The following is a 72089-nucleotide window of genomic DNA, read 5'->3' on the forward strand; positions in this document are numbered from 1 at the left end:
CAAACCTCCCGGGAATTCTCCGTTCGAGCCGGCACTTAGCCGCTGAAACAGAGAATCGAGCCCAATGTCTTTACCCAATCAGAGTCAACTTGCCAATCAATCAAAACCCTTTTCTCCTGTATAAAATGTTGTGACCATTTGAAATTTGGTATTCTTGCTTTTTTCCCGGTGAGCACAAGTTGGAAAGCTTTGGCAACATTTCTTTCTTTTCAACAATAAACAGCAATGTGATAATGAACAGATAATTCGTTTTTATGATTTTGACGGAGGATAAATATTGGGCAAGACACCATGATAACCTCTACTTTTTTCAAAATAGTGCCGAAGGCTTTTTTACATCCAATTGGGAAGGTAGACAGAGTCTCAGTTTAATGTCTCATCTAAAGTAAAGGTGTAGCATCCTATTATAGTACTGCATGGGAGTGTCAGCAATGATCCTGAAGTGGCACTTCAATCTAGAATCTTGTGATTCAGAAGTGACAGTGCAATCAACAGAGCCACAGCTGTCAATATTGCACAAATCATTGCATCCGTGCTCTATTAGACTATGACAGCACTCAGGAAATGTATACAGAATTTATTTTTGGTCAGAAACTGAATGTGGAGACCTATACATATAATCTGGCAAAGTTAAGGTGCAAAAAGTAAGAATCAGTTGCAGTCTCCAAAATTAAGGTAATTGATTTAATTGCTGCTTCATATTCATTTTTTTTAAATGACATCAAGAGTATGTAGAACCTTGGTCACGACATACTTAAGAAAACAGGGAACAGTTCATGGCCGGGATTCTCCGAGCCTGCGCCGGGTCGGAGAATCGCTGGGGGGGGGGGGGGGGGGGGGGGGGGCAGTTTTCGGCACACAGCACTCCGGTGCCGTTCTAGCCCCCCGAGGATGGGGAGAATAACTGGGCCTGGAGGCCCGTGATGCTGGCGTCGCTCGCGCAGTTTTGATGCCGGCGTCAACACTTGGCTGGGATTTTGTAGAATCCCGGCCTTAGTCTCCAGATTTCCAAAAAGACATAGAAGCATTAGAAAAGGTACAAAATACAATTTCAATGTTGTTAAGAGAGTTAAGAGGTTGTCAGATGGAAGTCTTTAAAATTAAGAATCAATTGGATCAGTTAAATGTGGAGTGAATGTTTCCACATGTGAAACTACAGATATGAGATAGTTACTAATAAGTTGTTTTGGGGGTTGGCTGAGTCCAGTCTGTACTCAGCCTATAACAAACCGAAGGAACTTGCTGTTTGATTTGATTAACTAGTCACTGGGACATAAAGCCTGCATAACATCTACTCTTAGGTGTGACTCAGTGATGTAATAAGCAGGGGCACATTCTCCGCAAACAAAAGGAATATGTTCAAGCTTTGCATTGTTTCTGAGTAACTCAGCAGCTTGGCTCCCTTGTGCTTTCTTCATGGCAATGCCTCAGCCAATCAGAGACAACTTGGCAAACAATGAGAACTCTTCTGTCGGGTGGAATTTTGAGCCTGAGGTAGCCATCAGCGTAAACAGCGATGTGGTCCCAAATCCCCTCAGAGGTTAGGAAATGAGATTATCGTTGGCCTGATCGCTTCTGATTTTCCTCGACCCCAAAACAGCAACAACCTCATTTCAATACGTTTTAATAAATTTAAATAGCATTAAATTGCTTTCCAGCCTTATGATCCGTCCTCACTGAGTATCCATACCTCGCCGATGTGATGTGGCAAGGATAAGATGCAATTTTGGTCTTCATATTTAAAGAAGGATGTCCTAACGTTGAAGGCAGTGCAATGAAGGTTCATTACGTTGGTGCCTAGGATGAGAGTATTGTCTTATGGTGAGAGGTTGAGTAAATTGGCGGTGGAATTTTACTAATAAGTGACAATGGGCTGGATTCTCCGATGTCCAGACCATGTGTCTAGTCTTACGATGGAAAAGTCGGTGGCAGCTCCGCACCAATGTCCTAGATGGGGGCTAGCAGTCGCGCCACCCCCACGACATAATGGGAAATCCTCCAAATTAGATTCTGTGGGCCCACCCCGGTTACCACCCCCTGACAGTTTCAATTTGGCTGTGCCGACCAGGAAGTGCCAACGTGGCAGTGCCAGGGCATTGCCCTTCCTTGTCCCTCACCACCTGGGGGCTAAACTAACCTCCAAGCCCCCGGCATGGCCATCATGACTGGTCTCCCATTTTGATAATGAGTTAATGTTCCTGCTAGAGTAACATCATATCAGCGCGGGGATCATCTAACAACCCTGGAATCAATAAACATTGAACAATATTTACATTTAGTATATTTTATGGTAGTCAGGTAATGCCCTCACTGGGTGATATTGCCGATAGGTGTGGGGAAGATCTCAAACTGAGATCTCATCCCACAAATCCCGTTATGGCCCTCTCGCGAGAGTTAGCCGTCAGAATAGGATTTGCGCCCGCGACAAACGGGCCCAAATAATCGTGGCCTGGGTCTATATTCTCTGAAGATTAAAGAATGATGGCTGATTTCATTGAAATATTACGGACTATGAAAGGACTTGCCAGAGTAGACACTGCGAGGTTGTTTTCCCCGCCTGGGGAATCTAGAACAAGGGGCATAGATTTAGATTAAGAGGCCATTCATTTAGAGCTGTGATGAGAAGAAATTTCTCCACTCAAAGGATTGTAAATCTTTGGAATTCTCTACTAAGAGAATTGCAGATATGCCATCAATAAATATATTTAAGGCTGAGATAGACAGATTTTTAATTTCTCGGGGGATCAAGGGAAATTGAGAGTGCGTGGAAGAGTGAAGTTGAAGCTTAAGATCACCCATGATCATATTGAATTATAGACTAGGCTCAGTGGGCCATATGGTCCTCTCCTGCTCCTATTCACAATATTTTATGTCAGAAAATAAGTTTTCTAATGTCACTATATCGGCACGATTCACTGGACACGAGTTCAAGACCTGTGAACAGGACGTTTAGCCTGCAGTTCTGAGAAAGACCCCGCTAGTCAATGGCACTTTGCCATACCTTTGGCCTCAGCAAGGAACTCCTGTCAAGGCCACCTTTAAAATCATTTCCTGCATTGGCCAGGCCAGTTCATCAATGCAGGAAGACTGCTGGCGGATCAGGGTGCCATTTTTAAAGGCAGCCCGGATCATTCAATCCCCTCAGCGCCCCATCGCAGCCTCAGGATCCTTCCCACTTCACCTAACATACCTCTTCCGAGGTCCTGGAGACCCCCTCACTCTACCTCTTTTGGGCAAGGCCCTCACTCCACCTCATATGGGCAAGGCACCCCCCCCCCCTCCCATTCCCCCCGGGGCCCGACCCCTGACACAGGAAACCTGGATACCCTGGCAGTGCTCCAGCAGCCTGGCTGTGGCATCATGGCAGTGCCAGGCTGGTAGTGCCATGGTACCCAGGTGCCAGGGGAGTACCAGGGTACCTTGTCCCCGACCAACCGAGGGCCTCAACTCCCCAACGAAACTCCCCGAGGTGCCATCATGACTGTTTCCAGACTTTGTGAACAATACCACATGCCACCCGGTGGAGGCCTCGCTGGGGAAGCCGGTGAATCCCTGGCTGAATTGGCCGAGGGCATATTTAAATGAGTCTAATGAATCATTACAATATACGCCCCTGGATCTCGCCCAGCGAAAGTGGAATCTGTATCGTGACACCTTGCAAAATTCAATGGAATATTGTGAGACGTTTTGAGCATCGTGATTCCCGATGGAAGCCTATCACAAGATTCAACGGCCTTGTCTCAACAACAAGGCGGGTGCGATGAGGCCGCTGATTTAGGATGGGTAGAGATAAAAACCTGCAGATAACTACAGGCTTTTCACCATAATCAGGCCTATGAAAGCTGCTCCAATTTAACATTAGTGTTAGTACCACTGAGCATTTCAGCAAATATTAATTGTTCAGAAACAGCATAACTTTGTGAAAGATGACTCACGTCTGCCTAATCAAGTTGAATTTTTCGTAGAGGTCACTAATTAGGTCGATAAAAGAGTGTCAATGGATTTTATTTATATATTGACTTCCAAAGGCATTTGAGAAGGTTCTACACAAAAGATGATCGGCAAATAGAGAGTGCTTGAAATTCGAGACTGCCTTTTGAGTTGGGTTGAAAATTGCTTGGGCGATTAAAGAGAGAGAGAGTGCTAGGATGTAACAATCCCACATACACATATCCTGTTGCAACTGAGCAGGAAATTTCAGTACCTCCAACTCTAGTGACAAACTTTCAGTGCGATTCACCCCAAAAATTTCAAAGTGTCATTTTGGGCAAGTTTGGTAGGGTGTTTCACATCAGCATTGGGAAGATCATGGCTTGTGTTCACCCCCACGTGAATCTCGACATACCTGACTCCTTCGCTGGCTGATTCACCCCAATCATGCCTCAGCTTCTCAATGCTAACAAGGGGGAGCTGCTTTTAAACAGTCCCTAAACACTCACTCCCAGTCAAGACACGAGGATGGCAGCACAGAGACCTGGGGCGGGATTCTCCACGAACCGGCGGGGCGATCAACTCTGGCGCGAAGGAGTGGCGTGAACCACTCCGACGTCGGGCCGCCCCGAAGGTGCGGAATCCAACCGGCGCAGAAGGGGCTTGGCGCCACGGCAATCGGCAGCAAAGGGGCACATGCATGGGAGTGCCAGCGTGTGCTGACGTCATCTCAGCGCATGTGCAGGGGGAGGTTCATCTCCGCGTCGGCCATCGCGAACTGTTACAGCGGCCGTCGTGGAGGAATAGAGTGCCCCAATGGCACTGGCCCGCCCACGGATTGGTGGATTCCGATCGCGGGCCAGGCCACTGTGGGGGCACCTCCCACGGCCAGATCCCCGCTTGCCCCCCCCCCCCCCCCCCCCCCCCGAGGACCCCGGAGGCCGCCCGCGGAGCCAGGTCCTGCCATTAAGTACCTTTTGCAATTTACGCCGGCGGGACCGGCCGTAAACAGGTGACCACTTGGCCCATCGCGGGCCGGAGAATTGCCGGGGGGGGGGGGGGCGCTGCCAGCGGCCGCCGACTGGCGCGGCGCGATTCCCACCCCTGCCAAATCTCCGGCGCCGGAGAATTTGGCAGCCGGCGGGGGCGGGATTCACACCCACCACGGCGATTCTCCGACCCGGCGGTGGGGGGGTTCGGAGACTCCCGCCCCTGCTCCATGCTTTGGGGGTGCCGACCTGGCCAGACTTCTAAATTCCGTGGATGAGAGGCGGGGTACCCTGTTCCCCCATGGAGGTGGGAGAACCAGCAGCAGGATCAGCAATGTCATCTGGGAGGCAGTGCCAACTACTGTTAGTGTGGGCGGCATGAACAGGAGGACTGCTGTCTAATGTTGGAAGAAGTCGAACAACCTGCAATGAGAAGCAAGGGTAAGTTACCACCGCTCTCATGGCATCAGTCTAGCCTGCCACCCCTCAATTTTCCAAACCCCCTCCCACCACCAATCCACTGGCTGACACCTCAGTGATGAAGCCCTGATCTTTACTGTTTGATTGTTGGCAGCTGTTTCTACAGTGCTCATGCTCCTAGAGAACAGGCACACTGTTCAGCATCAAAGGTTGCAGGACATCCAATCCACTAATAATCCTCTCAGGCATGGCACCTTTTTACTCGAGGAGGCACATGAGAGTTGAGGAGTGGGAAGTGCTCTCACAACTACCAAAGCTAACCCTTCATTTGAAATAGCCTTCCCTATGAAGCTAGAGGCTGCTGACAGTCAAAGGGGGTGAAATTGATTTTCATGAGAGAACCTGGAAGAGTTTGGTGGGACAGACAGGCTGCAGCTGTGGCTGCTCCTGTTATGGGTCTCCACAATATTTAAAGATGGCTTGAACGCCTCACAGACGCAAAGCCCCCACCCCATCTCCAGCTCAGGGGCAACGCGGACTTGGACCCCACCCCTACCCCCAGAACATACCCAACCCCTCTCAACAGCATCTGGGAGGAGGTGGCAGAGGTGGTCAGTGCTGCCAGCCTCACAAGAATGACCAGAGCGCACTGCAATAAAATGATAAATGACCTTCTTAGGGTAGCTTGGGTGAGTAACCATCTTTGTGCCCTGGCATCACTCCTGTCCCACACTTCTCATATCACCTCAATCCCCGAGAGACCAACGACACCCGACCTCCCTGCATCTCCCTTGCAACCTACCTTCCACAAAACCCCAACACATGTATTTTTCTCTTTGGCCAGGAGCCATGCACACATTCCACCATCTACAACCGGGGACCACGCTATCCACATCTTTAACTCCCTCACCTTTGCTGAAGGCGAGGACAAGACAAAGTTCAAAACACTCCTGATGAAGTTCGACAGCCACTGTGACATCAAAGTCAACGAGAGCTTTGAACGCTATGTGTTCCAGCAGAGGCTTCAGGGTAAGGATGAACCTTTTCAGTCCTTTTCAACCCATCTCCGCATCGTCGCGCAGTCCTGCAACAATGGCTCCACTTCCAATTCCATGATCCGGGATCAGATCGTTTTTGGGGTCCACTCCGATCCCCTTCGCCAGCAGCTCCTAAAAGTTAAGCAGCTCACCCTTACCATCGCCATCGAGACCTGCGTCCTCCACGAGCACGCTAACAACCGGTTCTCCCATATCAAGGCGGCAGAAACCGCACGGCAAAACCCCCATGATGCAGAACGGGTGCAGGCCATCAAACAAATGCAGGACCTGAGTCTGGATGAGGGCGGCCATTTTGCGCGCTTTTCCCGGGTTCCTGCACATGCGGCCGTGACCAAGGGGACGGCGAGGCCGATGACCGAACCGTGCAAGTGGGCACGTCGTTCAACCGCACTGCGCATGCGTGGTGGCGCACGGAACGTCCTGACGGCGGCGCCATGCGTGCTCCAACTGTGGCTCCGCCCATTTAAAGCGCCAATGTCCCGCGAAATCTCGACGCTGTCTCCAGTGTGGCAAGCTTGGCCACTACGCAGCCCTTTGCAGATCTGCTCAACTGCCCAACACACAGAGATCCCAGCCACAAGCCAGGAGTGTCCGGTCAGTAGAGCAACCCGTCGCAGACTCCAACCCCGACATTCTTCCAGATTCCGACACCGAGGGCCTCACATCTCCATTCCGGGTGGGCATCATCACCAAGCATACGCTGCCTTTATCAACGATGGTGAAACAACTCCCAATAATGAGCATTGATCCGGACGACGAGTGGTGTACCACCCTTACGGTCAACCAGAATTCGTCACCCGCCACAGAGACTGAATTTATAGACTGAATGTTGCATCACCTTGTTATCTCATCGTTTACACATCTGTACATATTGTTTTTTTTCTAATATGTTATCTGCCCTCTATCTGTACGAGACACCTTCCCATGTAAATAAGTTCGCATATTTTGTATATAGTCAGGCTCCTGTACACACACACTCACTATTTATTGACCTGAACACATTTTTTAAAAAGGGGTGAGATGTCATAATATACATCCAGGTACATGATGGTGTGCAGACAGGCAGTGATTGACACACAGGATGACCAGTGAACACACAGAACACAGCAGCCAATCACCAGACAGGACACTACCACTATAAAGCCAGAGGGCACTAGTTTTCCCGCTCTCTTGGGATCCAGCCTCTGAGACAGTCAGAGCCCGTGAGCAGCAACTAGAACACACACCATGTGGTAGTAAGATAGTCTGGTCAGGTTAGCCTCAGGTCTCCAGTCAAGTCAGCATAGTGTCAACCCACAGTTAAAGCATGTATTATAGTTAAGAGTTCAATAAAATTGAGTTGCATTTCTTCAAGTGTTGGAAGCCTGTATCACTCACTGCTGCAGTACACGCAGTCCTCGCAGACCCAGCTTACCCAACACATCAGGAGGTTGGCATGCAGAAAACATGTGAGAGTCCAATACAACACAGATAACTCTATAGCAAGTGATTCAACCCTCTCCCACAGACCAGTCCTTCCCAAGGTCTCACCATGTCTTTTGTCTTTCAGGACCATCATCAGACGAGACCGGGCCATCTGGGGTCAGTGCGCCCCATCCACATCTGCAGCACACCCTAGAGCACCGCTCCGGGAAGACACTGACGTTTCCTCACTGCTGTCACCTGTATCATCCACCATTTCAGAGACTATCACCTCCAGATGGATATTTTAGTGGAGAGGCTCCTTGGCCACCTTCTGGTGCACACTACACAGATGTTGCAGCACATCAGGTGGAGGCAGCGACGCATGAGGGAGAGGATGGTCGGAGGGCTGCCCGATTCTAGAAAACAGCTTTCACTCAGACAGGTGTCCTGCTTCTAGAAAGTACGATCCCATTACTGGTAAAGATGAAGACACAGAGCCAGGATTTACAGGAGGGGGTGTCAGCAATTTTCCAGCACCTGCAGGTATAGCTGGAAGAGCCCAGCCACCATCAGAGGCAGGAAATGTTGCCGCCAATGCGTGGGCCACAGGCCAACATTGAATGGGTCGTGTCCGCAGTAGAAGGCCTGTGGCTAAAAGTCAGAGCCATGGGTCAGGCCATCCAAGGCTTGGGGCACATTGTGTGGTTGGTGGCTGAGGCGCAGGACAGGAGAGACCTGTTGTAGGCAGACATGTTTCAGGGCCATATGGACATTGCTTGGTCAATTCATGGCTGAGAGCATCGGGAGCATTGGCTGGGTGCTGAAAGACCTTAGCCAGTCACAGAAGGACATGCCACAGGCACAGAGGCACATGTGATAGGCACAGAGGGACATGACCGAGACAGTGAGGGACATGTCTCACTCACCCAGTCTCAGTGCTCCATGGTTGAGGGCATCATGACCATGGCTCAGATGAAGGCAGGCCTCTAGGACTGGCAGCGCCCAGTGGCAGTGGAGCCTCCTGATCTCACTCTGACTTCACCTCTGTCCCATGGAGTAGCCCAGGGACAATCGAGCACCCCAAGGGAGGAAGAAGAGATTGGGCCCATGGTGGTGCCTCCCACAGGAGAGGTGCTGGAACACCACAGCCCTTCTGAATCCTCCCACCTGACACTGGCGCATCTGATGGGAAGTGGGCAGAACAGGGTGACACATCATCACCTGCGGAACCTGAAAGATAGCCAGACAATTCCAGGCCCATATCCTCCAGGAGACGGCTGCCAAAGGCATCACAGATCAGAGGGTGAGACACGGTGCAGGCCACCTCCATTTCTGATGAGCTTTTCTTTCGTTCTATCACAGGAAGTGGTTGGGCTAGTATTTATTGCCCATCCCTAATTGCCCCTGAACTCAGTGGCTTGCTAGGCCATTTCAGTGGTCATTTAAGACTCAACCAGATTGCTGTGGGCCTGGAGTCACATGTAGGTCACAGTGGGTAAGGATGGCAGATTTCCTTCTCTAAAGAACATCAGCAAACTGGTGGGTGGGTTTTTATGACAATCGACAATGGTTTCAAGGTCATCAGACGTTTAAAAAACTTTCCCTTGTCCATAAGCCACAGTGTAGTTTGCGTAAGAAGATTAAACCCCTTATCAACAGAAATCCGTGCCCGTGTTTCGCTGTATGCAACATCTGGGATGAGCATTACATTTTCTCAGTATTTTAAAAGGTGAAAAAATACTATATTGCTGGACCAGGGTATACAGATTAAAAGCATTTGTGCAGACGTATTTATAGCTAAAATAATGCAAAACAGAAAGATGGATGGGATATAATTAATATAAAACGTAATGAGTGAATTGGAGCTTGTCCACAAGGTATTAGTATATCTTTTTCTGAAAGCTGAAGATTATTTATTGAGATTAATATTTTTGAAGGTAGTGTTGTGAACCAAACATAAAGCATGAAAAATGAAATGGAAAAATAATGAGCAAAGCAATAGCTGCAGAAAATTTGGCTTCATAGTCTGAAAGCAATCCGAGGCATTGGGCAAGGTCGTCCATGCAGCAGGATGTTTGGTCCTGCCGATGGCACACCCGGGTTTCCTAGCAACCTGCGGTGGATTCAATGGGAAATGCCATGGACCGTGGTGGAACCAGAAGATCCCGCCACCGAGAAACACGTCACGGGGAGGCTAAAGAACCTCGCCCATTATCTTTTTAAGATGTATACGATAGCAAGTAATGGAGAAAAGGTTCATTTGGAATACCAGGCTGAACACTACATACAGAAGCTGTGAACAGATGCAGAAAAAGATGACAGACTTTAAGGAATCTGAGATGGCTAGTGTACCCAAATATATCATTTGTCAAGTGGGCATCTCAAGGTAGCATCCCACAAAGTGTTATCTATCAATCTTTTCCACATTTATGACTCAGCCAGGCCAAACGTTCAAATAAATGTATTTTTCATATGAAACACTGGGTGGAATTTTGCTATGTTTTTTCAGCATGCCGGACTCTGACTGAAACCCGCGTGTAGCTCTCCAGCGGTACAGCCGTGTTTTTAGTCCAGATCTTGAGCCCGTGGGAAAAAAGAGTTCATGGGTGTGGTTTACACTGTCGCTGTGGCCTAATAGAACCAGCAAGGCCAGCTCCATGGAGATCGGGGCGCCATCTGAAAACGAAGCCCCGATCATCACAGGAAGAAAACACCCCCAGCACACGCTACAGTTAGAGGGGATACGTCTCATAAGAATCGGGGGCTCCCCCAACGTTGGGTCGTTCATCATCTCCACCATCATCAGCATCGGGGTTCTCACCCGCCACAACCAGAAGCAGTATTGGGGTTCTCACACCCCCCCCTCCGCACCCCACTTCCCCAATACAAGCATCAGGGTTCTCATCTACTCGCCCCACCATCAACATCGGGGCTCTAACCACCCCTCTTCCCATCGCCCCGCCATCAGTATCGGGCATGCCCCTACCCCACCACAAGCACCGGCATCGGATACCACCCCCCACCCCCCAACAAACATAACTCAAAACCCACCCCCAATGGGGCTCCCCAGAGTGTCCACTCCGACACAGGTTGGTATTGCCAGGTTGGCACTGCCCGGGCATGTCCCTCTCCCCCCACGGAGGGCTTACACTTTGCAACCCCAAGGGGATCCCCAAGACTGGTTCACATTTTGCAGAACCTGTTGTAAACCTGGCCAACATGGCGCTACGTCCTGAGGTTTGAATATTCAGTGAGGGGCGATCATGTAGTAGGTGGGTGGGGGCGGGGTGGGGTTGCTCAGTAAGTACATTAAATTGTATTTAAATGAGGTTCCTGCCCTTTCTGAACATGAACCGACGAGGGGCGTGAAAAATCTCACCAGCAAGAATCAGATTTTCCGATTCCAGTGGGATTTCCTGCCTTTGCTGCCATTCCACTCCAAAAAGATCCTGCACTTTGTTTCCTGTCTGCGAACCAATTCTCAATCTATCCCATGTGCTTTAATTTTGCACACTAACCTTTATGTGGGAATTCATCAAATGCTTTCTGAAAATCCAAATACACTGCATCCACTAGTTCCCCCATAACTATTCAACTAGCTACGCCCTCAAAGTACTCCAGTAGTTTAGTTAGACATGATTTCCCTTGCATTAATCTATGTTGACTTTGTCTAACCCTGTTGATTTTTTTTTGCTCAGTTGACTGGGCGACTAGTTAGCGATGCGGAGCGACGCCATAGCACAGATTAAATTCCTGTACCGGCTGACGATATTCATGAAGGTTCCACCTTCTCAACCTTGTCCACATCTGAGGTATGGTGACCCCCAAGTTCAATCACCACCAGTCAGCTCTCAAGGGGAGAGAGCAGTCTATTTCCTAAATGTCCTTTTATCACCTCCTTTATAATAGATTCTAGCATTTTCCCTACTACTGATGTTAGGCTAACTGTCTGTAATTCCCTGTTTTCTCCATCCCTCATAACTTTTAAATAGTGGGGTTACATTTACCACTCTACAACCTGCGGGCTGATTCCAGAATTTACAAAATTTTGAAAGATGAGAACAAATGCATCTGCGATTTCCTTGGCCACCTTTAATACCCTGGGATGTAGATTATCAGTCCGTGGGGATTTGTCAGTTTGCAGTCTCATTAATTTCTCCAGTATTTTTTTTAATTAATATTAATTTCCTTCAGTTCATTCTTCTCAATAGATTCTTACTTTGCTAACATTTTTGGGAAGTTATTTGTGTCTTTCTCTGTGAAGATGTAATTAAATAGTTGTTTAATTGCTTCACCATTTCCTTGTCCTTATCAATTCTCCTATTTCAGACTGGAGGGTACCTACATTTATCTTCACTAATCTTTTTCTTTCTCAATGCTTCTCGAAGCTTTTATCTTGTGCTTTTAGATTTAGATTTATTGTCATGTGTATTGTCATGTTCATTGTCATGTGTACCGCAGTACAGTGAAAAGTATTGTTCTGCATATAGTCTAGGCCAATCATTCCATACATGAAAAACATGGGACATACATAAATACACGATGTAAATATGCAGGCATAGACATCAGCACGGTAGCATTGTGGATAGCAGAATTGCTTCACAGCTCCAGGGTCCCAGGTTCGATTCCGGCTTGGGTCACTGTCTGTGCGGAGTCTGCACATCCTCCCCGTGTGTGCGTGGGTTTCCTCCAGGTGCTCCGGTTTCCTCCCACAGTCCAAAAATGTGCAGGTTAGGTGGATTGGCCATGATAAATTGCCCTTAGTGTCCAAAATTGCCCTTAGTGTTGGGTGGGGTTACTGGGTTATGGGGATAGAGTGGATGTGTTGACCTTGGGTAGGGTGCTCTTTCCAAGAGCCGGTGCAGACTCGATGGGCCGAATGGCCTCCTTCTGCACTGTAAATTCTATGATAATCAGGTGAAGTATACGGAGTGTAGCACTACTCAGTAGAGAAGATGCGTGGAGAGATCAGTTCAGTCTATAAGTGGGTCAATCAGGAGTATGGTAACAGCAGGGAAGAAGCTGATTTTGAATCTGTTAGTACGTGTCCTCAGACTGTTGTATCTCCTCTCTGATAGAAGAGGTTAGAAGAGAGAATAATCTGGGTGTGAGGTGTCTTTGATTATGCTGTCTACTTTCCCAAGGCAGCGGGAGGTGTAGACAGAGTCAATGGATGTAAGTTTGGTTTGCGTTATGGACTGGGTTGTGTTCACGACTCTCTGTACTTTCTTACGGCCTTGGATCGAGCAGTTATCATATCAAGCTGTGATGCAGCCAGGAAGGATGCTTTCTATGGGGCATCTGTAAAAATTGATAAGAGTCAATGTTGACATGCTAAATAACCTCAGTTTCCTGAGGAACTATAGTCACTGTTGTGCTTTTGTGGTCATAGCGACAACATGGGTGGACCAGGACAGATTGTTGGTGATGTACACACCTAGGAATTTGAAGCTGTCAACCATCTCCACCTCGGCACCATAGGCAGACAGGGTCATGTATGATATTTCATTTCCTGAAGTCACTGACCAGCTCCTTAGTTTTGCTGACATTGAGAGAGAGATTTTTGATGTTACACTACAACACTAGGTTCTCTATCTCACTCCTGTACTCTGGCTCATTGTTATTTGCGATCCAACCCACTGTGGTCGTGTCATCAGCAAACTTGTAGATGGAATTAGAGTCACATTTTGCCACACTGTCGTGTGTGCATAGGGTGTGGTTTTATGTTACTTGCATGTTTACGGTCCTACTCTATTTTCCCCCTCTTAATCAATCCGTCCAAATTCTAAGATTTGTTACTTTTCCAGCAACTCTTGGATCTAATACTATCCTTAATTTATTTTGTCTGCCAGGATTGGGCTTCTTTGCCTGTTGTGCTTTTGAGCAAGAAAGGAATGTGTATAGCTGTTGTAATACATGCATTCTTTCCTTAAATATTTGCTATTTCACATCCATCATGCTTTCCAGTTACGTTTTCCCAATCTATCACAGACAACACACCCCTAATATCTTTGTACTTTCCTATACTTAGATTGAGGACGCAAATTTCAGATTTGACTATTTCAATTTCTATCACAACGAAGAATTCTATCATATTATGATCACTCTTCCCTGAAGGACCCCCAAAAAGATGATTCATCAACCCCTATATAAAAGAAAATTACTGCGGATGCTGGAATCTTTGAGCTTTGACAAAGGGTCATCTAGACTCGAAACGTTAGCTCGTTTCTCCCCCTACAGATGCTGTCAGACCTGCTGAGATTTTCCAGCATTTTCTCTTTGATTAATGAATTCCTTCTCATTGTGCAATTAGGATAGCCTGTTGGACTCCAGCACTACCTTGTCTGTGCTTTTACTGTTTAAAGACTATACAGTAGAAATACTTACCCACTCCTACTTACGTTGGCCACGCTTCTCACTCGCTGGCTCCTAGTCCCACTTGAATAACTTATATTTCCACTGTGGAGTCATTCTTGGATGTTTTCAAAAATCAGCCAGCCCATGTAGCTTTTATTCTTTTTTATCTGTCCACTTTGCCAGGTTCTTCTGACTGCCTCGCACAGTTTCCTCCTTTTGCACTCATTTCTAGATGCTGATGACTGCCTTCCCAGGGTCTTCCTGCCGCACTCTCCTCTAGGTTCTTGTGACCGTCTGTCCCAGAGTCCTCCTCTTGCAATTACCTCTAGGTGCTGCTGACTGCCTGGCTCAGTGTCCTCCTCACTCTCTCCTATATATGTAAATATATGTAAATAGAGGGCTAATGCCTGCATAAGTCGTCCTTTGCAAAATGTGTTCCTGCACAGCCTGTGCTGGACTAGTATTCAGGAAAACATGATGTGCATGGGGTCCAATCAGCAGTCTTTTTAGGTCCCAAAGGGAAGACTTGAGGCCATCACTGAAAATGAACTTTTTAAAAATGGATCTGATTGCAGAGTAGGGAAAGAGCAGGTGTGCTGGCAGATAAAGATTGGCTGCAGGTCTTCTCACAGTGGATGGCACAGTTCTGTAAGTGTCTCCTTGCTGAGACTGAGCTTTATCAGTCTGCTGGATATGAACCGTTAGACATGGCTGGCGAAGAATGGCTAATGGTGATATTCCTATCTCTGCAAATAAATCTCAAGTAATCCTCACAGTTTAGAATTGAATGGCAGCAAACAGAAATGTACTGTACAGCTTTAAGGAATCCCTTCTAACAAATAAGAAGGTGACTAGTATTTAATTACCATTCCCAATGGGGTGAAATCTGCACATTCCACATGCAGTGTAAGAATTCAGTAAAAGTACAGCCCCCTTCCATTAATACCAACCTCAAATGCAATGTAATATAATGTATAATGAAGCTCCAGCACATTCTATACTTGAATCACTGGAAGGCAATCGGATTAGGAAAATAGTGCACATAAAGCTGGCAGAAAGCAATTTTCCAGCTTCCACTTGCCCAATTGTATGGGCTTATTGTAAAAGGATTGTAGATCAATTTCAATACCATTGGGTTACAATTTTGCTATACATGGTGCATAGAGAAATGTTTCTCCTCTTATTACTAAACATTTATACTCTGAACACATTCACATAATGCTGGCTCACTCATAAGAGGTCTCTGCATTCAGAGCTCATTATTCCTGGTAATCTTATTGCGGGCTAATTAAACACTTGGTATGGTGGGAGTGTCATTAAATATTTGAGATTTATAACAGGCACTTGAATGAAGTATCACTAATCTCCCGACTCCACCTGGAATATGATTGACATTTCATCATCTTCTGACATGATATTCGTAAGGTGATTATTTTGAAGACAGCAATGTGAAGTTTAGCCAAGGTGTTCTGTGCATTGTAAAGCAATGAATATGAATGAAATTTTGACTGCCAACAATGAGTGGGGGCTGGCAGGTTAGAGATAGAAACTGAAGATAGGATCGAACTTGCTCACTTCCAGCATTAACTGAGGCAGGCAGAGGATGAGAAATATTACCGACTCTCCAGAGACTGGCTAAGTTATTAAATGTGCCGCAGTGCCAAACAGTCTACCCTGGATTTTAATTAAATTCACCTACTGTGAGTCCAGGGCTGGGGGAGACAAAGTGGTGCATTGTGAAATCTTTGGTTGGGAGAGCAGGAGAAGGGATTGTTCCCAGGCTGGAGTAAATCGGGGGGGGGATGGGAGAAGGGGCTCAATCATTAGGTGGCTCAACCAGTGTAAGGGAGGGCTTGGGATCGGATGGGGGCTGCATGTAACCTCAGAGACGCACTACAGATTCAAGGGGTTCCACTCCTTCAGTGTTCAGCTGGTGTCCAACCAGACATATCGAACAAGCGCCATTAGGATTTAGTAATAAATGCTGACCTAGCCAGTGAAGCCCACTGGCTTCATATGGATACATATTAACTGCAAACTTCCGGCAGTAGTCATTCTGCAGCATTTTACTGTACTACCAGCATATGAATCACCACAAGAAGCCAGAGGGTCCCGAATGGGCAAGCAGGGCTATCCGCTGAGGACATCGATCAAGACTCCAGTGTGCAACCGATGCAGGAATGAGGACATATGAAATATCATTCAGAAAACGAGTAGGGTGCTTAAACAATGTTTCTGCTGCTTTAGCTACAGTGGAGGAGTCCTGCAGTACTTCCCAGACTATGTCTCACAATGTGTCATGGTTGCTGCATTCTGTACAACCTTTTCATTATTGGGGACCAGCTCTTGTCACCAGATATGTGGTGAGCAGTTGAGGAGATGTAGGAAATGAAGAGGCAACCAATACTGCCCCTTTCTTGCTGAATAGTGTGTGATTGGCTCATCCAACTGCAATGCTAGTAAACATAACCTCAATTCCCCATTCACCAACAACCCACAACCTTCCTTCCCCACATCACTGACTCTCACAACATCCCGTTGCTACAGCACTAACACAACAGCTGACACAAAATTAAATCCAAAGCAGCTTTAAAAATTAAACTGTCAAATATTCCCTTAATAGCTAACTAATTATCTCTGAGAAGTCCTTTATACCTGTCTTACAGGTTCCTTTGCTTCTTTGAGTCTTCCCACACATTCCTTCCCTGTGGATACTCACTGGCAGAAGACTTTCATTAGGGAATACCACAGATTATCTTGCAGAATGGTCTCCATCAATCCTGGCATTTAAATGCCCGGCTTCAGACTGCCTCACGTCGGCATAGAACATACAGTGCAGAAGAAGACCATTCGGTCATCACGTCTGCACTGACCCAAAGTCCTCACTTCCACCCTATTCCCTTGACCCAATAACCCCTCTTAACCTATTTGGACACGAAGGGCAATTTAGCATGACCAATCCACCTAACCTGCACGTCTTTGGGCTGTAGAAGAAAACCGGAGCACCCGGAGGAAACCCACGCAGACATGGGGAGAACGTGCAGACTGCGCACAGACAGTGACCCAGCAGGGAATCGAACCTGGGACCGTGGTGCTGTGAAGCCACAGTGCTAACGTGGTTACAATGCTACCGTGCTGCCCAATACCAATTGGGCTGGCATACTCAACAGGGAAATAGCGAAGTGGTAGTGGTGCAAGAATTAATACTGTTGTCCTGAGAGAGAACACAGTTGCACATTCCGTTGAAACACTGCCACCTTCCTGATGGGGCAATACTCCAGCCATCCTAAACATTTTGGGGGGCAGGTTGCTGGACTACCATGAGACCTTACAATTCCCTTTGAACGTTGGTATCTGCATAATGGCAGCAGTCTGAGAATGTATGGAAGCAAGCTACGCTGTATGACTTTACTCTGAGTTTCCATTGCAGCACTCAGCTGTTAGTTGGCTTCTGTTTGTTCTGCAATGGAATCTGAGACATCAGCCATCGGATAATGTTTCATGGTCGAGGCCGCAAATGTGGAAATGGAGTTGGGCTGGAGAGGATGGGAACTGAGTTCTGAGTAAAGTTCTGCGCAAGGTTACTGCATACCCATTGCTCCATGCTTCTTTACAGTATTAGCAAACTTCCCAACAGGCTTGCCAATTCGCGAGCACCTGTGTGCATACCTATCAGCCTTTTTCTGATATTGCCCAGGGTCTCACCATGTGCAGATCTGTCCTCTAAACTGCCCCCTAAAATTTCAGTATCTAGGACAGCACGGTAGTGCAGTGGTTAGCACTGCTGCCTCACGGTGTCGTGAATCCGGGTTTGATCCCAGCCCCAGGTCACTGGCCATATGGAATTTGCACATTATTCCCATGTCTGCGTGGGTCTCACCCCCATAACTCAAAGATGTGAGGAAATGCAGCTCTGCTCACCACCGACTGATTAGGTGCTGCTGCCTGCAGTTGTATGCCACTTTCTCCTGCAAGAAGTAATAATAATAATTTTCATTATTGTCACAAGTAGGCTTACATTCACATTGCAATGGACTTACTATGAAAATCCCCTAGTCGCCATCTTCCGACACCTGTTTGGGTATACTGAGGGGGAATTCAGAACGTATGGGAGGAAACCGGAGCACCCGGATGAAGCCCACGGAGTCACGGGGAGAACATGTAGACTCCGCATGGACAGTGATCCAAGCCGGGAATTGAACCCGGGTCCCTGGCACCGTGAAGCAACAGTGCTAACCACAGTGTGTCAGTTCGTGTGGTGCAACCTGTCTGGGTGATGTACCTGCCGTGGTTGAAAATTTGGCAAAGCTGTGAGATGCGGATGTTAATTTTCAGCAGTGCCTAAGCGTGTGAGGATGTGTGAAGTCATTGTTGGTAGGGATTGCTGGTAGGTGAGTGATGGGAATGGTTATGAATTGTATGAAACTAGTCATACAGTATGAAATGGCATTGAAGGTTAATTCATTGATCTTGACCAATTGTGTGGGACTATTGAACAGTGGCATGGTGGCACAGTTGTTAGCATTGTTGCTTCACAGCACTAGGGACCTGGGTTCAATTCTGGCCTTGGGTGACTGTCTGTGTGGAGTTGTACATTATCCCTGTGTCTGCATGGGTTTCCCCTGGGTGCTCAGGTTTCCTCCCATAGTCCAAAGGTGTGCAGGTTAGGTGGGATTGAAGGCAGATAAATCCCCAGGGCCTGAGAATCTGCATCCCTGAGTGCTTAAGGAGGTGGCTCTGGAAATAGTGGATGCATTGGTGGTCATCTTCTGGGATTCTATAGACTCTGGAACTGTCCCTGCAGATTGGAGGGTAGCTCACATCACTCCGTTATTCAAAAAGGGAGGTAGTGAGAAAGCAGGGAATTATAGACCAGTAAGCCTAACAGCGGTAGAGGGGAAAATGCTTGGATCCATTATCAAGGACTTTATTTTTTTTTTTTAATAATTTTTATTGGAATTTTTTACAGAAAATATAAAAATATAACAACAAGTATAGCAACAAGCAGTAATATGCAACTAACAGCCCCATAACACCCACAATTCCCCCCCAAACCGTAACATCACATGTATCACACTCCCCCCCCCCCAACAAGAGAACTTAACCATGAATTAAAATTAAATAAATCAAATTTAAATAACGTAAGCAAACATAATCAATGTTCCCCCCCCCACCCCACCCCCCCGGGTTGCTGCTGCTACTGTCCCACTACCCTATCGTTGAGCCAGAAAGTCGAGGAAAGGCTGCCACCGCCTAAAGAACCCTTGCACCGATCCTCTCAGGGTGAATTTGACCTTCTCAAGCTTAATGAAACCCGCCATGTCATTGATCCAGGTCTCCACGCTTGTGGGCCTCGTGTCCTTCCACTGTAGCAAAATCCTTCGCCGGGCTACTAGGGACGCAAAGGCCAGCGCACCGGCCTCTTTCGCCTCCTGCACTCCCGGCTCTACCCCAACCCCAAAGCTCGCGAGTCCCCATCCTGGCTTGATCCTGGATCCCACCACCCTTGATACCGTCCTCGCCACCCCTTGCCAGAACTTCTCCAGTGCCCGGCATGCCCAGAACATATGGGCATAATTCGCTGGACTCCCCGAGCACCTGCCACACCTATCTTCACCCCCAAAGAACCTACTCATCCTCGTCCCAGTCATGTGGGCCCTATGCAGCACCTTGAATTGAATGAGATTAAACCGCGCACATGAGGAGGAAGAATTTACCCTCTCCAGGGCATCAGCCCATGTCCCGTCTTCGATCTGTTCCCCCAGTTCCCCCTCCCACTTCGTTTTCAGCTCCTCTACTGACGCCTCTTCCACCTCCTGCATAAGCTTGTAGATATCGGATATCTTCCCCTCCCCGACCCAGACCCCCGAAAGCACCCCGTCACTCACCCCCCTCGCGGGGAGCGCAGGGAATCCCTCCACTGCCGTCTAGCAAATGCCTTTACCTGCAGATATCTAAACACGTTTCCCGGCGGGAGCCCAAATTTCTCCTCCAACTCCCCCAGGCTCGCAAACCTTCCATCGATAAACAGGTCCCTCAGCTGTCTGATGCCCGCTCTATACCATCCCTGAAATCCCCCATCCATGTTCTCCGGGACAAACCTATGGTTCCCCCTTAACGAAACCTCCATCGAGCTCCCCACTTCTCCCCTATGTCGCCTCCACTGCCCCCAAATCTTGAGGGTAGCCGCCACCACCGGACTCGTGGTATACCTCATGGGAGGGAGCGGCCACGGCGCCGTAACCAGGGCCCCCAGGCTTGTATCCCCACAGGACGCTCTCTCCATCCGTTTCCATGCTGCCCCCTCCCCCTCTATCACCCACTTACGAACCATCGACACATTGTCCGCCCAGTAGTACCCCGAGAGGTTGGGCAATGCCAGCACCCCCCATCTCTACTCCGCTCCAAGAAGACCCTCTTCACCCTCGGGGTGCCATGCGCCCAAAGAAATACCATGATGCTGCTGGTCACCCTTTTAAAAAAGGCCCTAGGGATAAAGATGGGCAAGCACTGGAAGAGGAACAAGAACCTCGGGAGAACCGTCATTTTGACGGATTGCACTCTGCACGCCAGCGATAGCGGCACCATGTCCCACCTTTTAAATTCCTCCTCCACCTGTTCCACTAGTCTGGTGAAGTTAAGCTTATGAAGAGCCCCCCAACTCCTGGCCACCTGCACCCCCAGGTACCTGAAACTCTTCACGGCCCTCCTGAAGGGGAGCCTCCCAATTCCCTCCTCCTGATCTCCCGGGTGCACTACAAATACCTCGCTCTTTCCTAAGTTTAGCTTATAGCCCGAGAAGCCCCCAAATTCCGCTAACAGCTCCATCACCCCCGGCATTCCCGCCTCTGGGTCCGCCACATAGAACAGCAAGTCGTCCGCATACAGCGATACCCGGTGCTCCTCCCCACCCCGCACGAGACCCCTCCATTTCCCTGACTCCCTCAACGCCATGGCCAGCGGTTCAATCGCCAGTGCAAAGAGCAGGGGGGACAGGGGACACCCCTGCCTGGTCCCACGATAGAGCCTAAAATACTCCGATCTCCTTACATTTGTGACTACACTCGCCATCGGCGCCACGTAAAGCAGCCTCACCCATTTGATGAATCCCTCCCCAAATCCAAACCTCTCCATCACCTCCCACAGGTACCCCCACTCAACTCTATCAAAAGCTTTCTCTGCGTCCAGCGCCACCACTATTTCCGCCTCCCCCTCCACTGCCGACATCATGATAACATTGAGCAGTCTCCGCACATTCGTGTTGAGCTGCCGCCCCTTGACAAATCCTGTCTGATCTTCATGAATTACCTCTGGCACACAATCCTCTATCCTGGTAGCCAGGATCTTTGCCAGCAACTTAGCGTCTACGTTAAGGAGCGAGATAGGCCTATATGACCCGCACTGCAAGGGGTCCTTATCCCGTTTTAGGATCAAAGAGATCAGTGCCCATGACATCATCGGGGGCAAAGCCCCCCCCCCCCCTCCCACGCCTCATTGAAAGTTCGCACCAGCAGGGGACCCACCAGGTCCGCATATTTTTTGTAAAATTCTGCCGGGAACCCGTCCGGCCCCGGGGCCTTACCTGACTGCATTTGCCCGATCCCCCTGACTAGCTCCTCCAACTCTATCGGCGCCCCCAGCCCCTCTACCAGCCTCTCTTGAACCCTTGGGAAACATAGCCTGTTCATGAAACTCTCCATCCCCTCTCTCCCCCTCGGAGGTTCCGACCGGTACAATCCCTCGTAAAAGTCCCTAAAGACCCCATTTACTTCTGTCCCCTTCTGCACTACATTTCCACCCCCATCCTTCACTCCCCCAATTTCCCTAGCCGCATCTCGCCTACGGAGCTGATGTGCCAACATCCTGCTCGCCTTCTCTCCATACTCATATACCGCGCCCTGCGCCCTCCTCCACTGTGTCTCCACCTTTCTGGTGGTCAACAAGTCAAAATTGGACTGCAACCTGCGCCGTTCTCCCAGCAACCCTTCCTCCGGTGCATCCGCATATCTCCTGTCCACCTCTAGAAGCTCTCCCACCAGTCTCTCCCCCTCCTTCCTCTCCCTCCTTTCCCTGTGGGCCCGGATGGAGATCAGCTCCCCCCCCGGATCACTGCTTTCAGAGTCTCCCAGACCATCCCCACCTGGACCTCCCCCGTATCATTGGTATCCAGATACCCCTCAATGCTTCTCCGAACCCTCTTACACACCTCCTCCTCCGCCAGCATCCCCACATCCAGGCGCCAAAGCGGGCGCTGGTCCCGCGCCTCTCCCATCTCCAGATCAACCCAGTGCGGGGCATGGTCCGAAATCGCTATGGCCGAGACTCGGCATCCTGCACCCTCGGAATCAATCCCCTGCTCAGGACAAAAAAGTCTATCCGGGAATAAACCCTATGGACGTGAGAGAAAAATGAATACTCCCGCGCTCTCGGTCTCCCAAACCTCCAGGGATCCACCCCTCCCACCTGGTCCATGTATTCCCTCAGCACTTTGGCCGCCACCGGTCTCCTACCCGTCCTTGAACTGGACCAGTCCAGTGTGGGATCCAGCACTGTGTTAAAATTTCCCCCCATGATCAGGCCCCCTGCCTCCAGGTCCGGGATGCGGCCCAACAATCGCCTCATGAAGCCAGCATCATCCCAATTCGGAGCATATACGTTCACCAGCACCACCTTCTCTCCCTGCAGCCTACCCCTCACCATGATATATCTGCCCTCCTTGTCCGACACCACCTCAGCCGCCTCAAACGCCACCCTCTTCCCCACTAGGATCGCCACCCCCCCGGTTCTTCGCGTCCAATCCTGAATGATAAACCTGCCCCACCCACCCCTTCCTCAGACGGACCTAGTCCGCCACCTTCAGGTGGGTCTCCTGGAGCATAGCCACATCCGCCTTCAACCCCCTTAGATGGGAGACCACCCTGGTTCTCTTAACCGGCCCGTTCAGCCCCCTCACGTTCCAGGTAATCAGCCGGATCAGAGGGCAACCCGCCCCCTCCCCCCGCCGACTAGCCATAGCTTGGCAGATGTTTGCCCCAGGCCAGCACACCCCGCTCGACCCGTTCCCCATGGCGATAGCGCCTCTCCTCTTCCCCCCCGGCCCCCATCGGCTCCTTCCTAGTCTTTCCAGCAGCAACCCGGTATCCCACCCACCCCCCTCCTCACCCCCCCCCCCCCCCCCCCCCTCCCAGGCTAGGACCCCTCCTAGCCACGACGCACACTCCATGGTACTTCCGTGAGTCCGCTGACTTCTGCTGACCTCGGCAGCTCCCGCCAAAACCTATCCCCTCCCGGCATGGGGTCATCCCCCTCTTGCCACACCTCCTTGGCATTGCTGCAGCGCGGGAAAGAAGACCCGTAGAGGCCCCGCCCCCACCGCAAGCTCCACCCTCCCCTGCCCCGCAGCGCGGGAAGCCAGAGGAAAGCCCGCGCTTTCACACTGCCACACCCCACCCTTCTGACGCAGTTCCCCAAAATCCAATTTCCCCTCAATCCCCAGCCCCGTATAGAAGAGAACATATAGAACACAAACCCCCAACACTCCCCACCTAACCCACAACCATGCCCAACAAACAAACCCACCCGTAAACAGAGCAAACAGAAAACCAGCATACATAACACACATGTCAAAGTTAAAAAAGTTGAAACAGTTGAAACAAAACAGCCACAGCGGAAACAACGCCGGCCAAAGTATGTCCCCAGGCCCTAGTTCGAGTCCAAATTCTCTGCCTGTACAAAGGCCCACGCCTCCTCCGGGGACTCGAAGTAATGGTGCCGGTCCTTGTATGTCACCCACAGGCGCGCAGACTGCAGCATTCCAAATCTGACCTGCTTGGCATGCAGCACCGCCTTCGTCCGGTTGAACCCGGCCCGCCGCTTAGCCACCTCCGCACTCCAGTCCTGGTAGATCCTCACTACCGAATTCTCCCATTTACTGCTCCTCTCTTTCTTGGCCCAGCGCAGCACACACTCCCGGTCACTGAATCGGTGGAACCACACCAGCACCGCCCTCGGGGGCTCACCTGCCTTGGGCCTCCTGGCCATCACTCTGTGCGCTCTCTCTCGAGCTCCAGGGGCATATGGAAGGACCCCGCTCCCGTCAACGAGCTCAACATCGTGGTCACATACGCCGGGAGATCCGACCCCTCCAGCCCCTCCGCCAGGCCCAGGATCCTCAGATTCTTTCACCTCCTGCGAACGTCCAGCTCCTCCAAGCGGTCCTGCCATTTTTTATGAAGTGCCTCGTGCAACTCCACTTTCCCCACGAGGACCACGGCCTCCTCCTCTCTTTCAACGGCCTGCTGCTGCAACTCCCGAATAGACTCCTCCTGGGCCGCCTGGGTCCCAAGCAGCTTGGTCGTAGTTGCATTCATGGAGTCCAGCAGCTCAGCCTTCAGCTCAGCAAAACAACGTAGGAGCGAGGCCTGTTGCTCCTGCACCCACTTCCACCAGTCCTCGGGTGTTGCACCGGCCGCCATTTTGTTTTTCTTCCCCCATTTTTTTGGGGGAGTTACTGCAGCCTTTTTCACCATATAGTGTGGGGCAAGTTCTTCCAGGCACCTTCCTCCACCGGGATGCGTAGAAACAGCGCCGTTTGGGGCCCTCGAAATGGCCCAAAAGTCCCTAAATAGCGGGAGCGCCAGCCATTTTGTTTTCCTTCCCCCGTTTTTTTGGGGGAGTTACTGCAGCCTTTTTCTTCTTCCCACTCCGGGTAAGCACCATATAGTGTGGGGCAAGTTCTTCCAGGCACCTTCCCCCACCGGGATGCGTAGAAACAGCGCCGTTTGGGGCCCTCGAAACGGCCCAAAAGTCCCTAAATAGCGGGAGCTGCCAAATGTGTGGCTTAGCTCCGCATAGCCGCAACCGGAAGTCTATCAAGGACTTTATAGTGGAACATTTTGAAAGTAGTGGCAGGATCAGTCAGAGTCAGCATGGATTTATGAAGGGAAAATCATGCTTGACAAATCTGTTGGAATTCTTTGAGGAGGTGACCAGTGTGCTGACAAGGGGGAGCCAGTCGATGTGGTATATTTGGACTTTCAGAAGGAGTTTGACAAAGTCCCGCATAAGAGATTATTGTGCAAAATTAAAGTGCATGGGATTGGGGGAAATGTATTGAGGTGGAAAGAAAACTGGTTGGCAGAGAGGAAACAAAGAGTAGGGATTAATGGGTCCTTTTCAAATTGGCAGGCAGCAACCAGTGGGGTACCACAGGGATCGGTGCTGGGACCCCAGCTATTCACAATATATATTAATGATTTGGATGAGGGAACAAAATGTAACATCTCAAAGTTTGCACATGATACCAAATTAGGTGGGAGGGTGAATTGTGACGAAGATGCAGAGATCGTACAGCAAGATCTGGACAGGTTGGGCGAGTGGGCAAACCAATGGCAGATGCCGTATAATTTGGATAAATGTGAGGTTATTCATTTTGGAAGCAAAAACAGGAAGGCAGATTACTACCTGAATGGTTGTAAATTGAGAGAGGGGAGTGTGCAGCGGAACCTGGGTGTCCTTGTGCACCATTCGCTGAAGGTAAGCATGCAGATGCAGCAGGCGGTAAAGAAGGCTAATGGTATGTTGGCCTTCATTGCAAGAGGTTTTGAGTATAGAAGCAGGGATGTGTTGCTACAATTGTACAGGGCCTTGGTGAGGCCACACTTGGAATATTGTGTGCAGTTTTGGTCTCCTTCTCTGAGAAAGGATGTTCTTGCTCTCGAGGGAGTGCAGCGAAGGTTTACCAGACTGATTCCAGGAATGGCGGGACTGTAATATGAGGGGAGATTGACTAGGTTGGGATTGTTCTCGCTGGAGTTCAGAAGGATGAGGGGGTATCTCATAGATACTTATAAAATTCTAATAGGACTAGACAGAGTAGATGCAGGGGCATCTACCAGGGGCATTAGGGGCAGCACGGTAGCATGGTGGTTAGCATAAATGCTTCACAGCTCCAGGGTCCCAGGTTCGGTTCCCGGCTGGGTCACTGTCTGTGCGGAGTCTGCACGTCCTCCCCGTGTGTGCGTGGGTTTCCTCCGGTTTCCTCCCACAGTCCAAAGATGTGCGGGTTAGATGGATTGGCCATGCTAAATTGCCCGTAGTGTCCTAAAAAGTAAGGTTAGGGGGGTATAGGGTGATCATTTGCTCGGCACAACATCGAGGGCCGAAGGGCCTGTTCTGTGCTGTACTGTTCTATGTCTATGTTACCAATGATGGGTGTGTCCAGAACCAGGGGTCACAGTCTGAGGATTCAGGGTAAACCATTTCGGACAGAGATAAGGAGACATTTCTTCACACAATGTGTGGTGAACCTGTAAAATTCATTACCACAGGAAGTAGTTGCTGCTAAAACTTTGAATATATTCAAGAGGCTGCTGGATATAGCACTTGGGGAGAATGGGATTAAAGACTATGGGGAGAAAGCAGGATTAGGCTATTGAGCAGGATGATCAGCCATGTTCGTGATGAATGGCGAAGCAGATTCGGAAGGGCCAAAAGGACTCCTCCTGCTCCTACCTATCTATGTATGTGTCTATGTATGTCCTTCAGGATAGTCGTGCTCCCAATCACTGTTAGTGATTGACATAGTTCAACGTGGAGGAATACTTATTCGTCAGCTGACAGGGGGGAGGAGGAGGTTGGAGGAGGCAGGGAGAAGAGATGTTAGGGGGTAATCAGCAGGAGGTTACCTTACCCGTGTCTGATCTGATGTCATGAAGCTTCATGGGCTTTGAAATCAATGTTGAGGCCACACTCCACTGACAGTATCCCATGGTGCCTCTGGCGGGATTATTCTGCTATGGGACAGGACATACCCAGGGATGGTGATAGTGGTGTCTGGGACATTGTGTGTATGGTATAATTTGACGACTATGTCAGGCTGTTGTACGACTAGTCTGTGGGACATCTCTCCTAATTTGGCACAATGAAATGAAAATCGCTTATTGTCACGAGTAGGCTTCAATGAAGTTACTGTGAAAAGCCCCTAGTCGCCACATTCCGGCGCCTGTCCGGGGAGGCTGGTACGGGAATCGAACCGTGCTGCTGGCCTGCTTGGTCTGCTTTCAAAGCCAGCGATTTAGCCGAGTGAGCTAAACAAGTCCCCGGATGTTAGTGAGAAGGATTTTATCGGGCCAATTGGGTAGGGTGTGACATTGTCACCTCTGCTGCTTAGATTGCCCAGCAATTTGATGGCTTTAACATCAGTCAGCTTTACCAATATTAGATTTAAAAACAAAGGATAAAGCTGAGACAAACGGACTTATATTTCTTCCAAAATAACATGGACTATATCCTTGTCTTGCTGATAAATTTTGATTCTGTGTAACAGAAGGAAATAATAATCATGTCCTACAGAAAGAAATCCATCAAGTCTTGAAATGCCACATCTGAGATTTGACATATGAGAGACCTTCAAAACCACACATGCAGTGGGTACTGAACTCAAACAAATGATATATTTCCTCATTAAAAATAATCTTTTAACTACTCGGCCAATACTAGAAATGCCAATTAATCTCCTCAGTATTAACTTCCACAATTCACCTATAAAGGAGTATAAGAGATCATACAGCTGTCAGTTGGTGGGGCAATTAACTACAGCACAGTCAATTAGATTATGGATAGTGGTTGTCATACGTTATCACTCTCGAGCAATCATTATAATCCTAGCAAGAGGCAAACCAATGAAGTCATTTTAATTTTTCCAAAATGGTGAATCCACATATCACTCATTGTTTATATGGTATTATTTGCATGCCAATTTGAATAAAATTCCATTCTGGTGAGCTAAAATTACAGGACCGAAGATTTGAAGAAGTAGGATGCTTTGCTACTCTTTCTAACCCAGCCCCTTTTGCTGCAATTCAAAATAGCCAGAAGTCAAAAAATTCTTTAGAATGAATTTTACTGTGGGCTTTGGAACCCCAATGTCAGGGTGTTAAGTGTAATCTAAGGTCGGGCATACAGGGTTAATGGGGGACATAGTACAGTACCGTCCATAGTGATGTAAGAAGACACATGACCTAGACCAGTGTGGTGCTGAGTAGAGACTTACATAAACAAGGGCATGCAGAAGACTATGAAGACTTCTATAACAGACATGTTCTGTACCAACATCATCCTCAATCTCACATAAATCCTGAAAAACTAGGAAAGGAAAACCTTCAGCAGAAATTCGAACTTGAAAGAAGTCCCCAGCTGAAGCTGAAGATGCAATGAAAATTCACCAGGAAAACTTCCACAGAAAAGAGCTTGGAAGCTGAAGACAAAGGTTTTACTGCAGCAGAAGCATTCCATAGAATCTCCCTTCAAACCCAGTTTCAGCAGGCAGAATCCAGAGTATTCAACGGTGAATGTAGGGAAATAGTTAAAATCCAAGTTTTTAAAATCTTGCAACTGCAGTTGAACTGCAAGTTGTATTGTTCTGAGTCAAGGTCAGCTTGGCAGTGAAACCTTACACCGGCCCTTCAGCTAGACTGCAAAGGGAGTAAGTCAGATATCAATGTGATTAGTGGCAAAGACCACCATTTAGATGTCACAATTTAAACTTGCAAACTAATGGGGGGCAAAGAGGAGGACGGTATCAAACACAGTATAAGGTTACTGGCATAAGTGTGTGTTGTATTATTGTTTACTATTTAAATAATTTCCAATTAAGATTTAAGTTACCGGTAGTCTTCAGATGTCTGGGAGCATGCACTTGGTCCATCGGAATGATTTACTGTTGTGAATCTGTTTGCTGCAGTGACTTCCACAGTTGAATAGTCAGTATCGGAAATTTTTATTTTCTAATCTTATTACTAGTTGTTCTTAAAGCTTGTTTTTGACTGATAACATGTTATATTACTCTATTGCAATATAAATATTACTCTTCTGAATTGCTGAGTTGTGTTGAATTCTGATTGGAACTAGTGGAAGTCTTCCAGGTGATGACAAAATATTTATGGAGTAATAATCGTGTGAGTTCTTTCACTTTAATACTAGATTAGTAAAACAAATAAGTGAGTTTAGATTAAACTAGCAATTATGATAATACACTACACTCTGATCTGATCACGTCTTCACTCTAGCTGTTCTCCACACACACTAACTAACTAAAGAAAGAGCGGGAAACTCCTTATATAGCTCCTGGTAGTGTTGCCATCTAGTGATCATCTGTCTATACTTACTTTACATTAACTGAGCATGTATTAACAAATACAGAGATCACAACAGTGTGTGCTGCCTAAGTGTGTGTGTGTGTGTGTGTCTCTCTCTCTTTGTTCTTCTTATGCCCTGCTGGGCCTTTGTTTCTTATGTTGAGTAGTTTTTTAAGTGTACTAATTAGAGTTTTGCAATAAAACTCAATCTCACACTACCTCCGGACCTTCACTTATTTGAAAGATAACAGATCCTACAGTGAGCTAAATCTTTTTAAGTTCCAGGATGCCACTAGTGTTGAGAATCCCTTCCAGTCAGAAGCGCCATTTGAATGAGACTCATCACTAAATCTTATCTCCAATACAATGCCTCTCAATTAAAAGGAAATTAAATTACTGAGTTTTATAGGCAAGGGAGTGAGGCAAACCTGGACTTTTTTTATTTTCTTGCTGTCTGTAAGTAGAAGTGGTTTAGTTATTAAAATAAGCTGCACATGTTTCCGCAAATCCTTGGCTTGAGAGGTCGATTTTTAAAAGTTCATACATTCAAGCCTAGGGGATGTTCGCCTCTTCATTCACACACAGACAAACACAAAATAAGATAGGAAAGAGGAGAATTTATAACTTTGAATAACTTGAAAGAACCACAGATAAGACTATCAATTCTCATGATTGCCGGAGTTCAGAAAGTCAGAGTCCTTCATGGGGGAGTTACAGTTCTGGCATATACAGCTCGCTGAAGCAGGAGTTGCAAAATTCCTTTTAAAAAAATGATAGTGGCACAACAAGATGGGATAGATTTGCAGAGATTTGGTTTGTTCAGCAGGCAATAGCAAGAATTTCCCAGCACACAGGCTTTGAGGAGACTTTAACTTGATGCAGGCTGTTGGCCAGCCTGGAGTCCTGCTGTGGTGTTTACCGGCTGGAGGGTAAACGACAAACTGAGTTGCAAGTCCAGAAATTTAATATTAAAACTTTCCACAAGCAAGAAGCTTAGGTCATGTAATGCTGCCCATTAATTAGTCAGTTGCAGGCCGACAAGCTGTTTTTAAACCACTGGTCAAAATCTATTTTTCACCTTAGAAGATAGATGTTTCTGCAGATATAATGTGCTTCAATGGCTTGCACTTTGTTATAGAACCAGACTGGGGACACAAACCTCACAATGTGCCCTCATAATGAGAGATGTCAGATTCCACAAGAGTAATGGCTGAAATTTGGTTTGCAAATTTCCAAAAACTGTAGCCAACTTGTGAATCATGTGACATGTGGCAGCCATCTTTTTGTTCCGTAAAGTCCACTTCTTGAATAAGCAAAAAAAGTGATGTTTGATTTAAAGAAGTCATGATCACTTTTGTGTGTTAGGGACCTGACATTCAACTGCACAGGAACGCCGTGACCATCTTATTCATAAACAGCAAGTCTGCATTGAATTTAAAAGCCCCACTACTGATGACAGTGAACTGTTGAATGAAATAAGCCAGCATACAGCTGTCTCTGACAGCCATTGCTGCAAATTTTTCATCCAGCGGTGGATTGCTGTCATTTTGCAGTAGGTGTCAAAACCTGCAACTCCAAGAAGTCCTTGGACTGCAATGGACGGCTATGACATTTGGAAAGTTTGAAAGCTGTACCCACACATTAAATCTCTTTAACAATGGATCACAATTCCACATTTCCAACTCCACCCAAGATCCAGACCAGTTGCAAAGTTGGGGCTCTTGATGAGAAATCTTTTCAAATGACAGCGTTGCCCCAGGCTTCAGTAAAAGGTCTGCAGGCCTTCAACGCAGAAGATGAGCTAACCCTATACAAGGCAATGCGGATAGTTTGACTGTCTGAGCTATGTGAGCAACACAGAATCCGAAGGAGAAAGAATACAACATGGACAGAAGCCAACCCTCAGCACAGCTCATCAGATCACAAAGATGTAAGGACATTCCAAGTCAGGAAAAGCAATTGCTGCCCAGCAGAGTGACCTTGCCAGCACTGCAGTGTGAAACACCCTCACAGCAGAGATCAGTGTCCTGTGAGTATAGCCCAATTTTTCCACTGCAACAACACAGGTAAACTGTGTGACTCAAAACCCCAGAACCAGACAGATAGTCCAAAATTAATCCACAAGACTGAGACCGAAATCCCAGAAGACACACAGCCATGCTTCTTGATTGAGATCAAAGATTGTGGTTGTTTAATTTGGAATGCTGACTGCCTGTTAAATGTCCATCTAACAAATAGTAAATTAGATTCAGGTGCCAGTGGGACAATCCTGGCATCGTGGCTCAAAGGCTCTAGCTTTGAAAAATGGACATTCCACATTACGGAGCAGGGGGGACCGACTCCTGGTCATCGGCACTGAAGTATGGCAGCAAACAGATCTTTGAGCTGATGTACGGCACTTGTAACCAGCCTTCCTCCCTCCTGAACAAGAATGCCTGTGCTGTGCTGGATCACCTTCACTACCAGCATTAGCCAGCCAGAACAGTATGCTCCTGAATACTCAAACACTAAAGAATATTCAGACTCTGATTTCATCTTTTGTCTCCCTTCTTTCTGTATGGAGCAGGTTTGTTCATTATCATTCCAGGTCCCAGAATTCCCCAATGTTCAGACCAACCTACCGCCCATAAGATTACCATGATGCCTTCAGTGAAGACAGTGCCAGAGAATGATCAGCAACTTGACAAGCCTCCACCTCCAACCATGATGATGGTACAGCTGGTTGACACAGCAACCACTGTGGATACACTGCAATTTCTAGCCAGCATGCCACACCACAGAAGATGCTGAAACCTGGTAGCAGTCTCTCACCATGAACTATAAAAGGAGGTGAACATACCACTACATGTTCCTCTTGTCACAGGAACGTTCATCCTCAGGGGGCTTTGAGATGGCCTATAGAGAGATAGAAAAAGCAGTGCCAAGGAGGCCAATACCATTTTCTTCCATCCTGTAATGAACAATGACAGTAACCGCAACCAGGTATCAACACAGCGGCCAAACCAAGCAAACATGGTTCAACATAAAACAATGGAGAAAACAATTAAACCATACCCAAATGGCAGGCAATCTACAAGTCAACAGCAAGAACAAGAACCAACAGAACCTAACGCATTTCCAATAGAACAGTGAACGAGATGTGGAAAAGGTACAAGGCCTAAAGACCACTAGAACCTTTAACTTTGAGTTCCTGAAGGGGGGGGGGGGGGGGGGGGGGGGGGGGGGGGGATGGGGTGGGGGGGAGGAAGGTGGGGGTCGGGAAAATATTAATGTCAATACAGTAATAGCAATACGCTTGGAATAGCATTAAGGTTATAACAATAAGGTGAATGCATAAAACTAACAATATGTAAAACATGAAACAAACAAGGGTAACTCTATATCCATGGTATAAAGTCTTGTTGGTAAGTGTAGCTTAAGAATCTGGCACATACAAGGTTAATGTAGAATTGAGAACAACACTGCCGACACAGTGATGTAAGAAGTACATGACCCAAGCCTAGGATCAGTATGGTGTTGACCACAGATGTGTTAAGACCTAGACAGGGAGATAGCTCCTTGGCTGTACCCCTTACTGTATATATGTATGCAGTTACAAGTAGTTAATAATGACTTGTTAACAGACAGAAAACTATGAAGACTTCTTTAACAGAGACATTCTGTCACAAAGACCATCCCAACTCGAGGCAAGCTCGGAGCCGACATCTTTAGCAGCGGGATTGGTTCAGCAATTTTACCATGGACGACCTCCTAATTGGCCACGTGCAAATCTGCTAGCCAATTAAAGATGGCAAGCAGACCACTGATCCTACTGGCCCAATCAGAGGTTTGGTGCCCACAACAGTGCCAGTGGGAGAGGTGGTCGCTACAGAAGACCTTGAATTTCTAACAGGTAAATCAAAAAAGGGAAAGTTCAAAGTCCAGTGATCTGAGGGCAAACTCCTCTGAGGAGATGGTTGCAGCCACAGAGGATGGCTTCCCTGCTTGCAGCCACACCTTAAAGCTATGGAGCCTTTGGTTCCAATGGCTGCCACAGGGAGACTGCCGCCATTAAGCTGATGGCCTCCCCACCCTGCCATCAGTAAAATACTAATTGGTCCATTATCTGGCCCTCAATTAGGCATTTAAGTGTGCAAATTAGTTGCTTACCTCCTTGGAAACATGGAGGTAATTTTGGTGGCCCACCTAAATCAGAGAACCATTCCTATTTTACAGCCACCCCTGCCACCTTCCAGCCCATTAGTCCTGGGTCAATAACATTCTACTCATTGCATCTCTTTAAATTTACTTCAAGAACTTCCCAATTAACCTCAAGTATTTTGCAAAACAGAAAATGGGATCTGTGGGACTAGGCAGGCTGCTTTCCTCAGAATTACATTGATCATTTTAAGGGATTTTGAATATTTTATAGCCACTAACTCTTATTGTGCTTTGTTCCTTTACTCCACCATCTAGAATAGATACTGCCAGACCTGTTGATTTTTTCCAGTATTTTCTGTCTTTATTTCAGATTTCCAGAATCCGCAGTTGTTATAATCCTCAGGGAGGCCACAAGATAAGGACAATAGATTCCAGGTGACCTTCTCTGAATATGAGAGCCCCCAGTAACGAGGGGGCGGGGATTCCTCCTTAACTGAGAGCTCAGCTCTCTCGGATAAAAACCCCAGCCTGGGAGCAGGCCCTTTGGGAGTGTAATATTGTGAATAAATAGAATTTTTGTTTTCTACCTGGCTGATCCATGTGTTTAGCGGATTCTACAGCATAGATCATATATTTTACAGTGCAGAAGGAGGCCATTCGACCCATCGAGTCTGTACCAGCCCTTGGAAAGAGCACCCTATCCCTGTAACCCAGTAACCCCACCCAAACCTTTGGGACACTAAAGGCAATTTAGCATAGCCAATCCACCTAACCTGCACATCTTTGGACTGTGGAAGGAAACCGGAGCACCTGGAGGAAACGCACACAGATACAGGGAGGACACGCAGACTCCGCACAGACAGTGACGCAGCTGGGAATTGAACCTGTAGCTGTGAAACAACTGTGCTAACCACTGTGCTCCCATAATGCCCAGAGCAGTATTTTGTTTTGAGTGTTTAACATAACAGGAAGTAACCCAACCTCTAAATGAATTACATGCCACACAGATAGTCTAACTGTTCATCGTGACAGAATCATACAATTGTTACAAGTACAGAAGGAGGCCAATTGGCCTGTTGTATCTGCACCATGTTACAGTACCTGGAGCAGACCCCAATTTTTATCAGAAAACTGGACGAGACCCCAACAATTTTCCAATTTGTAACTGTGAGGAAAGAATACTTTGCTCCAGAAGTGATTCCGCGGAAAACTGAGGATTGTTTACGTTAAAACAAACTTTGTTATCACAGGATTAACCCCATTGACAAACAAGGGGGGAAAAAAATTTGATTACCAGTTAAACAGTTCCTATATAAAATAGGTCTTTGAGCTTATTTTCCCATCTACTTGTAAAATTTCAATTAAACAAAATCCACACACACAGATCAAATGCTTTAACAATAAATTTAACGCTCAGTGGCTTACAGTTAATCACAAAGTTCTTGGGAGAGAAGCTTTCAGAAGTCAGTCTAAGAAACACACCTCCATTCCTCATAATCCAGAGCAGAATTCTAAAATGAAACTAAAAATAACAGACACTGGGCAGGGCTGAAAGCAAAACTAAAAACAGACCCAGTGCCTCCCATCAGTGACATCACAGCTTGTCTAGCTGTTAACCCCTTAATTACAGCATTAGCAGTCATATAATCTGGCTACCATAACACAATTTTAAAAAATAACATTACTGCAACAGACACGTAATAAAATAAATATGTAAATTTGCCAAATTCCTCAGAACCAGCTCTCAATTGAAGTAGTTTACCTGGTACCCCATTTTCTCTACATTGCCCTACCCATTCGCCCTTTCCTGATAACAATCCAATCCAATTCTACTCAGTAGTCCTGCAGACTCTTCCTATTCAGATAATAATCCAATTCTCTCTTGAATGCCTCGATGGAATCTGCCTCCACCACAATCTTAGGCAGTGCATTCCAGATCCATTGTGGTGTAGGAGCCGAAGGAAGAGACTTCATGGAATGCACGGTAAGCTGGATAAGAACAAGGTTTATTTACATTATACATAATAACCACAAGTACTACAATTCCTCAGCCTGAAGGGATACTCACCTGACCTGCACACATGGTTTATATACTGTATCATCAGCATTCACGTTATTTTTGTCTACTCACCTCCTGACTCCCCAAATCTGTTAACCATCTATAATGTACAAGTGAGGATAGTGATTGAATACTTCTCCACTTGCCTGGATAAGTTCAGCTCCAACAAACCTCAAGAAGTTTGATACCATCCAGGTCAAAGCAGCCGCTTTATTGGCATCCCTTCCGCAAACATTCACTCCAATGTTGTAGCTGTACTGGAACTGCTTGGCTCGGGGCGCAGTAAGTCCTGGAGCAGAAGTCTTCAGTACTGTGGCTCAAATATTATCAGGGCCCACAACCTTTGCAGCATCCATTGCCTTCAGCTGTTTTGTGATAGCATGTGGAGTGAATCGAATTGGGTGAAGTTTGCCGACTGTGATGCTGGGAACATTCGGAGGAGTCCGAGATGGATCATTCACTCAAGATTGTTTCAAATGCTTCAGCCTTGTGCAGGATTCTCCAGCCCGCCAGCTGTGTGTTTCTCGGCCGCACGCTGTTTGCTGGAGGCGGGATTCAATCTTTTCTGTTTTTTATATAAATTTAGAGTACTCAATTATTTCTTTTCCTATTATGGGGCAATTTAGCATGGCTAATCCACCTACCCTGCACATCTTTTTGGGTGTGGGGATGGAACCCACACAGACACAGGGAGAAAGTACAAACTCCACATGGACAGTGACCTGGGACCGGGATCAAACCCGGGTCCTCGGCGCTGTAGGCACCAGCGCTAACCACTGCACCACCATGCTGTCCTAGCGGGATTCTAGCTTACTACCAATTGTCAATAGGATTTCCTAATATAACCACCCCACGCTGCTGACACTAGTGGGTCTGCGTTGCCGGCAGGAATATTGAATTGCAAGAACCAGAGAATTCTTGTCCTTATCCTTTGCTCTGGTGTTCTGGGCTCCCCCATCATTGAAGATGGGGATATTTGTGGAGCCTCCTCCTTTAGTAAATTATTGGATGTGGCAGGACTGCAGATCTTAGACCTGATCCGTTGGCTGTGGAATTGTTTCACTCTCTGTCACTTGCTGCTTCTGCTGTTTGTGGCATAATCAGGTTGACATCTGATTTTTCAATATGCCTGTTGCATGCCCTCTTGTGCTCTTCATTGAACCAGTGTTGAACCCTGGCTTTGTGGTAATGGTGAAGTAGGGGAGATGCTGGCCCATGAGTTTTACTCAGTGCTTTCTGCAGAGAAAAAAGAGAAGTGAAAGCACGAGGCTCCTTTTGATGTGGTGACGAGCTGGTGAGGCCATTTCTAAACATTGTGGTCAACATCAATGGAGGGTATTTGAGATGCACTCAAGTGTGAAGAGAAAGATAAATAAACAAATCCCCAAAGCTGCTATGTCTGGACCAAAAAAAATGTCAATAACTGCCTAGTGAAAGACATTGAATGGAAGATTTATATTTCAAATGCTGTCAAGTGATTTGAAACGCTTTAAAGTGTATTTGGCTTTCGAGGAAGCCTCTGACACGTATTACAGCTATTGATTTAAACACTTTTGACTGAGGCAGCAGATGTTAAGGAAAGGTAAATGAAAATGCAGTGATTTTTAGCTCTACTGCCTGGATTGCTCTTCAACTTTCAGGCAGGGTGACTGATGGGGATCTCTGATAGGGATCACTGTTGGGGAGTGTCCTGAGGGGATCTGTTGAGGGGTCTGATAGGGGTCTCTGATGGGGTCTCAGACGGGGGTCACTAATGGGTGTCTTTGATGAAAAAAAAAGAAAAATAAATGAAAATGATATTGCAGCTCCTGGCTGCCCATCCATCCCATGGAGTAGCCCAGGGGCCAGCGGACACCCCAAAGGACGGGGCCCATCCGGGGGCCTCCCGCAAGGGAGACACTGGAACACTACTGTGCTTCTAAACCTTACCCACCTGACACTGACATATCTGATGCCAGCGGGCAGGCCAGGGTAACACATCGTCGCCTGTGATGCTTGAATGTAGGCTGAGTTCATTCAGGCCCAGGCCCTAAGAGGACACTCGCCAAAGGCATTAAAAGGAAGAGAGTGAGACAAACAACAGGCCGCTTCCACTTCTGATGTGTTGTCTGGGGGAACATCTAGAAAGAGCGGAAGAGCATGAAAGATCAGAAAGGTAGGCGATACTTAAGTTGGCACGGGTGTTCTTGAACATAGTGAGTAGGCTCAAGGGCACCAAATGTATACAAACACACTATTGAACACTTTTCCACCAGTCCGATCTGCCACTCACTGTTGTCCCACGGATGGAAAGGTTGGGGTGAGGTTGTGACGGTTCGGCGGGAGGGTGGTGCATGTTCAGGGTGCACATGAACCCTGTGCACTGTCCTGTGCACCCTGTACCCATGGATGTCGCACAGTCATCCACCCTCACTGAGTAGGTACAGGCCATGGGAGCCGCAGTGTGAGACAGCCTAGCATGACAGCATCCCTAGTCTATGAGCCCAAACCGTGCTCCATCTCAGTCCACACCCCCTCTGCCAAAATTATGTGGTCAACGAGAAGGAGTCCCCATCGTACAGCCAGGGATCATCAAAGCGGACAGTGGTATGTTAACTAAAAGGCAGGAACCAGACTTTGGGTAAAATTCTCCATTTTGGGAGAGTATGTTCTCCCGCCAAGGTGAATTGCAACTGATTTGTGCTCCCAGGAGGCGATTCGCTATACTTTGCTGTTATTTTAAGTGGGCGGAACCCCCCCCCCCCCCCCACCCCCGCCCCCACCCCACCGCATCGCAATTCACCCTCTACCCCCGGATTTTCCAGGAACCCACTTCCCCCAAGTACGGGAGTGACCCTATCCCCCCAGGGACCCCTAAACATAGAGAACCCCTAAAAAAGAAACCCACCGCCCCCACAGACACCCCTAAATAAGGAGACCCACCACAGACCCCCAAGAAAAGAGAAACCTGTCTGGAAGCCCCCCAGAAAAAAGACCGTTGTCAGGAAGCCAGAGAGCAGACAGAGTCTGTGAAAACATTCAGTGTTGTAATACTCACCTGGGCAATACGCCTGCTGGCTCAGATAGAGGACACAGCACGTGTCAATTGCTGGAACGAGAAACCTGTGACCTGTGTTTAAACCCCTCAGATCCTTGAGCTGCAAGCAATTCATTCCTTTCCCTACTAGGCAGTGATTGACAGCTTCCACACACACACAGCTATCAGCCTTGCTTCATTAATCTTGCTTCACAGTTGCAGTAACTCTAACTCTTAGCAGTGGTCTAACCATAATGTTTACAAACATAAACCACTTCAAAGAGAGTTAAGTTCTGTCAATTTCCATATGAGCACTTCAAAATAACTCAGGCATGTAGCGGAGTTATTGCAATGTAACTCCTCATCCGAGGGGCCGGATCATCGGAAATAGATCGGCGTCGAGCGCCTATCCTGTTTTCTTCACGACGCTGGGTTCCCCACTGCATCGGGAATTCTGTTCCCGCCGGCAGGTGACAGAGAATCCAGCCCTTTGTCAGACAACGAGCAGCACCAGAGCTTAACTCACAGCGAGTCGTCATCATCCTCCGTCCCACAGACAAGACATGATGATACTGCCAACTCAGGCCCAACGCCCTGTTGTGATGTTGAGATGACCCTCCAAGGGGGTGCGGTTGTGGGAAAGGGTGAAGGGTTAAAGGTCAGTTGGGGGGAAAGACAAAGGGAAGGTGGGATGAAAAGCTAAGGGGATAGTGAAGGAGGAGGGCTATGAGGCAGAAGGGCAATGCGATGGAGGTGTCGGTATTTCAGCAAATCTGGAGTTGATCAGGTTCTCCCTGGTTTGACAGGCCTGAAATACTCGTTCTGCAGCCTGACGAGCTAGCTCCGGGTCCTTTCCTGTATCATCCTGGAAACCGTCATCATCCAATGACATCTTCCCCCTCTTCCAGCATGTCACAGTGCTGCTGTGTGATGTTGTGCAGGATGCAGCAGGCCACCACAATGCGTGCAACACTCTGGGGGCAGTATTAGAAAGCCCCACCAGAGTGGTCCAGGCAGCAGAAGCTCATTTTCAACAGCTGCTTGATGACGCTTCTGGGTCCTCCACACAGGTGTCATCAGCCATGACCACAGCAGGTAGGGACTGTCCAGGAGCCAACCCCTCATCTGAGGGAGTGCTTCAAACGTGCTGGGAACTTTCGAACATGGCAATGTGTCGTGCACGCTGCCACAGAAGTGCATAATGTGCAGCTGATGATCACATACCAACTGCAGGTTCTGGGAGTGGAACCCCCTGTTAATCTGGTACTCTGAGGGTGACATACATGCCATCAACAACCCCCTGGACCTGGGGTAAAAGTAAAGTAAGTAAAGTTTACTTTTTTACTTACTCCCAGACCCAGATGACCATGGGCAGCTTTCCCTTTTGAGGGGGAGAGCTGACTGGTGGTAATTTAACTTGAGGATCACCATACCTCAAGTGAAGGGCAACATTGAGAAGGTGGAGCCTTCATGAATAACCTCAGCCGGTACAGGGATTGAACTGGCGCTGTTGACCTCGCTCTGCATCATGAACCAGCTTCCAGCCGACTGAGCTAAACTGGTCCTGGACCTGGGGCATGCCAGTGATGGCAGCAAATGCAGTGGCCCAGGCATCCTGGTGGGTCTGGTCAGTGTTGAAGTGGATATAGGTAGATGCTTGCCTAATTCGGGAGTCCGTTATATCTCGGATGCTCCTGTGCACAGATGTTTGTGAAATCCCGCAGATGTCCACGCTCGAGGCCTGAAAAGAGCCTGAGACATAGGAGTTGAGGGCAGCCCATCAACTTGACTGCCACCGGGAGCGGGTACCCTCCTCCTAACCCTCACAGTGCTGGGTCCGCCACCAGTTGGCAAATGTGGAGCACGGTTTCCTTGGTGAGGTTGAATCAACGGCAGCACACGCAGTCCGGCAGCTCTTCAAAGGACGAGCGCCAATGGTAGAAACATGGCCTGATGTGGTACCAACTTTGTACCTCCTACTCGGTCTGGTACACGGCCGGCACTTGAGCCTCACTGGCTAGCCCCTGCTGTTCTGGGACAGGCCCTGGTTGTACTGGATCTTTCCTGTGATGACTCTGGTGCTCTCGCCACTGTGCATCCGCTCCATCAGCAGCGTCCAGATAGAAAGCTGGCATGGCAGGCTGAGTTCAAAGTTCCATTTCTTTGTGGGGAGGAAAGACAAAGGGATAGATTCTCCGTTGGCTGACGCTGAAATCGGGGAATGCGATTGGGCAGGGAATAGCTCCTGGAGCTGGTTTTACGCTGAATCACGATGCTCCGCCTCCTCAAAAAAGGCGTCATTACGATTTACACCGCACATATTTGAAACCCCGTTCGCATCTCATTAGTGGGTCCACCCACGATGCTCCGCCTCCGATGGGCCGACTTCCCGTCAGCGCGGTCCACGTGTGCTCTCAACAATCGTGAACCTCGCGTGGTGACTGCTGAGAGAGAAAAAAAGAGAGAGGGCGTACGTTCAGTGTCCAGTACTGCCATACTTTGCCAACAGTTATGCCACTGGCCGAGGGGGGGTGGGTTTCTGCCAGGGCCAGGGGGATAGTGGAGGCTGGTCAGTAGCTGGACTATAGGGTCGGGGTGTACGGGTATGGAACATCATTACCACAGCCGGCAAGGCAGCCATGCAGCTGAGGACGCCTCTAACAGCCCGCTATAAATCCGGTGCCCTGGGTCGTATAGGTGACCCCCGGGGCACCCTACTAGGTTCCCTCTGGCCCCAGCCGACCCATCAGCTGTATGGACACTCCAGCACAGCCTGTCCCATATTTTCAGCCCCGATCAGGTGTGTATGGGGAGGGTGCATAGTTTAAGCACGGCTGCAGCTTGTCAGCCCAGCGAGTGTTTATCACTGATCCGGCAATTCCCGCACGGTTTTTCATGTGTTCTGCTGGTGTTCCACGCGGCGCTGGTGCTAGCCCCTCACCGGTAGCGGAATTGGTGCGGGTTTGGCGCCGATTTTTCTGACGTGTAACTCCACGGATCCTCTGTTGGCATTGATGCACCATCGATTGCACGCGAGGCGAGTGATTTACCAATGTCAGGCTTTAATTAACTAGAACACAGCCTGGCGATCGTCTACAGTGGAAAGGGACGATCGTCAGGCTTCTGAGCATTTATACCTCGTTGATAGAGGCGTAGTTAACTCAGCCTCTCGGCCAATCGGTCGAGAGGCACATGACCGACCAGGGCCAATGGTAAGCCGACGTTCTGGCCCAATGGCAGACGAGTATGCAGATCATATCATCACATTCACCCCTTACGGAGAAGGAAGGCGGGGGGGGGGGTGTGAATGATACCCGGGGTGGGGGGGGGGGGGGGGGGGGTGGGGGGGAAGAACTGATGATATGAGTAGCTGTCGGGAGAATAATTTTCTCTCCGTACCCTTGTCGAATTTGGGGGCTTGCCACTGGCCCAGACATAACAATATTTACAAAAGGAAGTCCATGGGACCGTAGAACTCTAGAAGGATTCGATCAGTCGTTTGGTGGTCCTTGACGTCCTGGCCGAGCGCCGTAGTGGAGGAGGTGTCATCGGATCGGCTGATGGTCCTGCTGATGTCCTGGAGTCCGGGAGCGATAGACCTCGAGTAGTCTCCGTCACCTGAGCTGGCCGCGGAGACGCCATGGATGAGGGATGGGGAAGCTGAGTGGGGTGCTGGGGTGAAAAAGGGGAGGGCGGGTCTGTGGTGGGGGGGGGGGGGGGGGGCTGCACGCCGGCGGGTGCCAGGTCCCGGAGGGAGACCGTGTCCTGCCGACCGTCGGGGTACTCCACATACGCGTACTGCGGGTTAGCGTGGAGTAACTGGACATGCTCCACCAACGGGTCGGACTTGTGCACCCGCACATGCTTCCGGAGCAAGATGGGCCCGGGGGTGACCAGCCACGTCGGGAGAGGGGATCCGGAGGACAACTTCCTGGGGAAAACAAGAAGACGTTCATGAGGTGTCTGATTAGTAGCAGTACAGAGCAGTGAGCGGATAGAGTGCAGCGCATCGGGGAGCACCTCTTGCCATCGGGAAATAGGGAGATTTCTAGACCGGAGGGCTAGTAGTATGGTCTTCCAGATGGTACCATTCTCCCGCTCGACCTGTCCGTTACCCCGAGGGTTATAGCTGGTCGTCCTGCTAGAGGCGATGCCCCTGTCGAGCAGGAATTGACGCAGCTCGTCGCTCATAAATGAGGACCCCCGGTCGCTGTCAATGTACTCGGGGTAGCCAAACAGCGAGAAGATGGAGAGTAGGGCCTTAATGACGGTCGATGTGGTCATGTCGGGACAGGGAATGGCAAAGGGGAAGCGGGAGTGTTCGTCGACAACCGCCAGGAAGTAAATGTTGCGGTTGTTAGAGGGAAGGGGCCCCTTGAAGTCAATGCTGAGACGTTCAAAGGGGCGGGATGCTTTGATCAGGTGTGCGCGCTCGGGGCGGTAGAAGTGCGGTTTGCACTCGGCGCAGATGTGGCAGTCAGGGGTTACTGTTCTGACTTCCTCGATAGAGTAGGGCAGGTTGCGGGCCTTAATGAAGTGGTATAGGCGGGTCACCCCTGGATGGCAGAGGTCCGCGTGGAGGGAGCGGAGGCGGTCTATCTGCGCGCTGGCGCAGGTACCGCGGGACAGGGCATCAGGAGGCTCATTGAGCTTCCCAGGACGATACAAGATATCATAGTTGTACGTGGACAACTCGATCCGCCACCGTAAAATCTTGTCATTTTTGATCTTGCCCCTTTGTGCATTATCAAACATGAAGGCTACTGACCGTTGGTCTGTGAGGAGGGTAAACCTCCTGCCGGCCAAATAGTGCCTCCAATGTCGCACGGCTCCGACTATGGCCTGGGCTTCCTTTTCCACAGCGGGGTGGCGGAGTTCGGAAGCCTGGAGGGTTCTGGAGAAGAAGGCCACGGGTCTGCCCGCTTGGTTCAGGGTGGCCGCCAGAGCAACTTCTGATGCGTCGCTCTCGACCTGGAAGGGGAGGGCCTCGTCGATGGTGCGCATCGTGGCCTTTGCGATGTCCGCTTTGATGCGGCTAAAGGCCTGACAGGCCTCCGTCGACGGCGGGAAGGTCGTGGTTTGCATGAGGGGACGGGCCTTGTCCGCGTAGTTGGGAACCCATTGGGCGTAGTATGCGAAAAACCCCAGGCAGCGTTTGAGAGATTTGGGGGTATTGGGGAGAGGGAGTTCCATCAAGGGGCGCATGCGTTCGGGATCGGGGCCTATCACTCCGTTACGCACTACGTAGCCGAGGATGGCTAGGCGGTCAGTGCTGAACACGCATTTATCCTTATTGTATGTGAGGTTAAGGAGTTTTGCGGTTTGGAGGAATTTCTGGAGGTTGGCGTCATGGTCCTGCTGGTCATGGCCGCAGATGGTGACATTATCAAGGTACGGGAAGGTAGCCTGTAATCCGTACTTGTCGACCATTCGGTCCATCTCCCGTTGGAAGACCGAGACCCCATTCGTGACACCAAACGGAACCCTAAGGAAGTGGTAGAGGCGCCCGTCAGCCTCGAACGCGGTGTACAGTCGGTCACTTGCACGGATGGGGAGCTGGTGGTAAGCGGACTTAAGGTCCACAGTTGAGAAGACCTTGTATCTCGCGATCTCGTTTACCATGGTAGAGATACGGGGGAGAGGATACGCGTCCAGTTGTGTAAACCGATTGATGGTTTGGCTATAATCGATGACCATCCGGTTTTTCTCCCCCGTCCGGACCACCAGCACTTGGGCTCGCCAGGGTCTGTTGCTGGCCTCGATGACCCCTTCCGTCAGCAACCTCTGGACCTCGGACCTGATGAAGGATCGGTCCTGGGCGCTGTACCGTCTGCTCCGTGTGGCGACGGGTTTGCAATCGGGGGTGAGGTTAGCAAACAGGGAGGGAGGGTCTACTTTGAGGGACGCGAGGCTGCAGACAGTGAGGGGGGGTATAGGGCCGCCGAATTGAAAAGTCAAGCTCTGCAGGTTGCACTGGAAGTCCAGTCCGAGGAGTGCCGGTGCGCAAAGGTCAGGGAGGATAAGGAATTTATAATTTTTAAAAACCTTCCCTTGGACCGTGAGGTCCGCGATGCAGCACCCGGTGATGTGGACGGAGTGCAAACCTGAGGCTAAACCGATTTTGCGTGTTACGGGATGGACAGGGAGCGCGCAGCGTCTTACCGTGTCAGGGTGAACGAAGCTTTCCGTGCTCCCGGAGTCCAGCAGGCAGTCCGTCTTGTGGCCGTTGAGGTGGATCAGCGTAGTCATTTTGGCGAGCGTGCGTGGATGAGACTGGTCGAGCTGAACGGCCGCGGGCCGTGGAGAAAATCCGTCGTCACTGTCCGATTCCATGCTGGAGGGACCTTGCATGGCAGATGTGGAAGTTGGTGGCCAGGATCCATATGTGGGGTGAACGGCCGCGAGCCGTGGAGAAAATCCGTCGTCGCTGTCCGATTCCATGCTGGAGGGACCTTGCGTGGCAGATGTGGAAGCCGGTGGCCAGGATCCACAGGTGAGGTCTGTTCCCCAAGATGGCGGCGCCCAGGACCCGCACGTGGGGTCGGGGCCCCAAGATGGCGGCGCCCAGGAAGCCCTCGTGGCCGCTGGAGGCGGAGCTAGCGTTGCCGGCGCTGTGAGCGGAGAGGCGCGCAGGCCGGCTCCAGGAGGTGAGTAACAAGCATCAGCGGTGGGGATGCACAAGCCGGCTCCAGGACGCCGGCTAGGTGTATCAGCTGTGGGGATGCACAAGCCGGCTCCAGGACGCCGGCTAGGTGCATCAGCTGTGGGGATGCGGAAGCCGGCTCCAGGACGCCGGCTAGGTGCATCAGCTGTGGGGATGCGGAAGCCGGCTCCAGGACGCCGGCTAGGTACATCAGCTGTGGGAGGAGGTAAGGCGCGCGGGCTGGGTGCGGGGGGCCGGGGGCGGGGGGAGCCGAGTCGCGCTGCGGGCAGGCAGGGACCGGGGGGGCCCGGAGAGGCGAGCCGGTCGGGCGCCGGGGCCCGGGGGTGGGGGGAGCCGGGGTCCGGGAGCGGGGGAAGCAGGGCCGCTGCGGGCAGGCAGGGACCAGGGGGGCCCGGAGAGGCGAGCCGGTCGGGCGTCGGGGCCCGGGGGCGGGGGGGAGAAACGGGCGCGGCGGGCAGGCAGAGGCCTGGAGGGGCCGGGGAGGTGCGCATGTCGGCCGGCGGGGCGCGAGTCGGGAGCGGCTGGAGGCGCCCTGGGGGAGAGAGAGAGGCACACAGGCCGTTCGCAGAGGCCTGGGGGAGGGGGGGAGAGTGCTGCGCAGCTTCCAGAAATGCTGCAGCCAGCGTTTTGGCCTGGCAGACCGTGGAGTAGTGGCCCTTCTTCCCGCAGCTCTTACAGAGGGCGGAGCGGGCTGGGCAGCGCGAGCGAGGGTGCTTAGCGTACCCACAAAAGTAGCAGCGGGGCCCCGCGGATTTATCGGGGCGCCCCGCGGCACAAGCCTGAGGGAGGCCGGGAGCGGTGGGTAGCTGGTGGGAAGCGTGCCAGGAGGCAGCCTGGCCAGGGTCATAGGTGCGAGCGCTTAGATCTGCGACCTCCAGGGAGGCGGAGAGAGTCAGCGTCTCCGTTAAACTGAGTTCGTCTCTTTCCAGCATCCGCTGGCGGATCACGGGAGACAGCATCCCAGCCACGTAAGCGTCTCTGACGAGTAGCTCCATGTGCTCTGTAGCGGACACCGCTTCACAGGCGCAACCTCTCCCCAGGGCATAGAGGGCCCGGGCGTATTGGTCTAGAGACTCACCGGGGACCTGCTTTCTGGTGGCCAGCAGATGTCGAGCGAATACCCTGTTGATCGGTTTGATGAATTGTCTTTTTAGCTTCCGTATAGCGTCATCATAATCTGTTTCGTCTTCGATTATTGAGTAAGCGTCAATACCCACGCTGGAGTGGAGGACGTGCAGCTTCTGTGCCCCGGTGGGGGGGGTGGTTGTAGATGCCAGGAACCCTTCGAGGCAAGTCAGCCAGAGTTTGAAAAGTTCTGTAGAGTTCAGAGTTTGCGGGCTGATGCGGAGGCATTCAGGCTTGATGCGGAACTCCATCTTCAAAGTTGTAGTTAATTATATTGATGCACCATCGATTGCACTTGAGGCGAGTGATTTACCAATGTTAGACTTTAATTAACTAGAACACAGCCTGGCGATCGTCTACAGTGGAAAGGGTCGGTCGTCAGGCTTCTGAGCATTTATACCTCGTTGATAGATGCGTGGTTAACTCAGCCTCTCGGCCAATCGGTCGAGAGGCACATGACCGACCAGGGCCAATGGTAAGCCGACGTTCTGGCCCAATGGCAGACGAGTATGCAGATCATATCATCACAGGCATCAGCACTTAGACTCACGAACGGAGAATCCAGCCCAGAGTCTGTCTACAAGGTGATGCTTACCTTGATGGTCAAGGTGATGCTTACCTTGACCATCCAAACCACCCAAGTTATGTGGTCACCCTGAGTTTGACTGCTCAGCTATCTTCACCATTTCCGGGCCGTTGAGTCGTGCGTACCCCCCCCCCCCCCCACCACCCACCCCACATTCATGAACTACCTCCTGAACCTCAGTGGTGACCACTCTACCCGTGTGAGTTTAGACAGTGAGCATAACTATGGTGTTCATATACAGGTATGGCACAGTCAAGCCCTAACCTGTACACACTTAATGTTCACTCACACACTCACACAGGAGCACCACCACCACAACCTCCAATTCCCAGTTCTCATGGCCTGTGGGATAAAAGTCAAATAGGGTACATTTGGGTTTGAATTGGATTTAGGGTTTCATTTTTTCCAATTAAGGGGCCATTTAGCATGGCCAATCCACCTATCCTGCACATCTTTGGGTTGTCAGTGACCCAGGGCCGGGATCGAACCTGGGACCTCGGCACCGTGAGGCAGCAGTGCTAACCACTGCGGCACCATGCTGCCCCCTAGAGTTTCACGATGAACATTTCAGCAGCAAATCTTTATTGCACTAACTAAACAAACCTATGAAAAGCTCCAAACAAAAGGATCAAAGCAAATTGTGGAATGTGGCCATGGCCTTGCAGGAATAGGTGAATTCCTTGGATTTACGGATTTATATTTCAGTAATGCTGCAGCGTTCTTTTCAAATTAAATCAAATGAGTGTAAAATATATTGAGGTCTCATCACACTATTCCATGACTGAATAGCCACTGCATTTGAAGATGGTCACGTGGTTAGCTTTAATTCCCCAGTTATGTTCAGCAGTATAGAAATGTTGGGTTCCAATGACTAGTGGACAAGGACTTATAACAACAATGGTTTATTCAGTACTCTCAGCAGCTCTTGCATGTTTGCTCCGGGAAGAATTCCCGTGCTTCCGACACATGGGGCTGGATGCTTTGATTGTGACGCTATGTCCTCACGCCAGCGTGAATAATTCGGTGCAAAATGGCCACTGATCCTCCATTTAGCTGGGGGCTAGCATGCCAGCAGCGCAGAGCACCAAGCTCTAGCTGCTAATACTGCCCGAAGAATTGCCGGGTCCGTGATCGCACATGGGCACGGCGGTGGCTTGCAGTGGCCGCGCCGTGCAATATGGCAATGGCCACTCGCGGACCCGGCCTGCAAAATAGTACCCTCCCTGTGGCCGGCTCGTGCGCCCCTGACCACCTCCCAACAGTGCCCCCAACCCTGACAAAGTCCTCCCTGCCCGCGTATCGGCCCTCCCCAGACAGTGGCGGTGCTGGACTGAGTCTGCAGCCGCCAAGTCGAGATCCCGACAGGTGAGACCATGAGAGGCCCACGCTGTTGGGAACTTGGCCGGTCGGGCTGGAGCATTAGGGGGGGGGGGGGGGGGGGGGGGCTCAGGCAACGTCCTGAGGACGATGATACGCCACTTTGGAGGGGGCGGAGCATTGTGAAAGCAACGCCAAAAATTTGCAGCCAATATTAAATTTATATTATGCTCTAATCAGCCTTTATTTACCTCATGATCTGACACGACAGATTTGTGCAGGCACTTAAAGACGAGAGCAGATAGAAGAGAGCGCACATAATGCACGTGCCAATATGTACTTGCCTGGGGTCTTCACTGCAGGCCACTGGCCCCTTCCCCATAACTTTTGCAGGATCAGAGGTGGCCTGTTAATGCTAATAGAACATGGGGCATTTCTCGGGCGCTTGTCTTATTCAGAAGCTGCAAATTGTGGCAGTGATTGCTGGTTTTGGGCACGGTGAGAAAGGGGAGTTGGTTCTAGGCTTTTACCTGAAAGCCTAGAACCTTGGAAGTCCAAGGTTGAGACCATGGTTGACTGCCCTGGTGAACCCCACTTCCAGAATTTGCCTGGCTGAGCAATTGCAAATAAAAAAATCAGAGAATGTTTAGGAATAGAATATGACCACAACATTACAAAGATGGATAAGTCCCTTGAATTTATAGATAGATTCCAACAAGACTACAATGTCATTTTCATATTACATTTAATAGGTGCAAAATGTAATGAGCTCTTATCACATTATTTAGTGATTGAATATCCACTTAATTTGGAGCTGGCCACTTTGTCAGTTCTAATTCTCCAATTACATTCAGCAGTATAACAGCAAGTAGAGTTACAATGATTAAATTATGTAATCTGTCTGTTCGTGTGCAAGGTTTGATCGAAGCCAGCCAAGTTTAAAACAACCAAACTAATGAATCGTTCAAAGTTTGGGTCTCAGAGAAATAGCTTCTCATCTAGCATTGTGTTACCATTGGTCTGCCTGCCAATCCTCTAAAGCAGAGGATTCCCTTCATGCTTTCCCTGTTCCTCTAACACTGACAGCCTTGTTTGGGTTGGGTGGACACTGCCCAGCGAACACACCATCCCAGATACAGGATATAGCGGGTAGATTTTCACTCAGATAGCTTGCTTCAGTGGAAAGGCCTCTGAATGGTATGATTTTTGCTCCGGGGTTAGAGGAGTATGGGTGTAGGCGTATGAGTATGAGTGAGGCGCATAGCAGGGGAAGCCACGTGTCAAGGTGGGCTGGTTAAAATCCAGGCATTGTTTTTTTTAATATATGCTTGTTAACAAGTTTTCAATATAACATCTTTACATCTAAATATGTATAATAGTTAGCAATATTTCAACCATTCCACAACCCCCCCCCCACCACCACCACCCCCCGCCAAACCCAAAAGAAACAACAACCAATCCCCGATATCCCCCCTCGCCCCCAGCATCGGACAGTTGCCAACTCCCTGAAATAGGAAATAAACGGCTGCCACCTCAGGTTAAACCTTTCAGCCGACCCTCTCACCTAACCATGCCACGGCACTGGGCGGGGCTAAAGACTTCCAACCAAACAGAACCCGCCTTTGGGCTATTAAGGAAGCCAAGGCAAATCATCCACTTTTAGCCCCTGTCTGCAACTCTGGTAAATCTGAGATCACCAAAATAGCACCAAAGGGTATGGTTTCAAATCAATCCGAAGAATTCTTGACATGGTGCTGAAGAAGGAGACCCAGAAGCTGACAAGCTTAGTACAAGACCAGAGCATGGTAGCTGTGGAAGGGTACTTTTCTGAATGGAGGGCTGTGAAGTGGTGTTCCACAGGAATCAGTGCTGGGACCTTTGCTGTTTGTAGTATAAATGGTTTGGAGAAAAATGTAACTGGTCCGATTATTAAGTTTGCAGATGACACAATGGTTGGTGGAATTGCGTATAGCGATGAAGACTGTCAGAGGATACAGCAGGATATGGATTGGTTAGAGACTTGGGTGGAGCGATGGCAAATGGAGTTTAATCCGGACAAATGTAAGGTCATGCGTTTTGGAAGGTCTAATACAGGTGGGAAATATACAGTAAATGACGGAACCCTTGAGAGTATTGACAGGAAGAGGGATCTAGGTGTTCAGGTCCACAGGTCACTGAAAATGGCAATGCAGGTGGAGAAGGTAGTCAAGAAGGCATACGGCATGCTTGCCTTCATCGGACGGGGCATTGAGTATAAAAATTGGCAAATCATGTTGCAGCTGTATAGAAACTTAGTAAAACCACACTTGGAATATAGCTTTCAATTCTGGTCGCCACACAACCAGAAGGATGTGGAGGTTTTGAAGAGGGTACAGAAGAGATTTACCAGAATGTTGCCCGGCATGAAGGGCATTAGCTATGAGGAGAGGTTGGATAAACTTTGTTTGTTCCCACTGGAATGACGGAGGTTGAGGGGGTGACCTGGTAGAAGTCTACAAAATTATGAGGGGAATGGACAGAGTGGATAGTCAGAAGCCTTTTCCCAGGGTAGAAGAGTCAATTACTTGGGGACATAGGTTTAAGGTGCGAGGGGAAAAGTTTGGAGGAGATGTGCGAGGGGGATGTTTCTTACACAGAGGATAGTGGGTGCCTAAATTTCACTGCCGGTGGAGGTAGTGGAAGCAGGTACGATAATGACGTTTAAGGTGTGTCTTGACAAATACATGAACAGGATGGGAGTAGAGGGATACGGACCTTGGAAGTGTGAAAGGTTTTAGGTTTAGGTGGCAGCATGGTCATTACAGGCGTGGAGGACCAAAGGGCCAGTTCCTGTGCTGTACTTTTCTTATTCTTTCTGCGTGTATGATGCACCGGCCCCGAGAGCATCGCTCACACCTATCCTCTACGTCTGCAAAAAAACCCACTCATTCGTGCCCGAGTCAAATGTGCCGTATGCACCACCTTAATTTGAACTTACTTAGTTTTGAGGAGTAGCTGGAGAAGTACAAGCTTCAGAGAGTTAACCCGTTTCGGCACGACCAGGTGCAAAACCTATATGCAAGGAGGTTGCTTCCTTCCCTTTTGCCGCCCCGTCCTCGCCAATGGACAGAGTTCTCTCGGTGGTTGATGTAGGTGGCGGCGGCGGAGATCTATGGGTGGCTGGTGTCGATTCAACAGGTCCTGTTGGACGAGGTTAAAAGGAAGTGTGGGAGGAGTTGGGCCAGGGGTTTGATGGGGGGTGGGGGTGGGGGGATTCTGCAGTGAAGCTCTAAACAAAGCCAGGTTTTGTAAGGCTACAAAAGAGTCTGCACTGAGTAGTTCAAAGAAACTTAATTTATTTACAAACACTATTACATACATTGCACGGTAGAACTTAACTGAGTCGCCCTTGCCGGTGCCTAACTGGCTGCTTTTATATACCCTACAACCATACGTTGTTTAGAGCTCCCCCGCCTCCTTAACGGGGGATCTCATATTCTGCAAGGTCCACAGGGAAGTTAATTGTTCCCACCCCGTAAGGTACTTGAGAGTTATGACATCAGAAATACGTAACGAGGCCATCCAGTTCTACTGAAAGAACTCTTACAACTGGCCTCATTATGTATACTTGACTGAGGACACAGACTCATAAAAGGACTTTCTCAGCAGGGGTTCTGTTTTTGGCAGCTGGGTTAGGGTTAGGGTGAGGTTTGATTGACATCTTTAATTGTTTATAATAAATTGCTCTTCCTGTGGTCTCCTTTGTCAATATGTCAATGTATATTTCCACATGATTAAAAGCTGTGAAGTGTTTGTGACCTCTGATACTGATATTTGAATGGTCTGTCTGATTGACACTTTTATAGGCTTGTAGGGATAGCTGATTTTTGCCCAAATGATTTGTGAATGGATGTTTTTTTCTAAGCAGTTCAATACTCGCCATTGTTAACAATATGTTTCATTGATTCTGTTCATGGTGGCCGAATGGGCATAGAAGGGCCATGAGTTGGCATGGAGTGTGTGAGGAGCCATTGGGGGTGGGTAGGGGCATAAGTTGGCAAGAATTGGCATGAGCATTATATGGGGACATGGAGTCAGATGGGAGCATGAGTTGACACTGATTTGGAATGGAGGATGCATGGGGGCATGCGTAAGGCTTTTTTAACTTACCATTCAAAAGGTTCCTGAATTCAGACTATAGTTCATGACTCCTCTGAGGGAGCAGTACGGTGGTGCAGTGGTTAGCACTGCTGCCTCACAACGCCAGGGACCTGGGTTCAATTCTGTGTGATTGTATTGAGTTTGCACATTCTCCCTGTGTCTGCGTGGGTTTCCTCCAGGTGCTCCGGTTTCCTCCCACAGTCCAAAAATATGCAGGTTATGTGGATTGGTGATACTAAATTGCTCATAAGTGTTCAAAGGTTTGGTGGTGTCACAGGGATAGGGCAGGAGACTGGGCCTAGGCAGGGTGATCTTTAGAAGGGCCGGCGCAGACTCAATGGGCTGAATGGCCTCCTTATGCACTGCAGGGATTCTTTGATTCTACGATTCTGAAGCAGGCCTGATTCCATGAAAATTGCAGGGGACTAGGAGGTACCTATTTTGGAAATGGAGCTGGCCAGATTATCCCATATCAGAGCAAATTTGGGACACCAGGAATGGAGGCGAGAATCCCAGATTCTCGGATCGTGAACACAATTTTTAAAAATGGTCCCGGAGTCATCTCAACTCTGAGAAAACCTGTGCCTGAGAGTGTGATAGAGTGTATGACATGGATCCTGTGAGACAGCCTGTAATTTAGAAAAATTAAATACATAGAACTATTGACTGGACAATGAGTGTATTTCACTTACTATCAATATGTGGTACTTCACATTAATAAACACTGTGAAGTGGCAAGAATATATGAAGAATAATTGGATGATAACACAGTGCCAATGCAGGAATAATATTGTCTGGAAGGCCAAGGAGTCTGGGTAAACTCAATGGTCGGCAGGTTATGTCAAGGCTCAGAATAATCAAAAGCGTGGTTGAAGCAAGTCAGTAGGTTGTCGTGAAATTGTACCTTCCTCCGGTTAAATCACACCTTGAGCACTGATCACCAAAGAAAGGGAGACAATCAAAGTGCGAGAATGGTGCAGAGACCAGGCTAATATTGTCAAAAAACTGAAAAATGAGGAAAGACTGGAGAAGCTTCAGGTGAGAGATGATCTTATAATGGTACACAAGACGGTACATGGTATAATAGTTCTTCTTCATGCCGAAAGTAATGAGAAAATATTACAGATTTCTGGTTAGACTAATGGAAGCTGAACTCATTTCAGGAACAATTAAATGGTTGTGGGACAAAGAGGAAGGGAGAGGAAGTGGAGGAATGGAGCATTGTTTTGTATGGATGTAATAAGATTTTCTAAACAGGCCTCCTTATCTGTAAGTAGTTTGCTGTCTTGCGATATGCCTGTACATTTCCTCTCAATTTCATTGATAAACAATACTACACCACTGGACCACTTTGTCCAACTAAACAACTATACAGGTGCACTTAAAAATAAAATGATTTGCGGAAGGAAAAACATTGGCAAAATTTTTTACAGCTCAACCAGTCATTCACATTGCAGTCAATCACCTTGTACTGTTGAAAATAGATTATAATTTTTCCAATTTCTCTTGAAGGCTAATCATGAGAACTTTGTGATTTCGGGCACGATTCAACGTCATTTTAGGCGTGATTGGCGGGATGTTCTTCAACAGCGGCATCATTCAGATCACAGCTCCTGTTCATTGGCACTTAGTGCTGAAAATGAGCCCCCCCTGATGTGTTGGGTAAGCTGGGTCTACGTGGACTGCGTTTGATGCAGTGTAGAGAGAGACAGGCTTCCACGCTTGAAGAAATGCAACACGATTTTATTGATCAACTAACTATAATACATGCTTGACTGCTCATCCTGTATGTCAATCACTGCCTGTCTGGATGTATATTATGACATCTCGCCCACTTTTTAAAAAAAAATACGTGCGCAGGTCAATAAATAATGAATATGTGTACAGGAACCTGACGATATACAAAATATTCTAATGTATATACATGGGAAGGTGTCTAGTGCAGATAGAGGGCAGATAAAACATGAGAAAAAAAAACAATATGTACAGATGTGTGAACGATGAGATAACAAGGTAATGCAACATTCGGTCTATAAATTCCGTCTCTGTGGTGGGTGACGAATTCTGGTTGACCGCCTCAAGGGTGGGTCAGGGGCCGCCTGCACTTTAATGGGCGGAACTGCCTCCAATGCGGTGGTCGTAGAGGTCGGTAGAAGAACTGGCAGATCGGTGGCTTCGTGGAAGGGCGCATCCTGAGGAAGCAGTGTGCGGGGCGGGACATCACGGTCGGGTGGCGGGTGTGGAAGTCTACGCAGTGCCCGCCTGTTACGCCGGAGAAGGAGCCATCAGGCATGCGAACGAGGAACAATCTTGGGGCCACTTGCTTGACCACCACAGCTGTGGCGGACCAGTCACCGTCAGGCAGCTGAATCTCAACTTGGTCAGCAGGGACCAGCTCGGGGAGATCTGTGGCATGGGCGTCGTCCGCCGACTTGCATGGGGCCGAGACTGCTGCATCCTCTGTAAGACCGGGAAGTTTTCAAGGTCCAGAATGTGGATAGCCGGCACCGTCGTTCGCAGTGTGCGGTTCATGAGGAGTTGCGCTGGGGACAGCCCAGTGGACAGAGGGGTCGCTCTGTAGGCCAACAGCGCCAGGTTGAAATCAGAACCCGAGTCAGCAGCTTTGCACAATAGTCTTTTAATGATGTGGACCCCCTTTTCGGCCTTCCCATTCGACTGAGGGTAGTGGGGGTTGGATGTGACAGGCTGAAAGTTGTAGAGCCAGGCAAAATCTGACCACTCCTGACTGAAGAAGCAGGGGTCATTGTCACTCATCACCGTGAGTGTGATCCCATGCCGGGCAAAGGTTTCCTTGCATGCCTTGATTACCGTTGCTGACGTGAGGTCACCTCGGGGGAGTTGGAAAAGTAGTCCACTAGGAGGACATAGGAACAGGTCAACACCAACTTTGGACCATGGGGAGGTCACCATTTTATGCGGCTGTAGAGTCTCTTTAGGCTGAACCGGCTGGAATCTTTCACACGTCGGACAATTGAGGACTGTGTTGGCGACATCTTGGCTGATGCCTGGCCAGTATACTGCCTCTTGGGCTCGACGGCGACATTTTTTGACCTCCAGGTGACCCTCGTGGATTTGGCCGAGGACCAAATCTCGCATGCTCTGTGGGATCACAATTCTGTCAAGCTTCATAAGGATGCCGTCTACCACCGTTAGATCGTCCTTGACGTTATAAAACTGGGTACACTGCTCCTTTTGCCAACCATCCGTGAGGTGCCGCATGACCCGCTGGAGCAGAGGATCCCTGGCCGTCTCCTCACGAATTTGCATGACTCTCTCATCAGTGGCCGGAAAGTTGGAGGCATAGAATTGCACCTGCGCGTCTATTTGACAGACAAAGTCAGTCTGCTCACACGATGTGGTGATAGATCTGGAGAGTGCATCGGCAACAATGAGCTCTTTGCCCGGGGTGTACACCAGGTCGAAATTGTAGCGGGGGAGCTTGAGGAGGATACGTTGTAGCCGTGACGTCATGTCATTAAGGTCTTTTTGGATGATGTGAACCAATGGCCTGTGGTCCATCTTGACCGTGAATATGGGAAGGCCATACACATAATCATGGAACTTGTCGATCCCTGTAAGGAGGCCCAGGCATTCTTTTTCAATCTGAGCGTATCATTGCTCAGTGGGCGCCATGGCTCTAGAGGCATATGCAACTGGGCCCTGCCCCAATGCCAGCCTGGCTCGCGTCGGTGGATATTTTTGTTTCCTTGGCGGGGTCAAAAAACGGTAGCACTTGGTGAGTTTCGCCCTGAGCTCACGCCACTCTTGCACATGAGCGGGTAGCCACTGGAAGTCTGTCGTATTTTTTACGAGATGGCGGAGGGCTGTGGTGTGTGACGCCAAGTTGGGGATGAAATTTCCAAGGAAGTTGACCATCCCTAGAAGGCAGAGGACTGCCTTCTTGTCCTCCTGGGTCTTCATGGCGTTGATCGCCGAAACCTTGTCCGCATCTGGCTGCACGCTGTGCTGCGAAATGTGATCGCCAAGGAATTTGATTTTGATTGACCGAACCAGCATTTGGCTCTGTTGAGTCGTAGGCCATGCTCGTGGATCCTGTGAAACACCAGCTTGAGGCAATCGATGTGTTCTTCAGGAGTTGTGGACCAGATAATGACATTGTACATTTGCACCCCTCAATGCCCTCCATCATTTGTTCCATTATGCGGTGGAACACCTCTGAGGCAGAGATGATGCCAAAGGGCATTTGGTTGTAACAGTAGCGACCGAACGGGGTGTTGAATGTGCACACAGTTCATGTAGACCCAGCATACCCAACACATCATGGTACCAGTGAGTAATGCTGAAGTTTGACGGACCTATCTTGAGATAATCTGCCTTTGACCAGCGATCAGCCATCCAGTAACATGGACAGCGCCGCCCTCCTCCGCAGCTCCGCATCGCCGGCAACTTCGGTGCAAACTGGAAGATTTTCAAGCAGAAGTTCCAGCTATACAGTGTGGATTTATATGTTATACATTCACCACACAACTATGTAACATTCCACAAATCACACTAACCATTAAACGATAAGGAAACACCACCAGTCCATATTGGGACCAATACAAAGCTATATCAGCTCATTTTCACAAACAGAAACACATGGTATCACCCCTCGCAGGTTCATCAACAGAAACAGGATAAGCCTGAGAATGTGCCATCATGTCCAGAACTTTGTCGTAGAAATGATCTGTCCATCAATGTGTTACTTATTCCACGTATCGATGCCATTCTCCATCCACACTAGATGAAATGCAACCTCGATTTCAATGGCTGTCACACTCACCTCAGAATTGTCACCATCACAAAAAGGCCACCTAGTTCTAATTCGGTACCTTTGACTTTTCTACCACAGCCTAGATGCCACTAAAACCCTCAACCATAGCTTTGGCAGCCCAGGCATTCCAATGCAATTTTTGTGTTCTCCTCTCCTTCACTCTCTATAAGCTTCCGATCACCTGAAGCATATCCTATCCTGAACTGTCCAGACACTTAATGGTCCCTGTCCTTTCTGATCTACAATATTTCTCAGTTTCCCAATACCTCAAACTTATCATTGTGCTTAAATCCCTCCATGACTTTGCCACTCTCGATTTCTGTAAGCATCTCACAAAAACTGCTAAATAAAGATAGCTTTCTATGTTTCGGGAAAATGTGAAGGCTGCCTACCCTACAGGAACAAAATGAACAGGACAAATGCGTTGTGCATGCATGCCCATGTATCGGGCACAGGCATGCATGATGTGCAGTGCAGCCGGTGGTAGCACACGTTCATGGTTTATGAAGGCCACCCCCTCATGCGGCGGTATTCGTTGGGGTCATGTGCCCCATCAATCATCCCCTGGACCTGAGGCACGCCTGCAGTGGAGGCGAATCCCGCTGGCTGGGCGTCCTGGTGAGATCGGCCTGCATTGAAGTTTATACAGTGCGCTGCCCGGGCATATATGGCATCCATGATGGCGCGGATGCACCTGTGCACACAGGTCGTGGAGATCCCGGACAGGTTCTCACTTGGCACCTGGAAGGGCCTGTGATGTAGAAGTGGAGGTTGACCACCACCTTGGCGACCACCGGGAGTAGAGTCCTCCGCCATACTCTCATGTTTCTAGGTGCACCATAATCAGGCAGAGATGCCGCACAGTTTCCCTGAGAATCCATAGCCATCGGTGACGCATTCAGTACGGCAGGTCCACGAATGACAGGCGTTGCTGATATACACGAAGCCTGATGCGGTGCCCTCTTCCCACCTTCTTCTTGGCCTGGACCCTGCTCAACTCCATTTATGGGATGTAGGCGTCACTGGCTAGGTCAGCATTTATTGCCCATCTTTAATTCCCCCTTGAACTGAATTATTGCTAGGGCATTTTCAAAGTCCATTTAAGAACCAAACACATTGCTATAAATCTCGAGGCACATGTAGGCCAGGCCAGGTCAGGGCAGTAGATTTTCTTCCCTAAAGATTAGTGAACCAGATGGGGTTTTATTACAATCGATAATGATTTCATTGAACTTTTAATTACAGGTATTTAATTAATTTAAAATGTAACCATTTGCCATGGCAGGATACGACCCAGGTCCCCAGATACCCAGGGCTCCTGGGTTACCAGTCCAGTGACAATGCCACGATGCCACCTCCTCCCGTGTGTGTGGGCCTGACCTTTATCATTAAAACTCGTCCAATTTCCCAGTAAATGGAGGTGGGTGGCCTCGACATCCACTCACTTCGACTGTTACCAACCGGCTCCCTGGAACAAAAATATGGTGGGTGGGAGCCTTTTGAAAGGAGCTGTGCCTGCGAGATTGGGAAGTTTCCTGACTCACCCTTTCCGACTCCTGCTCGAAGATCCAATCCCACAAGTTAGAATTAGAAATGGTGCAATAAATATTTCATGCAACATTGGCAAGGTGCCAGTTAATGTAAAGTTTGCAGAATTCTACATAATGTAGATTTATACTTATGTTCTTAGATTTTTTTGGGTGTTGTGGTTCCCTTATGATTAATATTTTGGCTCGTGGATCAATTTACTTTCGTAAGCGAAACAATGTTAAACCTGAAGCTGACAATGTGACAGGAAGTAAATCAGCTCATTCCGAAGATGGATGACTGAGTGAGTTGCCCTGACCCTGATGTCATGCTCCTGGATGATTTGTTTCTTATCTCTGTTGAGCTGGAAGCTCTTTTTCCACCACCCATACACACTGTATGGTCATTTGATATATTCATTATCAATGTCAGGGAATGAATTGAAATTATTTGAGGCATGGTGAAGTTGGGAGACAAATGGAATGGGTAATTACCAGTACACAAAGCTGCTGAATTCTAGGTGAGGCTAATGAAGTGCATAGGATAGTGCTGGACAGCAACATTCAGTGATTGTGTAAATATCTTCAGTTTGAATACTCAATCATGCTTTGTATTTTCTAGCAGTAAGATATGATGTGTTGGGTAAGCTGGGTCTGCGAGGACTGCGTTTACTGCAGCAGTGAGAGAGACAGGCTTCCAACACTTGTGTATATTATGACATCTCCCCCCCTTTTTTTTAACTTTAAAAAAAATATATGTATAAGTCAATAAATAGTGAGTGTGTGTCGGAGCCTGACTCTATACAAAGTATGTGAACGTATTTACGTGGGAAGGTGTCTAGTGCAGAGAGAGGGCATAAAACAAATTAGAAAGAAACAATACGTACAGATGTGTAAACGGATCACAAGGTAGTGCAACATTCAGTCTATAAATTCAGTCTCTGTGGCGGGCGACGAATTCTGGTTGACCAAACGAGCATTTGGCTCTGTTGAGTCGGAGGCCATGCTTGTGGATCCTATGGAACACTCGTTTGAGGCGATCGATGTGCTCCTGAGGAGTTGTGGACCAGGCAATGATATCATCAACGTACACTCGCACCCGCTCGATGCCCTCCATCATTTGCTCCATTATTCGGTAGACCACCTCCGAGGCAGAGATGATGCCAAAGGGCATCCGGTTGTAATAGTAACGACCAAATGGGGTGTTAAATGAGCACAGCTTGTGACTGGATGCGTCCAGCTGTATTTGCCAAAACCCCTTGGAGGCATCCAGCTTTGTGAAAAACTTGGCGTGAGCCATTTCACTGCTGAACTCTTCTCGTTTAGGGATAAGGTAGTGTTCCCTCATGATGTTACGGTTCAAATCTTTGGGGTCGATACAAATGCGAAGTTCCCCTGACGGTTTTTTGACACAAACCATGGAACTAACCCAGTCCATGGGTTCCGTGACCTTAGAAATGACGCCCTGCTCCTGGAGGTCTTGCAGCTGCTGCTTGAGGCGGTTCTTAAGGGGCGCCGGCACCCGATGCGGTGCATGAACCACAGGTGTGGCATTTGGTTTCAGAAGTATCTTGTATCGGTAAGGGAGTGTGCCCATACCTTTGAAGACGCTGTGGTATTGTGCTATGATGTCATCTAATTGGGTTTGGAAGTTGACATCTGGCGAGGTCGTTGCCTCAGCGGGTGACATGGTGTGAACCCGCTGCACAAGATTCAAGATTTTGCAGGCCTGAGCACCGAGCAAGGAAGCTCTGTTGGATCCTACAATTTCAAAACGCAGGGTTGCTTTTGAAGAACGATGGGATACCGCAAGTTGGCATGAGCCACTGGCAGCAATAGCATTGCCATTGTAGTCGAGAAGCTGGCAGGCCGGTGGAAGAATGTTCGGCTTGACGCGGATGGTATCAAGGTCAGACTTTGAGATGAGGTTCGCTGAAGCGCCGGTGTCCAGCCTGAAGCGTATGCGAGCCTTGTTGGCCGTAAGAGTGGCACACCACTCGTCGTCCAGATCAATGCTCATCACTGCGAGTTGTTTCACCTTTTTTGCGGACAGCATCGTATGCTTGGTGATGGTGCCCACCCGGAATGGGGATGTGAGGCCCTCGGTGTCAGGATCTGGAACCATGTCAGAGTCTGCAACGGGTTGCTGAACTGACCGGACGTTCCTGCGCAGCGGCTGGGATCTCTGTGTGTTGGGCAGTTGAGCAGATCTGCACAGGGCTGCGTAGTGACCAAGCTTGCCACACTGGAGACAGCGTCGAGATTTCACGGGACATTGCCGCTTTAAGTGGGCAGAGCCACAGTTGTTGCACATAATGGCGCCGACGTCTGGATGTTCCGTGCGCCACCGCGCATGCGTGGTGCGGTCGAACAATGTGCGCACCTGCGCAGTCCGGTCGTCGGCCTCGCCGTCCCCTTGGTCGTTGTGCGCATGCGCAGGAGCCCGGGAAAAGCGCACAAAATGGCCGCTCTCATCCAGACTCAGGCCCTGGAGCTGTTTTACGGCCTGCACCCGCTCCACATCGTGGGGGCCTTGCTGTGCCGTCTCTGCCGCCTAGATATGGGAGTACAGGTTATTAGCGTGCTCATGTAGGTCGCAGTTCTTGATGGCGATGGTAAGGGTGAGCTGCTTAACTTTAAGGAGCTGCTGGCGAAGTGGATCGGAGTGGACCCCGAAAACGATCTGGTCGCGGATCATGGAGTTGGAAGTGGAGCCGTAGTTGCAGGACTGCGCGAGGATACGGAGGTGGGTTAAGAAGGACTGAAAAGGTTCATCCTAACCCTGAAGCCACTGCTGGAACACATAGTGTTCAAAGCTCTCGTTGACTTCGATGTCACAGTGGCTGTCGAACTTCAGCAGGACTGTTTTGAACTTTGTCTTGTTCTCACCTTCAGCAAAGGTGAGGGAGCTAAAGATGTGGATAGCGTGGTCCCCGGCTTTAGAGAGGAAGAGAGCGATCTTCCTGGCATCCAATACGGCTTCGCGGTCGGTGGCTTCAAGATACAGCTGAAACTTCTGCTTGAAAATCTTTCAGTTTGCACCGAGGTTGCCGGCGATGCGGAGCGGCGGGGGAGGGCGGACGCTGTCAATGTTACCGGATGGCTGATCGCTGGTCAAAGGCAGACTATCTCAAGGTAGGTCCGTCAAACTCGAACATGACTCACTGGTACCATGATGTGTTGGGTAAGCTGGGTCTGCGAGGACTGCATTTACTGCAGCAGTGAAAGAGACAGGCTTCCAACACTTGATAAAATGCAACTCTATTGAACTCTAAAACTATCATACATACTTTAACTGTGGGTTGACACTATGCTGAGTTGACTGGAGACTTGAGGCTAACCTGACCAGGCTACCTTACTACCACATGGTGTATGTTCTAGTTGTTGCTCACGGGCTCTGACTGTCTCAGAGGCTGGATCCCGAGAGCGGGAAAACTAGTACCCTCTGGCTTTATAGTGGTCGTGTCCTGTCTGGTGATTGGCTGCTGTGTTCTGTGTGCTCATTGGTCATCCTGTATGCCAATCAATGCCTGTCTGTGCACCATCATATACTTGTGTGTGTATTATGACAAGATATATTACAGTCTGATATGATACATACTTCTCAGTGCTGATAGTTTGGACTTACATTCCCTCCCCATTACTGGTATAAACCTAACAATCCCACAGTTGCATATATTTGCTGCTGTGCGTGCAAATCACTTTTTTTTAAAATTTAGAGTACCCAATTCATTTTTTCCAATTAAGGGGCAATTTAGCCTGACCAATCCACCTACCCTGCACATCCTTGGATTGTGGGGGTGAAATCCACGCAAACACGGGCTTGAATGTGTAAACTCCACACAGACGATGACCCAGGGCCAGGATCGAACCTGGGACCTCGGCGCCGTGAGCAAATCACTCATACCCAATTGAAACAGTCATCACTCTAGAGGTCTTCTCCATAACTTTCTTCCTTTGGCTCTGAAGGTTTTGACCTAGATTGGAAGTCTGTGAGTGTCAAATGACATCTGGTGCCTCATCCAAGTGGCTGTTTAGCACATACACATCTGGAGAGTGGAGGTGTGGGGTCCAAATACGAAGGACATCATTGTTGGCTCTATGGGCTCAAAGGCACAATTCTCCCTGTAGGGTTGTGTAGCAGGAACAGTGGGTCATTTCTCCCTCGTAAGTTCAAGGGCACTGAGGCCCATTATAGTACCCAACTGCTGCCTTGGGTGAGATCGACTAACTCAGCACAGAGCAGAGACTTAATTTGGTTTCTTTGAGGCCTATTTGTTTCTGTATCACATAAATGTTGTCTTTATTCAATTACCATGAGAAGGGCTCCCAACAGAACGTTAGTGTTTTCCAACGTTCAATGGATAATTGAAATATGAAAAATATAGAAATCTAGTTCAGCAGAATTTCTTCTGATTCATCTATCGAAGCAACGTTATACACATTAAGTACAAGATATTGTCACTGCATATGTTCAGAGGATTAACGCCAGTGATAATATTGTGGTGAGAAATAAATGAATTCAAAGATATAATTTGTCTCTTACATGCTGCAATCTGGTAAACAGAATAGAATTGGAGGAAATATATATTTACTGAAATGTTCATTCTACTTCTTCAATATTGCTCTGTCCTGTCATATCCTTCTACTGTTGTTCCTGTTTCTGATGTTCCCTTGTTACAGATACTCTCTGATTCTCGTTTCCAGAATATGATTGATATTTTCAGTATGTTTTATGTTTCCCTGTGACTGACATTTATCAGCGTCTCTGTGCCGTTCTCCTAGTTTGTGTGAATTGCACAGCAAGGGAGTTCTGATAACATCGCAAACCTGAATATAGTTTATTCTGACCTGGAGACATTCTCTTCCTATTTACATAATTTCATGCATTGACAACAGCATTCTAATAGAATATATCCTGTGGATTTAGTTAGTAACACAATCACCTGTAGTCTTACAGCCCCACATTCACAGAGATGGCAGCTGTCCTCTCTTTCTCTGGGCGAATGGATGTTGTGTGTCCCAGGTGTGCCTTAGAAGAGTCGATACCTATTATTGATTTTGTTCCTGCTCTCCGATTGTGGTGTGATGAAAGCTGTCAGCTTAATGTAAACTGTGATACTTCAACAAATCATTGAGTGGCAATTCTGTGACTGACATGGATTGGCAACCATCACTATTTCTAGTCACGGTGGTGAGTAATTAACTCATTAAATACCGTATCATCTGTACAGGATTCAAAGTGAAGTCACTTCATATCTGAATATATGAACTCACTTCATATCTTATCTGTTGTACGCTCAATGAACTTAATTGCAAATAATGTTCCAATGCCAATTCCAAATCTTTGTGAGTCTCAGGTTCTGGGGAATTAACAGGAACTAAAGGGTAAATTTTCTGATTGCATGCTCCTAAAATGGGACCTCAATTACTAAAATGCAAATTAGGAAATAATGCATGCGCAGACTACTATTTTCCATTTATTAATTTTAATGGTTTGAATTATGAGCAACTAGCTCATGTGCAATTTGCTGGAGTTTTTTCTCAACAAGTGAGGCATTGCTTCAGGTATGCATAATTACAAAAATTACTGTTAGATACAAGAGACTGAGCGAATAAAGCAGAGGCAGGGTTAGGATTACTGCATAGAGAGTTTTACTCTGCCTCGAAAGCATGATGTATCTCACATGGGAATGCTTGATGAGACAATGTGGAGGGAGTTTTACTCTGCAGGTATTCCAACCTGTACCGGACCTGGGACTGCTTGATGGGGCAACATAAAGGATTTTACTGTGCATTTTATTACACAGCACACTGGAAAACAATTGCTACAAAACCAGCAGCCATGTGATACTTAGCATGTGCATTCTAGGAAGGTGGGATGCTGTGTCATTTCCTAAATAAATGTTATGCTCTTAAATAACACTAAAATATCACCTTTCACTTGAGACTAGCACATAATTCACTTGAAATCCTAATCTCCCCAGGGATGGCAGGACAAATTAATTCAGCTCTCTTAAAGGGAGCTTTGCTGTTATCAGGGGATCAGTAAAATTCCTTCGGCAGCATTATATGCTACTTAAGCAAGGGAAATTGATGTCTCTGAAAGATTGACAGCATTTTCTAGACAGCACAGCAGCAATGTGATCCTCGACAGATTCAAAAGCGGCTGTTACCGCGAATGGGATTTAAATTACTACTTCAGCTGTACACAAGAACTATACTGATCCAAACTGCCATAATTACTTAACCCCAGCTTTGAATCTATGTGACTTAATCACAGGCTCAGATTGAGATGACTGATTGGAACTTTATTTTCACCCAATGCACGAAAGAAGGTTATCTTGGAATTAAATGCAGCCACTTCCATCACAAAATTGAATGGCTGTTGCCACTGAGCTCAGGTGTGACAGCCAAATGGCATCAAGGATACTGACTGCACTTGATACGATCTTGTTCCTTTTAAAAAAAAATTCATTTAAGTGAAGAAAAATAAATTGTGAAGACTGGCAAGAGGTCCAATACTGCCAAGGAGCAACTGGTGACTTTGAATACAGTGTAAACTGACATCCGCCTTCATTGCTAACAAACACACTGGTGACAAAGGTGTGGATTCCCCATTGCCCAAAGCCAGTAGCCCATTTCCAGATCCAACCGAGAATGGGGTGTCTGCCAAAAAAACCGGATTGGAGACGAGCGCCAATGCCATTGCAATGCTCCGAGCCCCCACCTACAGCAGTAGTGAGCTACATGCACCGGCAGCACCATGCAAAACCGCAATTTGTATGTATTTAAATGCGATTAATGGGTTGTAATCCCAAATCTCCACCCCCCTCCTGATGTTCCAGCATGGGATTCATGCAGGTGTGATTTGGTGCAAGTATTTATAAGCAGGACCCAAGTGCCATGGGGGAGCAAGGAGGTAAGCAAACTTGTCAAACGTTTCAGGCTTGCTGGGGGTGGGGGGGTTGTATTCCTGGACCTCAGGGAGTAGTGGGGAACGTTTTATGCGTGAAATTGGGGTGCAGCCCTCCGGATCGGGGTGCTCTGGCTGAGACCCCATTGCTACATAAATTACATTTAAACCCACCCCAGCTGCAACTTACAGGTTCCTGACTGTGGAGATTGCTGACTGCTGACAGTATCCTGAAAATGCTCGGAGGGCTTCTGGCCATGTGGAAACCCATCGAACCGCACATCTGAGTACCCTCATACCCCAACAAGGGGATGGGCATGCAAATGCTCAATCGCCAGCCCACCAGGTTTTGGCATCAAAAAGAAAATGCTGGAAAATCTCAGCATGTCTGGCAGCATCTGTAGGGAGAGAAAAGAGCTAATGTTGCGAGTCCAGGTAACCCTTTGTCGAAACCAGCCAGGTTTTGGCACTCCTCAGCGCATTACTCAGAAGTATAGCCCCATTGCAGAGGAAGCAGGGGATTAGCAGAGCTCACCCCAATCAAAGAACACATGCACCAATGCTGCTGAACCCTTCGCTGGCACACAGCCCCTCTCAAAAAGAAAGTCTCACCAGTGACACTATAGCGAGCCCAGCCCTGAGGATCACAAGATGTCTCCAAGCCCTGCCTGTTCACCATGTCCCTAATCCCATTCATCCTATCCCCAGCCAGGAAACCTGGCCAGCTCGCTGTCACAATCTGTGTGTCAAACCCAGGCTCAGCAGGGTAGCATGGTGGTTAGCATAAATGCTTCACAGCTCCAGGGTCCCAGGTTCGATTCCCGGCTGGGTCACTGTCTGTGTGGAGTCTGCACGTCCTCCCCCTGTGTGCGTGGGTTTCCTCCGGGTGCTCCAGTTTCCTCCCACAGTCCAAAGATGTGCGGGTTAGGTGGATTGGCCATGCTAAATTGCCTGTAGTGTCCTAATAAAAGTAAGGTTAAGGGGGGGTTGTTGGGTTACGGGTATAGGGTGGATACGTGGGTTTGAGTAGGGTGATCATGGCTCGGCACAACATTGAGGGCCGAAGGGCCTGTTCTGTGCTGTACTGTTCTATGTTCTATGTTCTAAATAATACAGTAGCTAAGGTCCCAGAAAACCCACATATACTTCGCTCACCCCCATCTGTGGAAGCTGCCCATACACTAGGCTCTCAGCATGAAGATTGATTGATTGACTGATTGATTGATTGATATTTATTGTCACATGTACCGAAGTACAATGAAAAGTATTTTTCTGCGGCCAAGGGAATGTACACAGCATGTACATAGTAGACAAAAGAATAATCGACAGAGTACATTGACAAATGGTACATCAACAAATAGTGATTGGTTACAGTGCGGAGCAAGGGGCCAAACAAGCAATACATGAGCAAATGCAGCATAGGGCGTCGTGAATAGTGTTCTTACAGGGAACAGATTAGTCCGAGCGAGAGTCGTTGAGGAGTCTAGTAGCTGTGGGGAAAAAGCTGTTCCTATGTCTGAATGTGTGGATCTTCAGATTTCTGTATCTTCTGTCTGATGGAAGGGTTTGAAGAAGGCAATGCCTGGGTGGAGGGGTCTCTGACAATGCTGTCTGTCTGCCTGAGGCAACGGGAGGTGTAGATAGAATCAATGGGAGAATGGCACCACACTCTGCAGTTTCTTACGATCTTGGACCGAGCAGTTGCCATACCAAGCTGTGATGCAACCAGATAGGATGCTCTCTATGGCATATATGTAGATGTTTGTGAGAGTCAATGCAGACTCCATAGGAAGTAGAAACATTGTTGGGCTTTCTTGACTGTTGCATCAACGTGAGTGGACCAGGACAGACTGGTGATGATGGTGACCAGGAACTTAAAGCTAGCGACCATCTCTACTTCAGAGCCATTAATGTGTAGATGCGATGGGGGGGGGGGGGGTTTCGTGCTACACTTCCTCAAGTTGATGATCAGTTCCTTGGTCTTTCCAACATTTAGAAAGAGGTTGTTTTCGGTACACCATGCAACCAAGTGATCTATCTCACTTCTGTCGTCTATTTTGTCGTTCTTTGAGATACGACCCACCACAGAAGAAAAGAAAGAAAGAAAGAAAATTGCTTATTGTCACGAGTAGGCTTCAAATGAAGTTACTGTGAAAAGCCCCTAGTCGCCACATTCCAGCGCCTGTTCAGGGAGGCTGTTATGGGTATCATCTGCAAACTTATAGATCAAATTAGAGTTGAATCTTGCCACACAGTTGTGTGTGTGCATAGGGAGCACAGTAGAGGACTGAGCACACATCCTTGCGGGGCCCCGGTGTTGAGGACGATTGTGGAGGAGGTGTTGTTACCTGTCCTGACAGTTGCTGTCTGTTGGTGAGGAAGTCAAGGATCCAGCTTCACAGGGAGGGGTCAAGTCCAAGGTTGCAGAATTTGGTTATTAGCCTTGTCGGAATAATAGTGTTGAAGGCAGAGCTGTAGTCTATGAACAGCAGTCTGACGTAGGAGTCCTTGTTGTCGAGATGTTCGAGTGTTGATTGTAGGGCCAGAGCGATAGCATCTGCTGTGGATCGGTTGCCGCGGTAGGCGAACTGCAGTGGACCAAGACCATCTGGGAGGCTGGCGTTGATCCATCTCATGACTAGCCGCTCGAAGCATTTCATGATAACAGACATCAGGGCCACTGGTCAGTAGTCATTGAGGCAGGCTACCTTGTTCTTCTTTGGTACTGGCATTATGGTGATCTTCTTGAAGCAGGTGGGGGCCTCGGAGCGGAGAAGTGAGATGTTGAAGATATCTGCGGATAGACTCGTCGGCTGGTCAGTGCAGGCTCTGAGGGCTTGCCCAGGAACTCCGTGGGAGGCAGTCGCTTTCCACGGGTTTACATTCAAGAAGGCAGCTCTTACCTCCGAGGCTGTAGTAGTGGGTTCTTGATTAATAAGGGGATCGGAGGTTATGGGGAGAAGGCAGGAGATGGGGACGAGAAAATATCAGTCATGATTAAATGGCGGAGCAGACTCGATGGGCCAAGTGGCCTAATTCTGCTCCTATGTCTTATGGTCTTATGACCCAGGGCTGTTGGGGTGGGTGGCACTGATGTATTGGCTGACTGTCCAAAGCGGGCATAGAACTTGTTCAGTTTATCGAGGAGGGATGCTCCAGCCCCAGAGTTTCCGCCTAGCCTTGCCTGTGATCTCATGTAGGCCCTGCCATAGATGTTGTTGGTTTATGTCGTTGGCCTGGGACTCTAGTTTGATCTTGCATTGTTTTTTGGCGTCCCTGCTGGTTTCCCGTACATCGTACCTGGTCCACGGGTACCTCACCACGGTCTATGGTAAAATTTTTTTTTATAAATGTTTTTATTCAGTTTTCATATTTTATATTGAACAAATTACAAATTGTTAGGAGAGAAAAAGAACAAAAAAAAAACAACAAACAAACACGCAAAAATTAACATACATATTTACAGGTAAGCATCTTCGTAGTAGTAACTGCGCCCGCCCCCCCCCCCCCCCCCCCCTCAACATGTTTATTTAGTTTGGTTTTGGGCCTTAGCTAGCCATCGAACCCCCGTACCGAACCTGTAGCCCCCCCCCCCCCCGCTACCTTCCCCCGACTATTCTTCCTCTTGTACATTGGCCACAAATAGGTCCCGGAACAGTTGCATGAATGGCTCCCACGTTCTGTGGAAGCCGTCGTCCGACCCTCGGATGGCAAATTTGATTTTCTCCATTTGGAGAGATTCCGAGAGGTCGGACAGCCAGTCCGCAGCTCTGGGCGGTGCTGCTGACCGCCAGCCAAACAGGATTCTACGGCGGGCGATCAGGGAGGCAAAGGCAAGGGCGTCCGCCCTCCTCCCCAGGAATAGATCTGGCTGTTCTGAAACCCCGAAGACCGCCACTATCGGGCATGGCTCCACCCTCACTCCCACCACTTTGGACATAACCTCGAAGAAGGCTGTCCAGTACTCCACGAGTCTGGGGCAAGACCAGAACATGTGGGCGTGGTTGGCCGGGCCTCTTTGGCACCGTTCACATCTGTCTTCCACCTCCGGGAAGAACCTACTCATACGGGTTCTTGTTAAGTGGGCTCTATGTACCACTTTTAGTTGCGTCAGGCTGAGCCTTGCGCACGTGGAGGTGGAGTTGACCCTATGCAGTGCTTCGCTCCAGAGTCCCCACCCTATCTCCATCCCCAGGTCGTCCTCCCATTTCCTTCTTGTTGCGTCCAGTACGGTGTCGTCCCTATCTACCAGTCGGTCATACATGTCACTACAGTTCCCTTTCTCTAGGATACTTGCGTCCAGTAGGTCTTCCAGTAGTGTCTGTCGTGGCGGTTGTGGGTACGTCCTTGTCTCCTTTCGTAGGAAGTTTTTGAGCTGCAGGTACCGTAGCTCGTTCCCCCCAGCTAGCTGAAACTTCTCTGTCAGTTCGTCCAGTGTTGCGATCCTGTCGTCCGTGTATAGGTCCCTGACTGTCAGTGTCCCCCCGTCCTGCCTCCACCTTTTGAAGGTGGCGTCAGTCAGTGCTGGTGTGAACCTATGGTTGTTGCAGATGGGAGCCCTGTTCGACATTTTGGTCAGGCCAAGTTGCTGCCGCAGTTGGTTCCAGGATTGGAGGGTGGCTGTCACCACTGGGCTGCTGGAGTGTTTTTTGGGTGGGGATGGGAGTGCTGCCGTGGCGAGGGCCCGGAGGGAGGTTCCCATGCAGGAGGCCTCCTCCGCACGCACCCACTCAGCCTCTGGCTCCTGGATCCATCCCCTTACTCGCTCGGCTGTTGCTGCCCAGTGGTAGAATTGTAGATTCGGGAGGGCTAGCCCTCCCCTGGTTTTTGTTTTTTGTAAGACCTTCTTTGGGATCCTAGCATTTTTACCCCCCCATACGAACGCCATGATGAGTTTGTCCAGCGCTTTGAAAAAGGCCTTGGGGATGTAGATCGGAATGGATCTAAACAGGAAGAGGAACCTGGGCAGTACGTTCATTTTGATCGTCTGAACTCTCCCCGCGAGGGAGAGCGGGAGTGTGTTCCATCTTTGCAGGTCCTTTTTAACTTCCTCCGTCAGGCTGGTGAGGTTCCATTTGTGGATCCCTTTCCAGTCATGGGCTATTTGGATCCCCAGGTAGCGGAATTTATGTCGGGCTTGATTGAACGGCAGCCCCTTTAGTGCTGCCCCCCCCCCCCCCCCCCCCCTTGCGGGTGTACTGGGAAGATCTCACTTTTGCTCATGTTGAGTTTGTAGCCCGAGAAGGCTCCAAACTCTTTCAGGAGCGCGATGATTCCGTCCATGCTGCTTTGTGGGTCCGAGATATAGAGGAGCAGATCATCCGCATAGAGTGAGACTCTGTGCTCTCTACCTCCCCTTCGGATCCCCCTCCAATTTTTTGCTGCCCTGAGCGCGATTGCTAGCGGTTCAATTGCTAGTGCGAACAGCAGCGGGGACAGTGGGCATCCTTGTCTGGTGCCCCTGTGCAGCTGGAAGTATTGGGAGTTGGTATTGTTGGTCTGTACACTCGCCATGGGAGCGTTGTACAGGAGCTTTACCCAAGCGGTGAACCCTGTTCCAAGCCCGAACCGCTCCAGTACCTCTATGAGGTATTTCCACTCGACTCTGTCGAAGGCCTTTTCTGCGTCCAGGGAGACGATCACCTCTTGTGTTCTCTCCCCGGAGGGGGTCATTATCACGTTCAGCAGGCGCCTGATGTTCGCGGTAAGCTGTCTACCTTTGACAAAGCCCGTCTGGTCCTCTGTGACCACCTCAGGTACACAGTCTTCTAGCCTCTTGGCTAGGATTTTGGCCAGTATTTTGGCGTCTGCATTCAGCAGAGATATGGGTCTGTATGACCCACATTCCGTTGGGTCTTTGTCTTTCTTAGGTATCAGCGAGATTGAGGCCTGTGCTAACGTGGGTGGCAATGTGCCCCTAGCTAGCGAGTCTGTGAACATCTCCCGCAGGTGCGGGGCCAGCGCTGTCGCAAATTTTTTGTAGAAGTCCGCCGGGAATCCGTCCGGTCCCGGCGCCTTCCCCGCCTGCATGGAGCTAATGCTGTCCATGATCTCTCCCAGTGCTAGTGGTGCTTCCAGATCCCGTTTTCTGCCCTCTCCCACAACTGGTATGTCCAGTCCGTCAAGAAACCGGTTCATCCCAGCCTTCCCCGTTGGGGGCTCTGAGGTGTACAGCGGTCTATGGTAAATGAAGCCCGGAAAAGCTGCACCAGCTTGTCAGGCTATAAACACGATTCCCGCCTCCAGCAAATCAGCGGGGTGCCTGAAGCCGGCGGGGGTGAGGGGGCTGTTGGCGAGCTGAAATCACTCAGCGTGCAATTCAATTAAATGGGAACAAAGTTGCATTAAATGTGGAACTCTGCGGGGAATGCATGGCCAAGGCCTCACGTAGCCCCAGGTATAGCTAAGGTATACAATTAATACTTTGGCCAGCCTTAACCAAGGAAGAAGATACTGTCCATGTCATGATGCAAGAGGAGGTGGTTCAGATACTTGAAGGATTGAAAATTT

This window comes from Scyliorhinus canicula, chromosome 17 (genome assembly GCF_902713615.1).
Source record: "Scyliorhinus canicula chromosome 17, sScyCan1.1, whole genome shotgun sequence".
NCBI classification, from domain to species: Eukaryota; Metazoa; Chordata; class Chondrichthyes; order Carcharhiniformes; family Scyliorhinidae; genus Scyliorhinus; species Scyliorhinus canicula.